A 72,089-nucleotide genomic window follows, 5' to 3' on the forward strand; every position below is an offset into this window, starting at 1 on the left:
AGGAAATTTTTTGGGCTTTTTTTTTGACAGAAGAGCCAGAGAATGAAAACAAAAAAGAAGCAAAAAAAAGCCTGCCAAAAGGAACATGAGTTGGATTGTGTGCCATGTAGAGAGGGCGTGGTCTATGAGATACCTGTTAAATGAAGCAATAACTATAATGATATAACTATATGGGCCAGACCTAGACATTCATTAAAACGCAAAACGTCTTTGAATGGTGCTCCTGCATCAAATTTAGTCCTACAATACTGAGACTCACCTCAACAAACCAAGTGTGTCTAATGTGTAAAAAAAAAGCATGTGCTCCTCTTCTTAACCGGGCAAAAGTTATACTCAGACATAAAGATCAATTGACAACAGAATTGTATGAAGCCTATTGACAAGAACAGCAACACGTGCATAAGCACCCCTTCAGTAAATACACATGAATGAAATTTCGTGTCCGGATACCTAATATCCGTTCAATTTTTTTTTATGGGGTACGGAATAAGCTCTTGCACTTTTAGTTGTTTCGTAAGTATATCACTTGTGTATTTTTCAAATAAATTGCGGTTGTTAGTAGCGCTTCTCCTTCGTTCTCATCTTTGACCCTGTCGCAGCACTGATATTAGAATAGAATAGCTGACATAAAAATGCTCGTATACAACCAGACCTTACACATAGCATTCTTTGATTGAGAAAAAGCGTTTGACTCAGTAGAAACCTCGGCAGTCGTGCTGGCATTGCTCACTGCAGAATCTGCGTGTATACAAGCCATATGTGAAAGTACTGGAAGATATCTGTAGTGACTGTTAGTAACCCTTATTCTGCATGAAAGAGACAGCAAAATGGTAATACAAAAGAGGTGTTAGGGAGGAGACACGATTTCCTCAGTGCTATTCACTTGCTTCGAGGAAGTATTCAGACTTGTAATGGGAGCAGTTAGGGATAACAGTTGATGGACAATACCGAAGTGATCTACAATTCGCTGATGACATTGCCTTGTTAAGTAATTCAGGAGAACTACAAAAGATGTGTGGTGACCAAGGCAGGAAAAGCAGAAAGAAAGGTAGGCCTGAAAATCAATATACAGAAGACTAAAGTAATGTTCAGCGGCCTCCAGAAGGAACAGCAGCTTACAATAGGCAATGAAGCACTGGAAATGGTAGGCGAATATGTCTACTTAGGACAGGCAATAACGGTAGAACTGGTGGGGCAGAAAAATAACTAAAGTTAACGACATTATAGTAGAATTCAAAAAGAAGAAATGGACATGTGCCGGGCATGTATTGTGAAAATAGGATAACGTATTGTTGGTTAGGGTAACAAATTGAATTTCAAGGGCTGGAAAGCATAGCAGGGTGTGGCAGAAAGTTAGGTGGGGGGATGAGGTTTAGTTAGTGGAGGTCAAATGAATGCAGCTGGTACAGGAAAGGGCTAATTGGAAAAATATGGAGATATCCCTTTGCCCTTCAGTGGGTATAGTCTGGCTGATGGTGCCGTCTAATGTAATTCGAGTATGACCATTTTAGGTGACCACATGGTGATTGGGAACCTCCGCAATTTGGTCTCCTGAACCTCTAAAAATTGGATGAAAATCAACGTCTGACCTAATTTGAGTATGCCGAATTCAGTGCATCCCTCCAAACAAAGGCAGATACCCTCTGAAATTTAACTTCTTGCGATTTTGTCGAAAAATTGCTGTCTAATCTTATTTGAGTGTGACCAATTCTGCGATGACATTCAAATTTAGGTTGGCCATATCGAAATCTTGGCTAACCTCCGGATCCCTGAAATTTGACTTCAACCAAATTTGTCCAGATTTTGTATAGCTTAAATTGAGTATAGCTTACTCAGTTGTGATTACCAGATCCAGTGGGCCACTCCCGGAATTTGGTTTCTTGATTCCCATAATTTCAACGATAGAAAGGGCAACTAAGTAATGGTTCTAGGCAACAAAATACAAAACTCATAATGGAACCAGGCACGGAACTTGAAGGCTGCTGAATTTCTGCACATGATGAGGCTTAAATGCACCACTGTAATTTTTTATTCCAGCGCTGTGGCTCAAGGACCATTAGAGGGAAAGTACCTAGTGGTGGAATGGCTCCTCTGATATCGTGACATGAATGTGTAGCCATCTAATATGGCAATGCATACATTTTAGTCCCAGCTTGCGAGCTTCGAAATCATATCACATTCAGAATATCAGAAAATTTTATTCCTGTTCTCAGTATTTTCACTGATGCAGCTCTGGGTTTTGGTGGACAGTGAGCAGTAGGATTCTCAGAGGATCATACTGTCAGCTTTCTTATTGCCTTGTTCTTTCTAAACCAAGACGGGACCAAAACCTCATTTCACCTATTTTTGTGTCTTTATGCTACAGACATTCAAGCTGCATGCATCTTTTGCTTGTTATCCAAATATCTGGGAGCAACAGCTGTGCCCTTGGTGAGTTAAGCTAGCATTATGCTGTACACAGTGTGTGCTAACTGGAATACTGTTTTGGTATTTAGTCCCTTGTATACTGTTGAAAGAAATCGGAGTCTCATGTTATTTGTAATAATTGTAATTATTATGTGCAGTCTGAAAATACATTTTAGGTTGGCACTAGTACTATTTTGTATTTTTGCGCATAATATTCGAGCACAGCTATGCAAAAACATTTGAAGGTAGTAATCACATCCCTCTGTGCATGACAATAAAGCATTAGTTTTGTTGGTACATACCTCTTCAGGACTAATGGTAATGTGCATAAGTAGAACTCTTTAATTATATATGTGACCAGGGCCCATACTAGATCTGGCTATTGGTGCCACAGATTTTATTCAGTATGAGTTTTGCACCCAATAAAAAATGCCATTACATATAGGTGCTTCAACAGGGACGAGAAACCAAGGAACTTGAACCAGTGCCAGAACGTTCCACACATGTGTGTCTGATCTGGCTGTTCTAAACACTGCACTGAATATGATAGCCAGGAAATATTGAATTAAAGGGCTTAAAGACTGGTATTAAAAAAAGGAAAGCCTGAGAATTAGACAGTTTTTGATAGAAATTTTGAAGACTGACTTTGTTGTGTCCTGCAGGTTCTAAAGTGTGAAATATTTTATCAAACTGTAGCACCAGCTTTTGCTGACACAAATTTGTAAGCCAGCAGATGGACGTGCACAATTCTGTCATTAGTAGAAATAGCGAACATTTTAACTTCTGTTCTTCCTTTTTGTTTCTTATTCAGGACAAAGAGAAGCTTATACACCATGTATTGGATTCACCAGCATCATCCTTGCAGAGGCACAAGAGACGTTCTGTTTTTTTTTTAATTCTGTACTCAGAGTCCCAGAAATTATAGCATGCGCTATAGCATGTATGGCAGCACACTGGCTTTTTGTATATTTGGTTAGCTATTTTCAGCTATTTGATCAGCGTGATGCGCATCATTCAACGCTTCATAGCAGCACATCAAATTGCTTTTGCCTAAAGACCAGGCCATGGTCAAGCACATTGTTTCTTGCCATTGAGAATCTGCTCTTCTAGCCTTGAAGCCAAAGTCATTATTTTGATAGAATGTAACTGTCTGTCATGTCCCCTGAATGGTTTAAATAAATGGTTTTCCAAGAGTACAGTTTCATGTGAGTTCATTCTCGTTGAATGTTTGGCATGTTTTAAACATTCTGAAACCAAGAGAAAGCAGCTGCGTTGGCTGCAGCACATACTGGATATTTTGGGAAGTGCAAGGCCTTGATCATTTCACTGAGCATTGCTTGGCCACGCAGCACGTAGTAAAGAAATTTCCAAAACGAAAGAGACTGTATAAAAGGGCAAAATTAAAGGGTGCGAACGTAAAAAAATGTTCTTTACACCCATTGCGAAAGGGTGTAACTGGCATAAAACACCTTTCCCAGTTTCTGCTGCAAAAGAGAGAAATGATGAAAAGTTACATTTTATAAGAGTACATTTCAACCTAAAATTACCCATTTTGAAGGCTGTAAGGGTATTAGGTATAGACATTGATATCCACCCTTAAGGGTATATTTCGGTTTACAGTGTACGATTGCATTTTGTGCGCATTTTACCTATGAGATAGGCCCGTCGTTCTATTAGGGGGGAATCTCGCGTAGTGGAGCAAATGTTAGCTTGAATTCCCTATTTTTTCTCCAGATGGTGACGAGGCCGAAGGCAACCAAAGTGGAGACCGGTATTGCGCTGAAATAAACTCCTTATTGGGCAGACTTCTGCGCAAAAAGAATAAACCAACCTGTCGGAGGTGATAACAGCGAGCGTGCTCGCCAGCGCTGAATTTAAAGTCAGCGAAAATAAACAAAAATGTCTTGATAAAGCAGACAAAGGTGAATAAAACAACCTGGAACAACCTTGAAGTAGACGTGAGTGGCTGCAGTCATTCGAGTCACATCTCGCAGCAGCTTGCGTAAAAAAAGAAAATGAAAAGGCCGTGTTTCACAACGCTGATCACGCAGAAACAAAAAAGCACGTGATCGTTTCATATGCTGTGCAATCACTGTGACCGGCTGCATGCTACCGACTCTTACAGAAGCAACATATTGACACGTGCATTAGAGGTAGAAGAAGAAGGAGCGCAATCGGAAGTAGATGACGTTGAAGGGTTGGCCCGTTCCTGTTGCCCTCATTCCCTGGTTCAGTTCTCTCGATGCCCTCGCTCAGCGGCTATACAGTAGCCATTCTGTGTAAGAGCCGTTACATATCTGGTAGAGGTGCTGGGTGCGCTTCCCGACCGGTGTACGCGTACGAAATAAAAACATGGAGCTCACACCGGTCCATCAGCGCCCAAGCCACCGCCTCCGCGGCCAGTCACCTGAATTCGGATCTCTTGCCACCACGACGAGGACGACGTAGCCTCTGCCAACGGTCTCGAAAATAGCCACAGAGAGTAGGTCTCCGACGCCCATCCTCTACCACAGGCCGCGAACACTGCCATCTTTTCACTGCGACGTGTACGAAGATGCGGAAGACTGGGTGACACCTTTGAGCTGGTCGCCCGCTAAAACGGCTGGAGCGACGACCGTAAGCTCCATAACGTGTTTTTTTGCACTCGAGGACTCCGCTAGGACATGGGTTTGAGAACCATGAAAACAATCTGTCCACCTGGGAGACATTTCGCCAGAATCTATCTACATTCCAAAACGCAAACCGCCGGGAGGAGCGGAAGCTGCGCTTCACTCCCGCAACCAGCTGGCGGACTAACGAAAGCGTCCGCATGTATGTGGTAGACATGACGCGGCTTTTCAAGCGTACCGGCCCCCCCCATGGCGGAGGAGAAGCTTCGCCATCTCATGTGTGGAGTCAAGCAGGAGCGTTCTGCCGGTCTTGTGCGCAGTACACCGTGTACTGTTGCCGAATTCCTCACTGAGGCGACCACCATGGAGGCAACGCCCCTGTAACGAGCCTGACAATATAATCGGTATGAAAGCACGCTAAGGCCCGCTGTTTCTTCGAGGTCGCTAGAGAGCGATGTGACCCTTTTACTTGACCTAATCAGCTCGATCGTCAGGGAGAAACTACAAGCCCTCCAGCTGCCTTCCAGCGCGCCTTCTGTTAAATCGCTGTTGGAAGTCGTCCAGGACGAGGTGCGCTTAGCAGCGCAGCAACTCCTTCAGCGTCCTAGTCAGACTAGGGTCAGGCCTACCTATGCATTTGTCCTCGCCGAGCGCCAGCCCCAGGCTATGACGTCAATACCGCGACTCAAGCAGTGCAGCAGTCAAGTTTTGCCTGTGTGCCTGCTCGACCAGCCTATCAGCGGCCACGGAAATGTGAAGTGTGGCGTGCACCACACCGGCAGCCCCTCTGCTACCCCTGTGTTGAGGCGGGTCATCTTTACTGGCCCTGCCCATACCGTCGAGTGGGTCTTGCCCACGAAACGGCGAACTACCATTCGAAACTCTTTCGCCCCGTCAGAGGCCTGGTACATACGGCCATTATGACTCTAGATCGTCGCCTCCTCGGCGTTACCGTTCCCCAAGCCCTCGCCGAGAGGGCAGCTATCCGGAGCGGCAATCTCCCAGTCCACGTCGGGAAAACTAATTCCAGCGGTCTCCGGAGGCAAAGCCGCTTCTGTCGAAAAAAACTGAACATCTTTCTTTGCCGATATGCCGAAATGTTGATTTCTCACACGGGCAGGGTAGCGACAGCGTCCGACGCGTTACCTCTTATTTATGTGTGACAATTGATGTAACTGACGCTATCGGTCTACTTGACACTGGTGCAGATTATTCGGTGATTAGCTATGCCCTCGCCCAGGACTTGAAGTTTTGACACTATGGTTGGGCCCTAGTATTCGCACGGCGGGAGGTCACCTCATTAGCCCGGCCAGAAGGTCCACAGCCCGTATGGGCATCCGCGGTTTCGTCTACGTCGGTGAATTCGTCGCTGTTGCGAGTGTTCGAGATTTGATCCTGGGTCTCGACTTTTTGCAGGCAAACGATACCGTGATCGACCGACAAGAGACGCGAGTCACATGTTCTACAAAGCAAGCTTTGGCTCACAGTGACAAAGAAGACCCGGAAGTCAACGCTTTGCGTATTGTCGAAGACGACGTAATACTGCCACCTAGGTCCAGTGTGCTGGTGTTAGTGAGGAACAACGGGTTTCTCGTCTACGAAGGTATTGCGGACAGTCACCCTTCGTTGTTGCTCGAGAAAGGAGTGGCTATCGCCTGCGACCTTGTCGAACTGAATTACGGCTGAGCGGCAGTTTTCCTGACGAATTTCACCAATGAAATTCAGCACCTCGCCAAGGGAACGGCTGTCGCCTTCCTCCACGACGTGGATAGGTTGCCAAGTCTGTGCCCCGTGGAGATGAATTTTTGCGACGATGTCGCAGCACGTAACACCCTTTAGAATGTTAAAATCAACCCGGGGTTGTCACCTCATCAGAAGAAGCTTCTGTCGTCCCTTCTCCTTGATTGCAAAAGATTGCTTCGCGACGTACCTCGTGTGTTTCGCCTTGGGCTGCAGTCCTTCACTATGCGGCATGGAGTATCTACAAGTGCAACTTTGACAGCACCAAGGAGACGTTTCTGCTTGTTGTGCCATCTCAGTTACTGTGCGAAATCGTGGGCACTTGTCTTGAGTAACCATCCGCCTGCCACTTGGAGGTCAGTCGCACACTGGCAAAGATTTGGCTGAAGTATTTCTGGCCCAATTTACTACCATCAGTGCGTAAATACGTAGCAACATGCCGCGATTGCCAACGGCGCAAATCTCTTCCTCTGAAGCAAGCTGGCTCTCTGCAGCCCATAGCACCCCCAAGAACCACTTTTCAGGAAACTGGCATAGACCTTCTCGCTCCTTTTCCGAAGTCGTCCACTAGAAAACGGAGGATTGTGGTCGCGACGGAATACTTGACACAGTACGTTGAAACCACCACAGTTGCAAGTGGTACTGTTGCTGAAGTCAGCGCATTCTTTGTACACAACATTGTCCTGCGTCATGGCGATCCTGCAGCTATCGTTACCTACCGTTGAGCTGCATTTACGGCCCGCTTCACTCTGGCTGTACTGAAGCTCACGTATACCAGCCATACACATTGCGAGGGAGGGCAGAGCGTAGATGCCGACGCACGAAGTCGTGCCTCGACCTCAGAGATGCGAGGCGCCTGCAAAAGAAAATTCAGTGCCGAATTCAAGTCCTGCAGGAAAAAACGTTGGCGGTCATTCTGTGAAACGCTTGATCCCGGCAAGCCTTTATCACGCATCTGGAATGTCGTTCGTGGTCTCCGAACATCCCCTAAACAGCTCTACTCATTCAAATCTGTCGCACTCTATCAAAGACGTAGTGAGGTCGAGGTAGCAGAAGATTTCTGCGCTAGGGTAGCAGGCCAATCGACTCCAACGGCAACGCTACATTTCAACGATGTTCCAGCTTCACGGGATTCACGAATGGACCTTCCCTTCTCCGTGGAAGAACTTGACGCTGCGCTGGCTTCTTGCAGACGGTCATCATCGCCGGGTTCCGACGGTGTAACATACACTGCGCTTGGAAATCTTGGACAAGAAGCTAGGCACGCTCTTTTGGAATATTACAACAAATCATGAAGTGAGGGTACAGCTCCAGACGAGTGGAAGTGCAGTCGTTTAGTTCCGCTCCTGAAACCTGGCAAATCGCCTCTGGACTTGACATCATACCGCCCAATTGCACTGGCTAGCTGCGTTGGTAAAGTGTTGGAAAGAATGCTGCTTACACGTATTGAGTGGTACCTGGAGCACTACCGCATATATCCGGATATAATGTCAGGGTTTCGACGTGGACGCTCTTCAATTGACAACGTGGTGGACCTGGTATCATCTGTACAACGCCAAAAAATTTAGAAGCACTTCCCCGCGGCGTTGTTCCTGGATATAAAGAGCGCATATGACAACGTCACTCACCAGGCCATTTTGGACGCTCTGGAAACTGCCGAGCTTGGCGGTCGTGTTTTTTCCTGGATACGCAGTTATTTATCCAACAGATCTCACTTTATGCAGACTGAGGATGGCCCAACATCTTCTCATTTCACTTCCCGCGGAGTCCCACAGGGGGGAGTACTAAGCCCAACACTCTTCAAACTTACTCTTGTCGGGCTTGTTGACTTAATACCACAGTCGGTGCAACTTTCAATATATGCGGACGGCATCTGTATCTGGGCATCAGGAGTTACGCGCCCACAGGTTAGAGCGAGGCTTGAGAAGGCAGCAAGTATAGTTACGTCCTACCTCCACCTGCAAGGTCTGCAGATATCAACTCAAAAGTGTTCGCTAAATGCATTTACACGCAAGAACATGTCACCTTACACCGTACGCATTGATGGTAAAGCAATACCCTACGTAAGCAGCCATCGCTTTCTGGGAGTGATCATCGACAGAAATATTTCGTGGACTCCCCATATTTCATTCCTGAAAAAGAGGCTGACGGCAATTGCTCACATACTTGCCTTTATGGGGGGAAAGTCAGGGGGAGCGTTCGTGCGGTCGATGCTCCAGCTGTACCATGCATTATTTATGGGATTTCATCGGCACAGCTTAGCTGCACTTGGAAATGTCAGGAAAACCAACTTAGAAATTTTACAGAGCGTTCAAGCGCAAGCTCTGTGAACCTGCCTGGGATTGCCGAGATGTGCCTCTACGGCTGCTACCATTTTGATTGCTCAGGAGCATCCAATTTCTACCTACCTAACAGTTGACGCCCTGAGGGCACATTTCCAACACATCACCCGGGTGCCCTGTCATCATTTGGCCAGTCTTCCTATTACCAGGCCGCGTACATCGTTTACAGAGACCGTTGATGCGCATCGCGCTATTCTGCCGTCCAAGTTTACACCCCCATCTAGACCTTCATCTCCACTGTGGAGCCTGAATCAACCATACGTGCTTCTTTCAATACCCGGCATCAGCAAGAAGGTCGAGCTATCGCTGACAGAACTAAAACAAATCACTCTTGAATACCTCCATGAATACCATGCAAATTGTATGCACGTCTACACCTACGGTTCAGTGAATGCCGGGAGTTCTTCAGGCTCCATGGTCATACCCGCAACTACTACAGAAATAAAAGTTAGAACAATTCACCGTACTTCTTCAACAACCGCAGAACTAACCGCTCTACGTGTCGCTATTAGGCATATCAGTGAGCAAAGCCCTCAACGATGGTCTATTTTCACAGATTCAAGAGCAGCTGCAAGCCTTAAAAGCGGCTCTTCGCCGTGGAGCCGATTAACAACTCGCCGCGGAAATACGACAACTTCATCGCTATGTCATAAATGGAGGACATGACATCATCTACCAATGGCTTCCAGGACACAGCGGCATAGCGGGCAATCTCCGGGCGGACGAGGTCGCACGAACAGCCCACCATAGCGGCGATTGTGTGTTGATTCCATTTTCCAGGGCAGACGTAGCGGGCAGGCTTTGCGCACTTGCGCGGGAACACACGCTCTCCTTGTGAAATTCTGACCAGTTTGCGAACTGCCGCTTAAAATCCCTGGACCCTGACCTGAAGCTCCGGCTTCCACCTGGCCTACCCCGATGTGAAGAAACTTTGCTGTGCCGCCTGTGGGTTGTTGTAGCATTTACAAACTCTTATTCTTTTGTGATAGGTATGGCAAATAGCCCTGCATGCACAAACTGCGGGTGCGAAGAGACTATAGGCCACATTCTTTGTGAGTGCCCCATATACAGCAAGGAAAGACAGTGCCTATGCCGTGCGCTGGAGCGTCTAGATGGACGCCCACTAACTGAAATTAAGATCCTAGGTCCCTCACCACTGCGATCGTCTGCAGTGAAGGCCTCCCAGGCACTGCTCCGCTTTATGAAAAGCACAGGACTGATCGAAAGGCTATGATTTTTTATGTTACGTGATATGACTGTGAAGTGATGTGATGTGACATGTCTGTGATGTAACTGTACTGTCATCACCCATCCCTCTCTCACCCACAACCTTTATACCCATCTACCCCTCTCCCCCAGTGCAGGGTAGCAAACCAGTTCCTTTACCGGTTAACCTCCCTGCCTTTCCTCCTCATCTTCCTAGTCCTCCTCCTCCAGCCATACACGTACAACAGCCTACCATCCACAGACCTGTTGTGGTGGAATGCCACAACAGGACCTTGACCGACATGCTTTCCATGTATGTTGCTGTCGAGCACAAAATACGTGACCAAATTCTTCTATACGCAACATTCGCGTAAAATACTGCGCAGCAACTAACGACGCACTTCACTTAGTTCGAATTAGTCTTCGGTCGCCAGGTTATCACCCCCCTGGATGCTATGTTACCCGTGGACCCCCTTGACAGTGAGACTGGACTTGACGTCGACGTTGCCACTTATGTTCAGCTCGTGGTAGATGCGCGGCAACTTGCCAGACACCGTATTCACCGTCAGCAGCCGATCGATGCATGCCGCTACAGCCTTGGACGCTGCTAAGTCGCTTACAACCCGGGCGAGTATGTGTGGATCTGGACTCCTGTTCGTCGCCGCGGGCTGTCCGAAAAGTTACTACGCCGCTCCTTCGGCCTTACCTTGTTGTCCGCCGCCTCAGCGACGTAACGTATAAAGTGGCACCAGCCTCGCCAGCCCGTTCATCACACAAAAGCAAGGCAGTGGCGTTGGGCATGTGATGCGAATGAAGCCAAACTACGAGCGACCCCTCGACTGAATTTCAGTCTGCATGTAGTCTATTCTGTGACATCAGACTCGTGGTGTCACTCTTGAACGCTTTTTTCCCCGCTCTCCTGTCTGACGCATCGAGGCTCCGAAGAAGGGGGAAGTGACGCGTGCATAAGAGGTAGAAGAAGCCGCACAATCGGAAGAAGTAGAGGACGTTGATGGGTAGGCCCGTTCCTGGTGCCTTCGTTCCCTGGTTCAGCCCTCTCGGTACCCTCGCTCAGCGGCTACAGTACTCCTTCTGTATAACAACTGTTACAATATAAATATTTCAATTGTTCGCGGCAATAAACGGCCATCTGACAAGACAAGCAACAGTGCATTTAGCGATCATGATGCAAGAAGTTGAAAATCCGGAGGTAGTGTCTGCAGCAGCCGCTTCCCGAGCTTAAAAATTGTTTTTTTTTTTTTTTCCTAAAGCGGAGTCTCCCTTGCGTTGTCATTTAATGTTTGGACACTATCTGCTGATTTTCTACTCCATGCGTCATGCTCGCAAAATGCACTTTTGCTGGTTTTGTCAGATGGCCGTTTATTGCCGCGAACTATTGAAATATTTATTTATTGTTTCTGTAACAGTCGATAGCATGCAGCCTTATCATAGTGAATGCAGAGCATATGGAGCGATCGTGTGCTTTTTTGTTTCTGCGCGATCAGTGTTGCGAAACACAGCTTTTTCATTTTCTTTTTCACGGAAGGGGCCGCGAGGTGTTACTCGAATGATTGCAGCCACTCGCGTCTACTTAAAAGTTGTTCCAGGTTGTTTAATTTACCTATGTACGCTTTAGCAAGACGTTTTTTTTTTATTTTCGCTGACTTTAAATTGAGCGCTGACGAGCACTCTGACTGCTATCGCCTCCGCCAGGCTGCTTTATTTATTTTGCGCGAAAGTCTGCCCGATTCGGAGTTTATTTCAGCGAAATCTCGATCACAACCTTGGTTGCCTTCGGCCTCGTCACCATCTCGAAAATATATAGGGAATCCAAGCTAACGTTTGCTTCGCGACGCGAGTTTCCCCCCTAACAGAGTTCGGCGGCCCTATCTCCTCCTAGGTAAAATGCGTGAAAAATTCAATCCTACCGAAATTGTAATGCAACAGTTCATTGCTATCCGTTTAGCATACATCTTCTACTGATGTTGGAGGCTAGTTTGCGGCAGGGGTTTGAACCGACGACATAAGTACCTCAGATAAGTGTAGGCGTCAACTGAAACGTGAGAGACAGATATGACGCCTTCGTTTTCCCCTCAAAAAGATACCAGGGTTTCAAACCAATGTTAAATAGACAGTGCGAAAGCACGGTTTGATTCAGTTTAGCAGTCAGTAGGTGTTTCTTTTTTTCCTTCCTCTAAGTCTTGATTTTGCTGCGCTCTAGGATATAGGCAACGGGTTCACGGTAATGGCTACTCCTCTCCCGTACAACTCAGCCCGTCGGACATGGCGCGCCTCTTCGGCCGAGACAGTAAAAAGGCCCGGCTAACTGGCCATTCTGGCGTTGTCTGAGGTGCCGTAGCAACTGCGCGGTGCACCTGTGCAGGCAACCATGGCACGCAGCAAGATGCCAGGCGCTGAGTCGCTGAGTTTGGGGCTGAGTCACGTGATTACCACACGAACGACACAGTCTTGTTGTCCGGCTATTTCGACAATGACTTCTTTCGCGAGGCGTGATGGAGATGGCTTTTGTTAGCGTCTGTCGACACAGCTATCACAGACGCCGGGTGCGCGGTCCCCTCTCAACTTCCCTTTGGGCAGCCTCTTTTATGTCCGTGATGCAAACTTCGGTTGGTGCTTCACCACGGGTGAGCTGTTGCTGCTTGGTTTGGCAAGGTCAGACTCAAAGTCAAGCTATGCACATCTTTAAGGCCTGACTAGACCTCGTAAAATAGTGCATTCGTACTAACATTTACAGGTCATTGCAGAAATTGCGTCGGGAGGATGCGAAAGCATTACCACTACCGTCACGTTTTTGTAACTTCTACTGTTTAACTTGTCAGTGCTTTCACCCGTCGTAGTGGGACAGCGGTTAGGGCGCTCGACTACTGTATCCAAGAATGCGGGATCGAATTCCGGCCGCTGCAGCCGCTTTTTGATGGAGGGCGCCCGTGTGCTGTGCAATGATAGTTAGAAAACCGCAGGTGGTCCAAATTTCCGGAGCCCTTTACTACGGCTTAGCCTTAGTCTCTTCGGAATGTTTTCCACAGAAACCTCGCTTTCAGTGCTATTTTTTATTCGGCTTTCTATTATTTATTTATTGGCCCTATGGGCCCAGCTTGGCATTACATGGGGGGTGGGGGAGCATATAAAATGCGTTCTCGTCACACATAATACAAATATAGGAAAAACAATGATGAAAGAACACAGTGTTAGTTATAAAACTAGCTCAGTGTTGTACATTGTGGGCATGGTGAAGAATACAAGTATTTAATGTCCAGCTGGGCACTGCATCCGGGGGGAGAGGGTGAGCATATAAGAAAAAATAGTCGCATAAAATGCACATGGGTTCATGTCATACATAATACAAATGCAGGAAAAACAACAATGAAAGACCACAGTGTGAGTTACAAAATTAGCTCAATGTTGTACATTGTGGGCATGGGGAAGTATGAAAAAAACAAATAATTTGTACCGGTGCGGACAAAAGTAAACGGAGCACGCTATTTCCTTCCAGAAATTTGCACGCTCTGCATAATTGAAACTGGCAGTCGTGGTATGGGCGAAATGGTAGTAGACGCCAGTGCCCTTTCACTTGGACAAATATTGTTTGATTACCTCAGAAAGCGTGATTTTAATTTGAACGAAAAAGCGTGCTCCGTTTACTTATGTCCGCACCTGTACATATAGACGGCAAATCACAGCTACAAGGCGGACTGCAATGCTGCTAGATTCTAGAAATGTTAGTAACGATGAGCGGAAGTATGATGTTTCGTTAATGGCCACAATGCTCCCAGCTAAAGCATTCCCCTCCTTTATAGCCCAGACTAATGAAGAATTGTAATAATTGTTAGTGCGGGCAAAAAGTGTTTGAAATTTATGCCCATGGTAGGGTAGAGTTTATATATGATATGCTGCTGTGATGTGCCTGCGCGCGAAAGATGAATTATTGCTGCAGAGGGAGTGCAACAACGATAGGCGAAATAATTTCCGCTGTATATCGAGGTCCAGAAGATTAATTGATTGCTTTATTTTCTTTATATTTTCTTACTATTTGTTTCTTTCTTCTGCTTTTTTTATTTCTATCTTTATTCTCTCAATTTTTCTTATGATATCAATTTTTACTTCATTCGTTTATGCCAAATTGGGTGCTGCAGCCTAGTCAAGCTGCCAGAGGCAGCTTTTTCTTGCAGCTACCCTTCATCAGAAAATTTCTAGGCGGTAAATAAACGGATTTGATTTGATGTAACTAATTCCCGTGGATTATAACTTTATTTTCATTTGTTATTAATTACCATCATCACTATTCATCATAGTTATTTACCCTATAGTAATTCTTTCGTTACTAACTGGTTTACAAAAAAGGAAATGCTCAGTATCTGTTGCGCTCTCTGTCGACACCGGAACAACGAAATATAAAGCACGGATGCTGCAGCTGTTGGTTGCTTCTAGTTGTTTGATTCAATTCTTGTTTACCTATTTTAGTATTTGGTACTTTCAAATTGCGCGCCAATCCCTTCCTATGCGCTTTTTCGGCTCTACTTCCGGTTGCGTGAGCCACACCCTCTACGTCACATTAATTCCTTTTTTGTTTACCCATTTTATCCTTTTGTATTTTCAAATTGCGCGCCAATCCCTTCCTATGCCTTCTTTTCGGCTTCACTTCCGGTTGCAGGACGTCACATTCTTGACGTCGCATTAATTCACTTCTAGTTTACCGATTTTAGTCTTCGGTATTCATATTGCGCGCCAATCCCTTCCTATGGCCTTTTTTGACTCGGCTTCAGGTTGCGTGACGTAACATCCTTGACGCACCTTAATTGACTGATTTAATCAACTAATTTAGTATTTGATACATTCGAATGTGGCGCCAAGCCATTTGCTAATGAGACCATTTTCTCCTTTACTTTTACATTTTTGCCTCGCAATAATTACCTAATTAACTTATTTGCCTAATTATTGTTGGACTCTACATTACGTCACCCTCTATGAATTTACACTATTCATTAACCTCTACCACTTATCACCCCGCCGGGGTGGCGCAGTGGTAAGACGCCCGACTACTGTGCCGGAGTTCCCGGGTTCGAACCCGACCTCGGCGGCTGCGTTTCGATGGAGGCGAAACGAAGTGGCGTCCGTGTGCTGTGCGAGGTCAGCGCACGTTAAAGATCCCCAGGTGGTCGAAATTACTCCGTAGCCCTCCACTACGGCTCCCCTTTCTCTCTTTCCACTTTCACTCCCACCTTCCTCCCTTCCCTTACGGCGCGGTTCAGGTGTCCACAGAGCAAGTGTGACAGACACTGCGCCTTTCCCTTCCTGTGAACCAACCAACCAACCAACCACTTATCAATTACTTACGACTTCTGCTTACAACTTTTACATTTTTGCTTGTATAAACACGTAGTTTCTTGATGTGTAAGAAAGCGAGATGAGATTCCAGTGCCTTCTTGATATGAACCCCGCCGGGGTGGCGCAGTGGTAACGGCGCTCGACTACTGTTCCCAAAGGACGTGGGATGGAATCCCGGCCTTGGCGGCAGCTTTTATATCGAGGCGAAAAGCAAGGCGCCAGTGTGCTGTGCGATGTCAGTGCACGTTAAAGAACCCCCAGGTGGTCGAAATTACTCCGTAGCCCTCCACTACGGCATCTCTCATAGCCTGTGTTGCTTTGGGACGGTAAACCCCACAAACCAAACCAAACCTTTTCAATATGAATTCTTGCCCGTGCACGTGCTTCTGATTTCATTATGTCTCAATCTTTATGTATTTAAGGCATCCTCGTTGTTCCGAACAAATCAGTTGCAAGTAGCGCCCTGTCCTGTCTTTCTTGTCTGATTGTGGTGTCTCTGTTGCGCTTTACATACGTTTACGAACGTAATTAACTTATTGGTCTAATTAATTTTTGGTCACAACATTACGGCACCCTCTATCGATTGACATCATACATTAACCTCTACTACTTCTCAATTACTACTGCTGGTGACGCGGTCTGCAGACAGAAATCTGTGAACATGCTTTCGCATTAAAATTGGTTTACAGAATAGGAAAGACGAAGTATTTGTCACGAACGTCCTAAAGACCGGGTTAGAACACTTCAAACAGTGAATTTGCATTAAAACCAACAGGAATAAAACGTATAAAAGTATTCACGGAAAGAAAAGGCGGTGTCGAAGGCGCTATCTCGTGTGCTTTACTGCGAAGCTTTATCGTTGTCCTACTTTTTTCCAATTGTTCCGTGAGGCATGTTCTGTTTGTGTTTCATACTCAGCGACTTAACAGTTGTATGCGTCGAAAGGAACTAAATGTGATAAGTGCTCGAGAATCTATGTTGGAAAATGAGGAAGCGAATATTTTACAATAAATTCCAAACATGACCAATGATTCCTAGCGTTTTGTATCATAGCATCCAAAAGTGGTTCATCTATTTTTCACCTCTGAATGCGCTTGTTCCAACTATTCCAGACTGCAGAGTCTTATTATTGTAATTTTCTAATTTTTGTAATTTATAATTGCTCCCAATAACAGCCACAGGCTATACGCCTTGCCACTTCGCCTGTACGCGCAGAATGATCGAGGTAATGCCACGAGAACTTTATTCCGTTCGTGCATGCTCAAGCCGCCTGACGCGGCTTTATCATTTTCATTCGCGCTCAAAATACGTCGAGTTGTATCTCGAATGAGTGTAGGGTTCCAACTGGAACACTTCCACAGTGTTCCAGGTCGTTGTAGTCGCCTTTGGTGGTTTTAATTCGATCAGTGGTTCTCAGGCATAAATGTGGCGATTGGGGACCCCTTGTTAACCAGCGGAAGTGGCGGGAGACCCGGTCCTTAATAGGGGTGGTGGGGATCTTGTGCCGGGGTTTCGTGCACACTGCTGTCTCGTAGTTGGAGGGCGCCAGTGACAACGGACGAACTCCACATGAACACCGCTGATTTCGTGCCTTTACCCTAGACAGTGCGAACCTACAATAACTTCATTCATATCAGCGGTTTCCTGAAGACGAGCTGAATCCATGGACACCAACCAGAAGTACGTACAAAGAGTTTTGACCATTTTAGGCAAACTTTCCCCCGCGACCAAGCCAGATGCCTCGCTATGCTTCTGCGCCGCGCCGAAGAATACGGAGCTCCGTGTCGTAGTGGCGTTCGCTAGCTGGGCTGCGCTGTGGGGCGTACCCGTGCGCCGTAGTTCGCCATGAGGGTCACCGTAGAAGGCATCCGAATTTCTCGAGAACAATTAGCAGCCAGCGATCCAGGAGAGCTACTGAAATTTGGACTAAGAAGTGTAAAAAAATTCAGAGATAACGCCCCTTTCTCTTGGGAAAGCTACGGCCACGTGATAAGTTAGACAGTTGCTTATTTCAGGCTCAAATTCTACAAGGGCCGAAGCCTCCCCTTTCCACCTGGTCTGGCAATCTCGGCGCGTCATTTGAATGAAGCGATGCCTCTGGCGATGGGTAACATTAAGAGATAGAAAGCGTGCAGAGTGGGTCAGAGAAATGACTCAAGTTACCGACATTCTAGTAGAAATTAAGAAGAAATGGACATGGGCAGGACATGTAGTACGAAGAGAGGATAACCGATAGTCGCTGAGGGTAACAAACTGGATTCCAAGGGAAGGAAAGCTTAGCGGGGGGCGGCAGAAAGTTAGGTGGGCGGATGAGATTAAGAAGTTCGCAGGGGTCAAGTGGATGCAGCTAGCACAGAACCGGGTTAAGTGGAGAAATATGGGAGAGGCCTTCGCCCTGCAGTGGGTATAATCAGGCTGCTGCTGCTGATGATGATGATGATGGCTCTGAAAGATAAAATTACAGTCATGTAAGAATAGAACTAGCCTGCAATATATGGCAGTGGCGTAGAAGCGGAAAATACTTACATGCTTCTGCACACGCGAAACGAAGGAATGGGATTTGATGTACGCATTTTTCAATTGTTTTCCTAGCTCGCCCTGGTACTCGTGTTGCTTCATTTACAGTATCAGTCTTGGAATGTGAGGAAATATATCGTTGAGCTTTTGTGCCATTGACGCATTCCACGAAGCCTGTAATGCCACAGTGAAACAGAAATTTCACTCAATGTAAGTGCGCTCTGATGGTAACCTCTAAAGCTGAGCCTGCCACTGCTTCTGCACAAGCTCATCAATAAGCGCGTCGAAGACGTCACTACACTGCGCATAACAGCGTTCTTGTGAAGTGTAATGTACCTGCGTGTCTAACAGTCTTTCGAGAATCTACCTGTTTTATAGAACTCAGGAACGCAAGTGACTCGCACTACGACTCTGAGCGTGTGAGCTCGCTTCGTAGTCTTCGCAGACACTATTCACCTTCTAATTCGTCGCAAAGGCAGTTCGACAGCATTTACGTAAAGCAAAATTCATGCTCAAAGTCTATATTTGCCCCCACGATGAGAGTCCCTATATGGACTCCGGGAGCTTACAAAATTAGCGTTACCGCGTTATCGGTGTTCCCGATAAATTTAGCAGATTTTTACAAAGCTTAACGGTCAAAAATAGTTTATAGCGGGAGGTAAAGTTTGTAGCTGTTTTTAGGCTCAAGACATTTACTTTGGTTGTTTTTCATTTTACTGACATTTTTGAGAGATGTGAAGGTGTGATGTCAATAAGATGTCAAGGTGATGAATATCGGAATGCTCCCAATACACATTGAATTGTTTTATGCGGCACATTTTAATACAGTCTTCAAGGCTGCTGTTGCCAGGTGCCGTCTTGCGGACTGAGACATGTAACGTATGTCGAAATGTTTAACAATGGCTGCAGGAATAGGTTTAGTGTTGGATACTGGAAGCTCAAAATGTCAATGAGCTTGCTATTTTTAGTTAATGAGTAGTCGTGCCTCTGATGGAATTGGTCGCAAGAAACATATCACTGCAATTCAACAATGCAAGATTCCTCAGCTGCATTCAAGGATCAGTTTGCCCTCGTCGTGCTCATTCGACCGGGCAATGTTCAGTCAGTGGAATAAATGCAAGCTATTGAGGAAAGAGATATCGCATCTTCATCATAGTGCAAGGCCTATTTATATTCTTTCAATATCCTGTGCTTGCAGCTCCACTTTACCACTTGAAGCTGCCTCATCTTTCCATCTAATTTTGTGCCTCCCTCCTGTACGCTCTACCTCACCTAGAATCCAATTTGTTACGCTTAGCGACGATCGATATGTTCTCTTCGCAATACATGTCCTGCCCGTGCCCGTCGCTTCATTTCAACTACCATATCGAATGACAAATGGTATCTTAACTCAATCAACAAATATCTGGCGCGGGCGTTTGATTCTTCGAGCCCGTTGTTTTACTTTACAGTCTCTCAGTTGGAAGTTAGCAGTCGTTCTGTGCATCCTGTAATGTCCGTGTTTCTGTCTCGCTAAACTCCCCTTTTATCCATGTCTCACTGACTGCTCCAAAATTCACTTTACTGCTGTTAACTTCTCAAGCCGGACTCCGGCGGCAGAAAACTCCTGCTAAAGATAGGTTTTCGCGAATGCAATCGAACGATCGTCGCAACATTGGTATGTACACTTGCAGCAGCGCTGTAACCCAGCCTAGAACCGGCCGTACGAGAGATCAATCAAGTAAAACCCTCTTGGTTAGCCTCCACGTTTCAGCCCCATAGGTGAGTACAGGTAAGATGCAACTGTTGTATACTTTCCTCTTGAGCGATACCGGTAAGCTGCTAGTCATAATCTGTGAGAGCTTGCCAAATGCGCTCCACCTCAATCTTATCTTCTTGTCATTTCCTTTTCATGGTCCGGATCTGCGGTTACTACCTGTACTAACTTTCCTAAGTAGATATATTCGCCTACTACTTCCAGTGCTTCGCTACCTAACGTAAACTGCTGTTCCTTTCCGAAGCTCTTGAACATTACCTTAGTCTTCTGCATATTGATTTTCAATCCTACCTTTCTACTCTTCCTGTTTAGGTCACCAATAATTATTTGCAGTAATTTATTTGCATTAATAATTATTTGCAATAATTATCTCCTGAGTTACTTAGCAAGGCAATGTCATCATGAAATCGCAGATTACTTCTCCATCTACCCTTATCCCTAACTGCTCCCATTCCAAGTCTAAATACTTCCTCTAAGTAAGCTGTGAATAGTGCTGGGGAGATCGTGTCTCCTTGCCTAACACCTTTCTTTGTGGGAATTGTGTTGCTTTCTTTATGCAGAACTATGGTTACTGTATTCGTATATCTTCCAGCATATCTATATCTTTCAGCACTTTCACGCATGGCTCGTCTACCCCCTGATTTCGCAACGCCTGCATCTCCGCCGAGGTTTCTACTGAGTCAAGTGCTTTTTCGTAATCAATGAATACTATGTATAAGGGCTAGTTATATTCTGAGCATTTTTCTTTCGCCTGGTTGATGATATGGATAAGATCAATAGCAGAGTACCGTTTCCGAAAACCTCCTTGATACTTTTCTTGATTGCAGTCTAAGGTTGTTCTGATTCTATTAGCGATTACCTTAGTAAATACCTTATACGTAACAGACAGTTAGCGGATTGGTCTGTAATGTTTGGGGTCCTTAGCGCCCCCTTTCTTATAAATGAGGATACTGTTTGCGTTCTTCCATGTTTCCGGTACCGTCGATGACAACAGGCACTGCGTATACGGGGTGACCAGTTTTTCTAGCACGATATCCCCCCCCCCCCGTCCTTCAGCAACAATGAGACAGGCCAGCTCATTATCGAGCGCGTTGGCTATCCTTCGGACGTACAAGCTATCCAGTCAACGACTAACATTCCTGTTCCGTACCGGGCAAGAGTATATGTGGCCCCGCTCCCAAAGAGCATGTCTCCAGTCCACAACGAAGGCAGAAGACACGTCCGAGGGAATTATCTTAAGCGTGCAGTGGAACGCAGTCCGAAAACTGTCTATGTGGATGCAGCTCTTACGAACATACATCGAATGCAGCAGCAGCCGTGGTGGTGGGCTCTTTGTACACAGACGTCTCCAGCATGTCCATCCCGCACTGTACTATCACAGAAGCGGAAGTGGCGGCGATCGTGCTGGCCATTACCTACGGAGACGCGACAAAGCGAGAGCTTCACGTACCCCGCCGGGGTGGCGCAGTGGTTAGGGTGCTCGACTACTGTTCCCAAGGTAAGCGGGATCGAATCCCGGCCTCGGCGGCCGCTTTTCGGTGGAGGCGAAAAGCAAGGCGCCCGTGTGCTGTACGATGTCAGCGCACGTTAAAGAACCCCAGGTGGTCGAAATTTCTGGAGTCCTCCACTACGGCGTCTCTCGTAGCCTGAGTTGCTTTGGGACGTTAAACCCCACAAACCAACCGACAGCTTCACGTAATCACCGACTCACAAGCGGCGTGTCGGCGCCTTCTTGCAGGCAGAATACCTACAAATTTAGCTCGCTTCACAACTAACCCATTGGCTACAAGCTCACTGCTCAAACATCAGATCACTTGGGTTCCGGGGAACTCTGGATTTGAAGGTAATGAGGTCGCGGATAGGCTAGCTCGAGGTCACACAAACCGAGCGGCCACCAATCCTGATCTCACAACCAGCATTCCTGTCCCAGCGACTTACGGCGCGCGACTTAAGTACCTACGAGAACAATGTAGGATTTATCCCCCTCCACACATGGGACTAAATGCACAAGAAACGCGGGACTGGAGACAGCTCCAAACCAACACTTACCCCAACCTACATCAATACAAGATAATGTTCCCAGAACACTACACAGACGTGCCCTAGGTGCAACGACCAGCCCACCGCCTACCACGTCACATGGGGGTGCACAGGCCCCAAACCTCCACACATAAACATGCACCATTCGGAGGCGCACTAGGAGGCCACTCTGCTATGCTTTGATCTAGAGACCCAGCGTAGGCTGGTAACTCAGGCAAGAGCGGCAGCCCAGGCCACTGGGGTCTTGAAATGAATACTCCACTCACTGCCCCCCCCCCTTTTTTTATTCTTTTCTTTTTCTTTTTGAAATAAAGTTTCCTCTCTCTCCCCCTTTCAACAAATCTATAGTTATCTGAGCCTCTCCAGCTGCTTTCCCCCTTTTCATAAATTCTACTGCTTTTTAACCTCGTCCTTCGTCACTGCTGGAACGTCTGACTGTTTTTCCCTACCGCCAATCTCATTACGGTCCTGACTACTTTCTCTACTGTAGAGATCTTTATAGAACTTCTCGGCTACTTTGACTATCTTGTCCATATTCGTGATGACGTTGCCCGCCTTGCCCCTTGTCGCATACATCTGGTTTTGCCTATGTGCAATTTCTTCTGCACTGCTTTTAGGCTTCCCCCATTCTTTACAGCATGTTCAATTTTCTCCAATTATACTTCCTTATATCGGCCATTTTGCGCTTATTGATTAGCTTTAATATCTCTGAAGTTATTGTATATTGCTTCTGGGGTAATGTCGCCATCCTCGGTTAGAGCTGAATATCTATTCTGTAGCGAGATCCTGAACTCTTCTGCCCTCCCCTCACCGCTAATTCATTGGTGGTCTTCTTTCTTACTAATATGTTGCGTTCCTTCTTCAGAGTTAGACTAATTCGGAACCTCACCATCCTCACTACTCGTGCATTACTCTGGACGACGTATCTGCGCAGAACATTTCATTTTCGGCTCTACTACATATGTTACCTAGATCTGGTCACACATATGTAGTAGAGCTTCAAGGTAAATGAAGGCGCGATATCTGACCTAGACAAAAACAGCCCTGCCGCTGTGGCTCAGAGGTTGTGATGACCCACCACTGACCGTGCCCAGGTTAGAACCCGATCGCCAGTGGCTGCGTTTTGATGGAGGCAAAATGAAGCGTCCGTGGGCTGTGGGATGTCAGCGCACGGTAAAGATCCCCAGGTGGTTCAAATTGGAGAGGTGAAGGAGACCGCAAATAGTCGTAGGGCATTCCGTACGTGCCAGTCAAGTATGGGCTTATGGCAAGAGGCCGTTCACCACGCTGCGGTTTTCGCGCATCAGCACTAAATCCCAACAGACGCATTCATCGGTAAAGCAGGTGCGCTGCAGGTGGCCAGCCTCGCCACAGTAGTAACACAGTGGTCGAAGATTGCGAGTGAGTCAGACGTCGCTTTTGCGCGGGCGCTCCCGAGGAGGTCGAGCAGGAGGGGCTAGACGGATGTATGCAGTAGCCTCTTGGTGCTTATTTGGAGGTGGACAGGCACGACAAGTGACTGCGGCATGTCATGGCCTTTAGTGGTATTGGCTGGAGTGGGTTGGGTGAAGTCAGCTGCTGGTAGACGTTCCCAAATCAGCTGATAAAGACAGAATACTTGCAGCGGTGTTGCCGTCGAAAAACATTTTTGCAGCTCCTCACGTACGATGGTCTGTATGGCCTCGCGGAGCACGTCAGTGCTACCGGAGTCGACGATGGCGGCAGCTATAACAATGAACGGCCGCTCGTAATACTTGAAGTCAAGGGTCCGTTGGAATCCCCTCTGTCGGAATCCTGTCTGCCGAGATAGTGCATGACAAAAGTGGAAGGCACAGATGAAGATTTTATCGCTTACTTCCACTTCCGTCATGCTCGTAATGCCTGAATCGCATCTCGGGCGTGTTCTCGATGGTAGTGGCCTCGGACGCAAATTCCACGATGGTCGTGGGAGGACATCACATTAAGCCAACAAAGATGTGCTCCTTAACTCCCCTCATGAGATAACGAAGCTTTTTCTCCAAATACGTGTTGGAATAAGCCTGTCGGAATACCCTCATCATGTTCTCGAAGTAAATGAGGACGCTCTCGTTAAGGAGCTGAACTCTCGCCTGTAGGAGCAGCTCGGCGTGTTCCTTGCGGAGAACGGTGGTGAAGGATTGCAGGAACTGGTCTCTGAAGGAACTTCACTTTGCTACAGTAGTCTCATGATTTACAAGCCCGGTGCGAGCAGCTCCGCAGCCAAAAATACGTGGTGCAGCTTCTGGTGATCGGCGCAGCGATTATACTGGGCTACCCTCTCAAATATATCTAGCCATTCTTCCGGGCCATCGCCCGGAAAGCCTTGGAATACGGGCATCTCTCGCGGCTGTTGTAATGCGAAAGACGGCGCAGAGGTGTCGACCTGCATCATAATGGCTAGTTGCGTCGTCGCCGAAGGCGGTGCAGGAACACATGGTGGCGTCCTCCCAATATGGTGAAATTTTAGAGGCGAAAATTGTGGCTGAAGACCTCGAAGCCGTCGGCTACACTGATGGGGGTTATCTCGGTGGTAAGAGATCCCTGAGGGCTGGATTCTCGGCTAGTTGGAGGTTATCAGAGCATGGGTTGCGTTACCCCGCCCCTGCACCAGATGTCACGGAGGAAAGTCTCAACAAAAGTCACCGAGGACCACAGATCACAGAGCGGCAGCTAACTAGGCAGGGCCAGCACCTCAACGTTAGATCTTCGGTTTCCTGCATTTTATTAGAAATAGAAATTTTGTACTACTTCTTTCTCATAACTTTAAATATGTGCAGACGTTTATTGCACACACAACACTTCCGCATTATTCTACATTTTCTGCAGCATTCACGAGCAGTTGTAAAGCTTTGATGTAATACCTTGTTGATATTGAAGGCATAGTCTGAGAGAGCCTTGTCCTAACAAAAATCATGCTTGGCTGATGCCAGAATATTGTGTAATGGGGCATTAATCACTGTAACGCACCTGAGGTCACCACGTAACTAAAGTGATGTTACTAGCTGTCAGCGCATATTAGCCAGGTAGCGCTTCAACACACACACGTTTTCTTCCTCCTTCCTTATTGAGCCCCTCGTCTTCATCATGTGGTCTGTAACCACGTTAAACTCGCAGCAAGGCTCTACTAATCGTATTCCATTCGGTTTGGACAATTTACCACTCGCACACCACTCACACACCACCCACGCATTTCAAGTGCCATTTTGCCCGACGGTCCAGAGCAACCTTTTTCACGCATGAATTCAACATGCAGTAAACTGCATTAGGTGGCCTCGTATACAGGAGATGACATTCTAGGCACATGAGAGACTTCAGTGTATTTTAAATTACATAAGACCAGATTATTACACCAAGCAACGCGGCGCTAGATTCCACGTTTGTACATCTTTAAAAATATCAGGAAAACACATGCCGAAACTGATGTCGCCCACAAGAAAAAGTATATCCACGCCACGGTCCCGTGCACCACCAAGTTGTCATAATATTATGAATATTAAGCCATTTTATAAGTGAGACCATGCATATCTGAAAACGAATCCATACCTTTTTTCAGAGACTAAAATGGGGCAATAATGCTATTGCAGTCTTTAGAATCAAATGTTGATAAATGGTATCTTGTACATTGGTGTTTTATGGTAAATCATCGATGCTTTCCTTGTTCATGCGATCACATACTTCTTCGTTCATGGTGCTTGTTATATTACATGGAGTATGCTTAGACATTTACTATATCGACCCTATATTCTACTATGCAGTGTTTTACGCTGTAGGTACCAATAAAATTTAAAGGAGATTTTGACATTTTTTTAATGATATTAGCCATATTATCAGCATTATCTGTATGATATTAATGATATTAGTGATATTATCTGTATTACTTATGAAAGTTGACAGACGAACATGTAGAGCCCACGCAGGATATTCACGGCCAAGAAGGCGAAGAAAAAATCTCTTTGCTCGTAATCTTCAAACGCTGAATCATCGTTCAAGAAAATTGCGCAGAATTGTGCAGTAAAGGGACGCTTTGATGACGTCGCTGACATCCTAGGATGCAGTGACGAAGCTGGCGCTGCCACACGCAGAGCCTGCACACAGCCCGACTTCGAACGCCCAAGCAGTGCTGACTACGCTTAATTTTCGCCGCAGTTGTTCTTTGCGCATCGGTATCGCGTCGCTGATGAGAGGGGCTATAGTCTCTGATCATTCCTCGAGAGGTGGACTTGGATTCTGAGCTGGAGGCACGGGCGGACTATCTGATGATGCTTATCAGCCGAAAATGTATGTACACCATCATCGCTGTGCCACGTTGGGCCATTCTTGGTTGCACGTGAGCCCTTACCTCTTTCTTCAGCTACAGCAGCCTGAAGCGACACGCTGATGACGTGCATAACTACCAGCATCCTGGCGCTAAAGGGGCCAGCCGTTACTGTGGCGGCCAGCACACATGCCGGGACGCCAGCTGGTCCACCGCTACGATACCGGTGCAGCCCGCTGGGAGATACGAGCCTAGGGCAGGAAATCAAGAAGCACCCGCGATCGGTTCTGAGATCGCGAGGCAGAAGTTGTTCCCCGAAATGTCGGAAGACGGTATTTGAAGACTCTGGGGAACCGGGAGCAATATACGCCGCTGCCAAGAATGCAATCGGCCGCTGCACCGTGAGTTCGAACACTACGGAGAATGCATACGGGAAAGCTCCGTGAACTGCATAAACTGTAAAAACGTTTTGTTGAAAAATACAGAAATTTTCTGGCAGCTGTCCTGCCAGAAATTTTCTCTTCTGCTATGTTTTCTGTTTTTAAAATTTTCTGGGCTTTTACAGTTTTTTCTGTTTAGAAATTATCGAATTTCTTTGTAAATTGACCAAGATTATCGGTTATACAAAATTTTTTGTTATTTATTTATGTTTTTTTTCTGTCGCAGCGAAAATATAATGGCACAAATATATTTTTTTACTCGTATTTCATTCCACGTTTTCTGCCTGTAAAAACAATAAAATTGCGTTAAGCGCCAATTTCTTCAACGAACACTATTTTAAGGCAAAAGCCTTGTAAACTACATCTCACCAATATCTCTCGGCAATACTCGAAGGCAACAGCCTCGCAACAGCCACCGAAAAGACGCAAGTGGAAAAATGCGTAATAGATACCACTGTAACAGGGAGCCAACCAATAACGGACCTCAATGTGGCGCCACTAGTTATCTTCTTCCGAATCGAAATTGTTACGCAGCCGATCATCGGACAGCGTCTTCGGGGTTGCCATACTATTTCGCTTTCTATTCAGAATCTACCTACTATTCAAGTAAAAATCAGTCTGCAGTAGAAAATAGAACAGATGGAAAAAATATATCGAATTGTTTGCCTTCCAATCAAGGTTTCGACTGGAAAACAGAAAATTACTATTTTTTTTTCATGAACGTATTTCGGTCAATGAAGTAAAACAGATATTATCTGTACTGGTACAGAAACTTGCTTTAAAAATGCCTGTAATTTCACGCGCATTTTTTACAGCGCGCAACCTGCGGTCCGCGGCACCGACATCTGTAAATCAATTAAGCGCCCTTACGGCACAATTAACACGCACTTGACCCGAACCACGGAATAACGACCAGCTGTAGCTGAACATATTCATCCTTCCGCTGTGATCCATTGGGAACGTTATGCTAGTTATAGTCGCAACCACCCTCTCGAGAGGTTGGCTGCAAGCTGTCCTTCAAATCCAATGCGCGGGAAGGATGCAAGGAGGCGCTTGGGCATCAGAGCGCGGCTTCGAGCTGGAGGAGGGGGGGCGTCTAGCCGCCCTGCGAGCAAAGCACACAGCAGTGCGCACGCACGCATTCTTTTTTTTTTCCCTAGAAGTGCGGGCGGTATGAAAGGAGAAGCGGGCAGGCTAGCCAACGTAGACAGCGCGCAGTATCAAACCTGTGACGGCTTCATTTACGCGCCCTTCAATCAATCAATCAATCAATCAATTTTTTGTTTTCAAATCCAGAGGACGGGGGGGGGGGGGGCACCTCAGCGAGAAAGCAGTTGCATACTGCTTGAGAGTGCCGAGGACCCTCGCAAACATCAGCAGGTGACAGCTCAGCAGGAAGCTAGTTTACATGGAACACATTACAGGCATAAACATTGCAGACATTACAGAGATGAACAGCAGCAAAAGCAAAAAAAGGAAAGAAAAGGAAAACAGATATGTGTTCACCGAATAACAGCGCAATTTCACGGTATTACCGCAGTGATGTCATCAATACAGCAAAAAGGATGGGTTTAAAGTTTCACAAAATATTCACAGAGCAAAGTTGTCTCCGAGTAACAGTAACGAAATCAGCAATCAGTTTTTCGTGTTTATTTAGCACAAATGTATGATGCTCTCAGTCTTGAGAGCTATTTCTTTTTCGCCTCTGCAAAGCTGCATGTGTGTGAGCGCGCGTGCGTGCAAATAACTCACGCGCAGGCACTCAATATGTGCGGCTCCGCATACGGTAAGAACTCAAGTTTTCATTACAATGAAGGAAGCAAACACACGATCGCTGAAGTGGGCTCGCCACTCCGAGTCTGCGTCACCTCGAATACCAGCCACCCCACAAAACCACCGGAAGAAAAAGAACGAAAGCACAAGATAGCGAACGTACAGAACTGACGCTCGCTCGGCGTTCCACTAATCCCGCCTTTCGTCTGAGCAGCGCCGCGCGACAGCGCGACTGGAAAGAAAAAAAAAAGAAAGCGAACTCCACAAGACACGTGATGGAGCAGCGCGGCGTGGCAGCGCGACTGAAAAAAAAAAGAAAGAAAGAAAGAAAGAAAGAAAGAAAGAAAGAAAGAAAGAAAGAAAGAAAGAAAGCGAACTCCACAAAACACGTGATGCAGCTTCATGTGTCACGTGACTGCGCACCGAAGATCTGCAAAAACTCCCGTGACTGAGAGGCGGCTTTTGGCTGTTTGGCGACGTCGAGCGTGGAAAATAGTTCTTTCTGCCAGAAATCTTCAATGTAAGTTGACAAACTTTTTCATTCCTTTCTTATAAACGCTTTGCGCATACTCGCGGAAAATGTTGTGTTTCAGAAGTGAGCAGTTTTTACATTACAAGCGTTTACCCATTTTTTACTTTGCTGCATACTGCACGACCAATGCTCTAGGAAGATTTTTCATTGTTTAGCGTTTTTATCACCTAGTTAAGTTTTAAAAAGTGATCCTCGATTGTCCGCGGCCTCTTTCCGATCATTTTGCAACATAGTTCAGATCTTTAAGGCGTTTTTTTGCGGAGTTATTACTAATTCCTCAAAGGTAAACAACCGCTTGGCCTCGCAGCCATAACCGTCAAATTTCAAATATTGAGAGAGGCCTTGTACTGCGTAAAAGCTATGTAGACGTATAAAACCTGTCATTTTTAAATTCCATCAGATGTGTGCGATCGCTCGCTACCTATCTGTTTTATTTATAGCGTTTCTTCGTTGAGCTATTTGCACATGGAGCCGGTGCGCTAACCGCATGAGGCGACAATTCGCGGCGACATGCCGCGCGACGCCGTCGCGCGACGGGCTGAGGGCCGCCAAAGCATTGCCGCTCGTCGCCGTCGCTCGGTTTCTGGGTTTTTAGAAAATTTCGCGTGTCGCCCGGAAGCAGCTCGCGAGGCAGCCAATAGCAGAGGGCTTTAGGGTGCTCAACTTCCGTTCTGGCTTTTCTTTTTTTTTTTTTTTTTTCATTTTATTGCGTGTGAAGTTAGTTTTCCTAGTCCGGTTTGGGCGAAGAACCTGGTGCCTTCACGCGCTCACTTCGTCTGATCCGTGTATATATTAGAGTGCATCGAGATAATTCAGTAAAAGCTTGGAAGGGTAATAAAAGAAAGAAAAAGGTTAGCGTGGCTTGATATTGTTAATTTCCGAAAGGAGCAGGAGAAAGTCGCTGCTTGCAATGCAAGTCGGCATCGCAGTGTATAGTAACGCACCGCTGCGCTGTGACCCTTTAAAATACGATGCGTTACAAGAAATTTCATCAGTGTTTTATCGTACTTCATGCCGTTTAGTGTTAAAAATGGGATATAGTGTGATTGCATTCCCTTTGACCGAATGACGAAGCGGCGGTAACAGAGCAACGCTGAAAACGCGCCTCTGTCGCTGAGCGCCGTCGCTCCGTGCGGTATGCACCAGCGACGACAGGCGTTGGCGGCGGCGTCGCGCGACGGATCGCTAGGGGTTGTCGCCTCATGCGGTTACCGCTTTATTGGAACAGTCCATAAGCAACGACTTTCCGCGTAAAATTAGGTTTTTAAGCTTTCCTTTAGAGTAAGCACAGATTGGGAAGGGGAGGGGGAGATATATAATTTTATTTATAACAATTCGCAGACTTCAACGCACTAATAGTTATATTTATATCCTTAGTAGGTCAGTACGTATTATTTTAGTACAGGCCCAGTGTTCTTTTTCTTTTTTTTTAACGGAGGCGTGGCAAGTTATGTGGGTCAAGCTAACAATTGGCTGTGAATTAAGCGATTAGAGCTTTCAAAATTAGTCTTCTGTTTTGTTTAATTTCTAAGAACCTTTAAGCTTCACAAAGAAACAGCATATTTTGAAAAGTGAATTTCAACTATGGAAGTTCTTCGTTTATTAATGTTTGACATTGCTGACAAGGGTCAGAATTGAAACAGATGATAGGATCGAGTTTTTTGGTAACTTATGGCATGTGACCTAGAGCTGCTAGGAATTCATTTTCTGAGACAGCTTTTCTTTAGGAGTGTAGGGAAAGTAATGGTATGTTATGGGTTTTGAGAAGCATGGATTTAATGAAGTCTTTCTTTTACTGCGTTTACGGCTTGTTTGGCAATAATGCTTGCAGTCCAGCTGATGCAATTGTATTGTCACACTGCTTTTGCAGCAGATTTCATCTGCCATCGAGGGAGTGCTGCCTGAATATGAAGCAGACAGCGTCATGAATCTGTTGAGGCAGTTTATTCTATCAGCCATGGGTGCCCTGCCCTAAAGCATCCTTCCTTCCTGTAAAAGAGACATTGAATTGGTAGGTATCACATGCTGATGTTTTTTGCATTCATGTGTTTGCTTTATAACTGTAAAATTTTTACTGGTTCATGCTTTGCATTTATTGTTTTCTTTTGAGAGTATAAAGGGCGGATGTGTAACAGGCTTCATTAAAGCAAAGCTTGAAACCAGCTCGGTGTTGTTATATGATTCTTGCTGTGTTTTTAGCGCAAGACTGACATGTTGGTGAATCTTGCTCATAGTCTGCACTAAAGAAAATTTTTCATGGCCTCTTCAGAGCTTTAAAACAGGAGATATACTTAGCTGTTTTATTGCAGTAGTACCTACTATTTCTAGTTGAGGCAAAATTGAGTAAACCTGTGTTTTAATAGCTCAGTGACAAACATGGTTTCATAATATAGCTGACTGCACTGTGCATATGTGTGCATGTTCATGCTGACATTCAGTTACTGTTTATTTAGACTGCCTCAGCATATGTACACATACAGTGATGTTTCACTTGAACAAAGTTCAAGGGATCTTAGGAAAAAGTTTGTTGAAATGAAAGTTCATTAGACTGAAATAAATGCGTGGAAGATTGTTTCCATTAGCTTCAAGAAATATTCAGTTCAGTCGTTCAGTCGTCTCCGACCCTTCGTGACCCTATGGACCATGTCACGCCACGCTTTCCGGTCTCTCACTATCTTCCTAACATCACATAACTTCATCTGCAGTGCCTCGAGGATACCACTAACCATCGCGTTCGCTGCCTACCCCTTCTCCAGCGACCCTCAACCTTTCCCAACATCAAATCTTTCTCCAGCGACTTCTCTCTTCTCATCAGATGACCAAAGTAGCTGAGCTTTAACTTTAGAATTTGACCCTCCAGTCAGCAGTCAGGGTTTATGGTCGACAATATCGACTGATTTGATCTTCTGGCAGTCCAAGGAACTCTCAAGAGTCTTCGCCAGCACCACAATTCAAACGCGTCAATTCTTCGGCGGTCAGCCTTTTTCACAGTCCAACTCTCGCATCCATACATCACAACTGGAAAGACCATAGCACGAGTTATGCGGATCTTGGTTGGCAGACTAATGTCTCTGCTCTTTACTAGGCGGTCAAGGCTAACCATTGCTCTCTTTCCCAGAAGCAGGCGTCTCCTAATTTCATGGCTACAGTCTCCTTCCGAGGTAATCTTGGAGCCCAAGAAGAGAAAATCTGTCGCAGATTTTTAGGTTGTTCAAATCTTATCTGTGTCCATTTATTTGTCACTGCGCTGATTTGCAAGTGAAGAATGCGTAACCTTTTGCAGCACTTTTGAAAGGACTACAGTTGTTTTGAACTCGATTACTGTGCAAGCTCCTGAGAATCTTGCCTATCACAACGGCCTGCTGAGGAGACAAGGCTTTCATTTTCTCCAAGCAGATCATGGTTAACCAAAATGCACACATTTGCCATTCTTGGAGCTAAAGGGCTTGGTAGGGCTGAAGATCTGGCTTTGACTGGCTATGACTGTACAGCTAATTAAGCGTGCAGACAGCTATGGATTCATCTGGTCACAAGCTAGTTTAGACAGCCAATTCACTTTAAAGCTAAATAACGGCCACTTTTCTTCACGCGATAATGAAGAGTGGTTCTTAACATAAAAATATGCTACAAAGAGTGCGGACTGTGCCTTTTTAAGCGCTCGGTATGACTTTGAAGACACAGGATAGCACCGCGGAAAATGTTAGTTGAACTGAAATGAGCAACTGAAGTTTGTTAGAATGAAGTGCGTTTGCATAGTGTTCAATAGAGCTTCAGTGGGGGGACTTAATAAAGTCGTACAACTGAATACATCGTCGAAGTGACGTTCGTTCATGTGGTATTCTGTTTTTCTGTGACTAAATGAGAACATTTACTTTGCTCAAAGCAACATATACACAGATATTTACTTTCTTGCTAGTCACCAAGATTTGCAATTAACTTCCGAACTCATTTTATTCACAACCTAAATAAATGCATCGTTAACCCTAGAGCCAAATAGTTACTAGCAATAACAGAAGTAATATGTTGATATTTATCTGTTGGAGAACATTTTCTGTTTAATTGTTTTGTGTGTTTTTGAGTTCTGCAAACATGAGGGGGCTTGTTACAGAAGGGGTGGGCTGCAAGACGAAAGGAAGTATCAGTGTGGCGGCCCTTTTGTGTTTATCAAATAATAATGCATTCTAACATGTAAAACAAATGCCTTTACAAGCTGCTAAAAATCTTTTTAAATTGCATGTTTGGGTTCTGCTTGGATAAACATAGATGGCAGAGAGAGATCTTTCTGCCATGGGGTGTGAACTGTATTTTGTGCAGAAAGTCAGAGGCTGTCGAACATGTGTTTATAGATTGTTGTGATTGGGTTTTTTGGGGTCAATATCCTACAGTGAACTTTGCTCAAAGATGTCCCTTTAAACCCCCATGGAATTTGGTTCTCAGGTGTTGAAATTTACAACAGTGTTCTGTAAGATATGATAAGGCTATTAAGCTTGCATAGCGCATGGAAGCGCCGAATGGCTGTTCGCCATGCTGATCTTTATTATCAGACCTATCCAAGAGTATAATGAGGGTTCTGTCCAACAGATGATGTTTTGAAAGCTCAGCCATGTGTACCTGTGTTTATCAATGTATTTGAAAAAGTGATCAGTTTGAATGCGATAATTAGAGGTATTGTATCTAAACTAGCTCTCGGCCAGCCTGTAGTGCTTGTGAAAAGGCAACAGTGACAAGAAGGGTGTTTTGCTAGAGCTTTTAAGGCTCTTAAATCTGTGCAGCTCTGCTTTAGTACATGCATTGTCTCCTGTACATGGCTAGTTAAATGATTTCTGTTAATTTTATTACAAAAAGTCATTCTAAATCTTTAGATAAGCTTGCTCACCTCTATTGTTTGTTTGCATTGTGTTCACGCGTGCTATAGCTGGAAATGATGCAGTATTAGTTACAAGTAAATAAATAAAAGGAGCAGCAACTACATTTCCTTCCTCCGCACATTTTGAAGAGAAACATACATGGGCTCATTAGATTTTAGTGTTATTTGCAACTGTGTTTGATAGTGAAAGATCTTCCTGTCATTGCATAGAAATCTTTCAGAAACTTCTGAAATAGTTTGATACCAGGTGATGTGGAGGTTGACTTCCCAGACAGTAATGTATTCCTATAGTTCATACTGCACCAGCCAAAATATGAGACAGCAAAGAGGAGGACAGGACAAGGCTGGACTATCAACTGAATTTTATTGATAAGAAGAAAACAACGAAGACTCCTTCCGAAAAGCTCGCGCACAACCCAACCGGTGGAATGGCAGGAAATTGGGAAGAAGATGATGAAGAAGAAAATTCAAAGCCAATTCCAAGTCAAGGCCTAACGACTTTTCTAATAGATGAAATTCCTTACAATGAAGGCTAACCGACGCCTTAGCCACACACTTGTCCTCGGCTTTAGCAATGTAAAATGCTTCAACCAACTCTGCAAAGTTGATTACCATTGCTGTAAACTACACCCGTATTATTGAAGTCAGGTGCACAAAGGGACGGGTCATGCTCCGACTTACACTCTCGGGATTGCACATGTAGCGCAAGATTAGAACTCGCCTTCCCTCCCAGAGAATTGGAGTGCTCCGTCAGGCGCACATTTAGACATCTGCCTGTCTGCCCGTTGTATTTACAGCAAGAAACAAGATAGGAGCCTTGTGCGCTAGAGTTAGAAAGGGGCTCGACAGTGTACCTCATGATAGTTTTCGTTGTGCAGTGTCACATAAGAAAAAGTTCACCACCTGCAGAAAGAATGTGGTCTACCACGTTCCGCTGAACTGTGGCCGGTGCTACTACGGGCAGACAGGCAGATGTCTAAATGTGCGCCTGACGGAGCACTCCAATTCTCTGGGAGGGAAGGCGAGTTCTAATCCTCCTCTTTGCTGTGTCTCGTCTTTTGGCTGGTGCAGTATGAACCCATACCAACGTGCCCAGTCGTCAACCTTGTTGTATTCCTATAGTACCGTATGCATGCACAATAGATAAACGTAACCCCTTGCATATATCACTGAATCTTCCACTCTAGAAGAGAATTTTGTGCACAAGCATTTTACTGTAGTTTGCCTCTGTGGAGCATTGTATTTCTAATTCTGTGCTTCTCTTTTTATGCTGTTACTCAGCAACATATGAAGTATTTCTTGTTTGTTTCTGTTACTTGTGCATTTGACTTTTCCTTTTTTTATTATTCGAAATAACTTTCTTCCTGCTGTTCTGAGTAGTGTTTTCGTATGCATATGCAGTCCTCTTGATGCTTCATTGAGCCATATCTGGAGACTCCCTGTTGCCGTGGTCTGTGCCGACAAGTAAAAACTAGGCAACCTGACTTCCGGGACAAGTAGCAGTGGGACGTAGCTGCATGGTTTCTTCAGCATCCATGTGGATTTCTTATAAAACACAGGTATTTCTCCTATATTTCATTTTCATATGTGATCAAGATTTTACCTTGGTGACAAGCTCTTGAAGGAAAGGATGGACATGAATGGCACTTTCTTAATTTCTTACTCTCGGGAATACACTATTACGACTTGTTAACTGCATATGTAGCAAAAATTATGTGTGACTGCATATTCCAGCAGTAAGCTGCATGATTTTTTAAGGATGAAATAATTTAGCTCTTATTGTCGGTAGCCTACTATTGACGAGCCAAAGCAGGCAATATTAGGTACCAAAAAGTGATTATGCGGGGCGGGGTGGGTTTTAATGAGACAAGCTCTCCACGTTTTAAGCCTTTGTACAGGGCCAACGTGTCTCCCTGAATGTGTCTGGGACACATGCAAGTCTTGTATCCTCAAAAGGACCTTGTCTAAATTTAAATAAAAGTAGCGCCAACCTATTTTGAGTACGACCAGTTCAGCAGTAAGCTCAAAATTGAAGCAAAAAGGCATTCATGTCCTGTGCGATGTCAGTGCACGTCAAAGAGCCCCAGCTCGTCAAACGCTCTGAAGTCCTCCCCTACAGCATCTCTCATAGCCTGGGTTGCTTTGGGATGTTAGACCACATAAACCAAACCAGTCATTTTTACCACCCCATGTGACTTGTCTTTCCACGTATCTCCAAAAGATAGTGCCTACATAAGACTTGCCACTATTCCTGAGATTACCTAGATTATTATGTATTTATGTATTTTATGATTATGTAATTTTCCTCAGTGGAGCATTGCATTTTCCATTCTGGGCTTTTCATGCTGTCACTCAGCAACCATATGAAATACTCCTCCTATGTTTCTTTTACTTGTGCATTTGACTTTTCCTTTATTATTCAAAAAATCTTCCTGCTGTTCTGACTAGTGTTCTCATATGTACATGCAGTCCTCTTGTTGCTTCATTCGACCATATCTGGAGACACCCTGTTGCCGTGGTCTGTGCCGACAAGTAACAAGGCAACCTGACTTCCTGGACAAGTAGCAGTGGGACGTAGCAGCATCCTGGTGGACTTCTTATAAAAGAAAGGTATTCTAAATTTTGCTTTCATATGTGATAAAGATTTTACCTTGGTGACAGGCTCTTGAAAGGAAAAGATGGGCATGAGTGGCACTTTCTTATTTTCTTACTCTCTGGGAATACACTATTGAGACTTGTTACCTGCATATGTAGCAAAAAGTATGTGTGACTGCATATTGTAGGCTAACTATAATATACTTCATCATTCCCTATTATCGCTCTTGTATTCCCCTAGGGGCTTGGTGTAGCTGGTCTCCTTCAGTAATTATGTGTGTGGGTCATCTGCTATGGCAAACATAGCCATCACTCAGGAAAAATGGGAGCAAACAGGCATAGTGGCATCACTTGCTGGTAGCATGCACCAAAATGTATGTATACATACTGATACGTTGCCGCTCAACATGTGTATTTGCTTGATGTAGCAAATGGCAGAGGAGAGAGTTTATCTGATGACCAAGCATACTGGCGTGTAAATTTCACTCCTTTGTTTCCTGGGCCCCTATTGTGATAAACTAGTGTCGAATGATATAGAGGATCAAAAGGAATACAACTAAACACAGCAATAGTCTCTATCTCCTGAGGGTGTTTTGCAGGTACTAGTTTGTACAGAAAGTGGTTGGAAACCAGTTAGCTTATTTTGAGAAAAAACAGGCATCTGAGTGAAGAGAGATGTGTGTGATGCTAGCACAAAGCGTGCGAAATTGGCAGAAAAATTTTGAGCATGTATATTTCTTTTCTAGGTGACACCATGATAAATTTTGATATGACTGGTACATCAAACACATAATGTCGTTGCCGTCGGAAACCAAGTGTTTCTGTGTCAAGGGTTTGTGCAATAAATGAAGGTATGAATTTGCATCTGTTTCTTTCGCCACTCTCACTTTTCACGAAATATTACATGCATGTGAATAGTGAGTAAAATACACGTTATTATTGGACACGAAATATAGTTAGCATAACACAAGGTATTAATACTTTGTATGAACCCGATTCTTTAAAATAATGGTGGCCAATTATCGGAACACAGTCGTTACAGTGTCCATATATGCTATCAATAGGCTAGTCATAGGAGGTATAAATACATTCTATGTAAATACATTCTATTCAATCACGGTGGCCAATTGTCGGAAGGGAGATCATACATAGATCATACGTGTTCTAAAGACTTTCTTTTGATGGTCGATAGCTTCTATGATCATATTGTCTAAAGACATCGCATAAAGTGATCATAGACATTTTTGTAAGGGCATACCCAGGTGTACCCATACTTTTTGGAGGATATTTCAATAGACCGCAAGCAGCCTAGGGATATATACAAGACTCTAAGTGTGGACGTCAAATTTACGACACATTTTTTGACCACTCGTTTACACTTCTCAACAGTCTATCAAAATGTACCCGCCCGCGTGCACCGGCGTCGACTCCGGATCTTACGTGGTGGCTGGGCCCTGGGAATCCTCGCTGGATTTGCGAACCAGACACCTGGGGCAGTGACCACTCCCCCGTTCTAATCGATTTTACCTCAAGCACACTACGTAAAGTTCGCCGCAAAATTCACGTTACTTGTTGGGATACTCTACGCACAGATGCTTGCCTCATCTCAATAACTCCTGATTCGGCACTTTCTACTTTCATGCAAATTCTAAATCAGCACACTGTGTCTTCAACCATCAATGAAGACCAACCAAACCCTGACCTTAACCTCTGGGCACGACGCAAGCAAATGGATGTATATGTCAGTCAGCATCCGTCCAATAATATTGCCATAGCAGAACTTCAAAAACTAATCGCTAAAGCCCGTCGGTATTCTAAGCTCCTTCTGCACAAACGTTGGACAGACTGGTGTTCTCACATAAGTACTCCGATCGGAAACCGCCACCTATGGTGTGTGTTTCATTCAATGGAACGAAAACCTTCAGTTAAAGACTACGCCGAGAGTACTCGAATAGCTCTCCGTCTTTCACCACAAGAATTTGCCAAGCAAGCAGCTCTTCAGTTCTCCATTTATGACTGCCAACCTGCACCGGTTCCACTCAACAATCACCCAGAAGATAAGATCACGAGCCCTTTCACCATGGCTGAGCTGATCGCTGTGATTGAAGACATCCGCCCAAGACACTACACCCGTTCATGATGGTGTGCCTTTACACTATTCCGCAATCTAGACCCATACAAAAATGGTCTATGTACTTCAATAGAAATGTTTATGGTCAGCTATGTCTATCTATGGAATTTTATAGTCGGCTATAAAGTGCCATTGAAATATTTATAGGCAGCTATACAAAATTCTATACCACTTTGTCTATAGTTTCTGGACCATACAAAATCTCTTTAGCTCTATAGAAAACCATATGTTCATGAAGCTATAGATTATTAGTCATTCAGTTATCTTTAGCTGTCTATAGAAATTTGAATGCATCTAAAGCTACAGATTGCGAGCCATAGAATCAGTTTTAGCAAGCTATAGAAACGTTTATGCTCCTGAAGCTATAGAATATTACTAATACCGATATCTTTAGCTGTCTATAGAAATTCGAATGCCTCTAAAGCTACAAACTACAAGCCATATAAGCTGATTTAGCTGGATATAAAAAAGTGTATGTTCCTGAAGCTATAGAATACTAGTCATACAGTTGTATTTAGCGGTCTATAGAAATGTGAATGTCTCTAAAGCTACAGACTACAAGCCATATAAGCTGCTTAGCTGGCTATGGAACAGTGTATGCTCCTGAAGCTATAGACTAGTAGTCATACAGTTATCTTTAGCTGTCTATAGAAATGTCAATGCCTCTAAAGCTACAGACTGCAAGTCATATAAGCTGCTTTAACTTGCTATAGAAAAGTGCATGCTCTCGAAGCTATAGACTAGTAGCCATACAGTTATCTTTAGCCGTCTATAGAAATGTCAGTGCCTCGAAAGCTACAGACTGCAAGTCATATAACGTGTTTTAGCTGGCTATAGAATATTGTATATACCAAAAGCTATAGATCACTATGTGTACACCCTTATATGAAAGTAAATATATCGTTGGTTCGAATCCCTCGTGCGACTTGTACTCTAGCTTGATTAAGAGTTTTGTGCTGTATGCAACGAGGAACCGTATGTCATCAACTACAATGATGTACGACAAATGGATTACGTCACAATCTTGGTATAACTGGTGGGAGCAGTGTCGCCGCATTGAAGTACACCTGCAGTGAGTACACACAACCTATGATGGTTTTAGTCTTGGGGACTGCTGGCCAATTTTCCGCTATATATTCATCGAATTGAAAATAAACGTCCGAAGATAAGAGCATGACATACATGCACATACACCCTTGCACATACACACGCACATACACACAAACACACACACAAACACACGCACATACACACGCACGTACAGCCTCGTCCACTTCTAGCTATAACACGGTCACTGCTTTCAAGGTGTCATTGCATCCGACCCGGCCACGCAGTAATCTAAAGTGCCTGGCCATGTGAAGCAGCACATCCGTGTCTCTGTGTGCTTGCATCGCTTTGCATCGATATCTGCCTGCGTCAGATACAATGCTGCTTTAAAAGCAGTGACCGTGTTCTAGCTAGAAGTGGACGACCCTGTACATACATTCGTGCGCGCGCGCACGAATATTCTATAGCCGACCATAGAAAATGCCGAAGACTGCAAATACTTTACATTAGGACACCAGAATTAGTCCATAGGTTATAGACTTCTATAGCAGGCTATAGCTTTTTGGGCCAATTATCCATAGCCGACGATACACGGGATTTTCTGTAGCTGGCCATAAACGTTTGTATGCGACCATAGAAAATGCTAAAGACTGCCGTACATAGGGAGCCATAAGTCTATAGAATAGGTTAAAGACTTCTATAGAATAGACTATAAAAACCTAAAAACTACCATAGGAATGGGTATAGCTTTTTGGGCCAAATATCTGTAGCCGACTATACAAAGGATTTTCTATAGCTGACCATAAAAGTTTATACCTGACCATAAAAAAATGCTAAAGGCTGCAGTAAATAGGGAGCCATAAGTCCATAGAACAGGTTAGAGACTTCTATAGAAGAGACTATAGAAAAACTTAACGACAGCCACAGAAGCGGCTATAGAAATTTGGGCCAAATTTCTATAGCCAACCATACAAAGGATTTTCCATAGCTGACCATAGGAAGTTTTTGTATGGCGAAGGTGAATCATTGACCTCACTTCCCAGAATTTTCAATCAAATCTGGATTTCCAATGAAATGCCACCAGATTGGAAACATTCTGTAGTAGTTCCCATACCAAAGCCCGGAAAACCACCCACAACTCTTGGTGCTCTACGCCCGATTTCTCTTACCCCATCTATGTGTAAATTGTACGAAAAGCTACTGGCCACTCAAATATCCTGGTGGCTTGACCATCATCACAAATATTCGTCTTCACAGATTGGCTTTCGGCCTGGGTACGGGTCTGAAGATGGTCTTCAACTTGTTGCCAATGAAGTAATATATTGTTCATCTCACAGTCGTCTCATCCGCGCAGTCGTAGCAACAGATATCACGAAAGCCTACGACAACATCCTTCACACAGTGATCCTCAATACTATGTCGTCACTTGGAATGCCCTTACAGCTTTGTCGTGCAATTCACGCGTTCCTCTCCCACCGAACGTTTGCTATCCGTGTAAATGGAAAACCAACAGGACATTTCATTTCTAATCGTGGAGTACCGCAGGGCTCGTTTTGAGCCCCAACTTTGTTTATTATTGCATTTATTCCTCTCATACATGCACTTGCCTCAATTCCTAATATTAAAGTTAATTATTGTTAAAATATTAAAATTCCTACGCAGATGACATTACTACGTGGTCTACAAACCGCTCAGTCCAGGTGCAGCAAGACTCCCTGCAAAATGCCATAAATCTCCTTCAAAAATTTCTCAACAACACAGGCCTATCCCTCAACCTCACCAAAATATGCTATGTCTATGTGGGCAATAAGGCCGGCAGCAGAACTTTCAAAGCTAATCAGTTCTTGTTTACAACTGACACTACACCCCTCCCTGAAGTGAAATATACCAAGGTGTTAGGCCTCCATGTACATTCTTCAGGAAAAGGCACAGTTTGGTTATCAAATGTACGCAAAAGTGCCATGAACACACTGGGACTAATTTGAAGAATAGCAAATCGTTCTGGTGGTGCCCGATCAGATACCGCTCGCCGACTTGTTCGTGCTGTCTTTCAACCGCGGCTTCTATACCAGGCACAGTTTCAGAAACTGACAAAACGACAATGGTCCACACTCGAGTCACTCAACCACGAGGCCATGCGAGTCATTACGGGATTGCCTCGATCAATTCCCATCCGTCTGTCCAGGAGTACGTCCACCTTAACACGTTGGCAGAATTAACTGCTCAAAGGCAGACAAACAGAGTAAGAAAAGCTTCCCTTCGTCCTGAATTAGAGAACCAGCCACCTCCATGCGACTACTACCACCTTACTTGTAATAAGCCTCTACTCACCAAGAAGTGGCAGCTCTCATCATCATTCCCAATAACTTCTTGCGCAACACATGATGACTGTATTATTTACACAGAAGCAGCCGTAACCCTAACAGGTGGTTCAGTTGCTTTAATAAGCTCAACCCACCTCACCTGAACACCACTCAAACTTTCCTTACCGATACCAAATCAACCCTTGCCTTTGAACTGCAAGCTATCTTAAACACCATAGAAGCGTTACCTGCCGACCCTACATTTAAATAAGTACACATAATGAATAACTCCAAAGAAGCCCTAAAGCATTTAAAGAAAGTCCATGACACTCTTAGGGTCGCACAGACTATACATGCTGCTTGTCACCGTTACCCAGTGACTATAATCATTCACTGGATTCAAGACAACACAAATTTGAATACCATAGCAGCAGACATGCTTCCTCATGCAGCAGATGTGTCGCAACCTATTCATGATTCCTTGCCACCGGATCCACTTCTGACCAATTTGACATTCTCAGCATTCCTCAGGCACGTACACGTGCTCTAATTCCCCCGTGTACGTACCCCCTCCCCCCATCTAACAAGGGTGGAGGAGATATCTCTGAGACGGCTGAGAGTCGGAGTGGCCCTTACACCCGCCGTTCGACACCAGTGGCAAAGTCCTACTATTCCAGTTTTCGACAAATGCCCACACTGCGACGAACCCGCTTGCGACACCACTATCCGGCATCTAATATGGACATGCCCATGAACTTCGCATATACGCAAGACCGTTTTACAAAAAGCTGGACTTTCACCGACTAATGACTCTCATTTCCACTTATGGATAACAAACAACATTTATGCACGCAGTTTCTGTGACTTCTTGCACATGGCTGCACTCCACAAATATCTGTGACTCTACCATCACCTTCTATGCCGTGTGGCAAACTCAGCGCCATAAATAAATAAATAAATAAATAAATAAATAAATAAATGAATAAAGATTGCTTGTTTTGCTTGTTTTTTTCGCGCCTCTCCTTGAGTGCCGGCCGCTTCCCGAGCACTCTTGGGATGCCTTCACGTTTTTGTCACCTCCTGCTGGCGTTGGAAGACTTTCGGGACGCGACAATAACTGCGCTACCCTTTGACTGGGAACGCCTGTTTTTCAGGAACACGCTTTCACAGTGGTCCCTCACTTAGCGCCGCTAACGAAGGAACGGGGAATTAATGGAGATGCTCTACACACGGCGTCTCGAAACCACCCCAGCTGCGCTCTATTCAGCCCGAAAATTGGGTGCGCGGGACGGTCCTGTTTATAGAGAAGTTTCGATCTTTCTCCTAAACGAAAGCGCGATCCGACCTTGCCCACCCGCGGCGCCTCTCCCTGGTCGGGTAGCAGCGACAGCGACGAGCCCATCCCGCGAATGGCCACTGACTGTGTTGTCACCCTGGCACCCTGTGGCTAAAGCCGCGTTCAGACTACGCGCACAATGCACGTATCGTTCGTAAGGATCGTAAGCGTAAGGGCAAAAAACGTAACGTGTCTGTTCAGACTGCTGTCGTATTCAGCGTAAAATGCGCAACGTACGCAGCCAGCATGGGCGTAAATGTCGGAGGACCCGCGACTCTTACGACTAGCACAGATACGTCTGTTACGCGTGACCAATGCGCACAGCCGTTTCGGTTTTCCCTTTCCGGTCACGGGGCTTCCGGTCTCCCAGATTTCGCGCGCAAACCACTAGTAGGCGTCATCATCCAACGCTCCTACTCTGCTGCAGTCTCTCGACTCGCTGGTGTTATTGGTGTTGTGCCGGTGATTGTGTCTGTCTGCAGCTTGATCATGTGCAGTGCGGAATCTTCGCTGAGGAATTATCAGCTTCTCACAAAAAAAGTTCGACAGAGGCCGGCTCTTCACTACGAGTAGCTGAAATCGCACGGAGAGAAGTGCAAAACGATGTCTGGCTGCAAATTGCCAGTGCGCTGAGTCAGAGTAGTAAGTGGTTTATCAATCCGTTTTTTCATGTGCGAGCAAGCTCTCAACAAACAAATGCTTCCTCTAGTTTAGAAAAGTGAGGTTATGGAGGCGGGGAATGCCCGCTTCATCCCCGTGCATTCTCGCAGCCCATCGACTCCGTTGACAATCGAGGAAACAGTTGGCCTGCAGCGAAAGGCCGATGCGGGGCGACGTTGCGGTCGGGCCGCAGAACAGAGCTGGTGCGGACTCGTCGAAAATCGAAAAAAGCTTACCATAAAAGAGAAAAAGAAGACAGCATTAGGGAGTTTTAGAATAGAGGGACCCAAGGCTTGGGGCCCCCAACGAAATAGCGTGCGGCGGCGCAACGTGCTAGCCGAGCGGCGAGTTTTAGAATAGGGGTTTTCCCGACGCAGCGGGCTTGCGTTCGTCGATTGCAGCGCCACGACGGTAAACCAAGAAAAAGCATTTAAATATATAAGAGCCAACAACGCTATTTTGTTCATCAAGAAGTGCTACTATTGCACAAAACTATATTAAAACTACCAGTTATAAACTGTTTTTGTCATACAAGACGAAATCGGCCAATTGTCAATCCAGGCCGAGGCCGGGAAAACTCATTTGAACCTTCCGCGCTTTTCGCCGTCTGGTCCCCATGGCAACCAAACGAGGCGAACTCGCTAGGCCTAGCAGCTCGGTAAATCTGAAAGCAATCAGAAAATATAGGGCGTTTTATTGCTAAAATTTGGTGGTGCGGGCATCATGAGACATAGCATAAGCTTCGTTGGCCTTTCGTTTGCCATGAACGCGTGACACCATGGAGCGGTGACGACGAATGTGTGCCGAGGCGAGCGGTCGCCGCTTGGCCGGTCGCCGCCATGTTGCCGTAACCAAAGCGACCCAACGGCGGCTTGGGGCAAACGCTATTTCCGAAAAATAGGGGCCGCCCCTAGCATTAACCCAAGACCCCAAGCGCGCCTTACGTTCTGCGCATGCGCATTTCGACGCCCCAAGCTCCTTGGGGGCCCCAAAGCTTGGGGCCCCCTATTCTAAAGCTCTCTATTAGGGAGTTTTAGAATAGGGGGACCCAAGGCTTGGGGCCCCCAAGGAAATAGCGTGCGGCGGCGCAACGTGCTAGCCGAGCGGAGAGTTTTAGAATAGGGGTTTTCCCGACGCAGCGGAGCCGGGCTTGCGTTCGTCGATTGCAGCGCCACGACGGTAAACCAAGAAAAAACATTTAAATATATAAGAGCCAACAACGCTATTTTGTTCATCAAAAAGTGCTACTATTGCACAAAACTATATTAAAACTACCAGTTATGTAAACTGTTTTTGTGATACAAGACGAAATCCGCCAATTGTCAATCCAGGCCGAGGCCGGGAAAACTCATTTGAACCTTCCGCGCTTTCCGCCGTCTGGTCCCCATGGCAACCGAACGAGGCGAACTCGCTAGGCCTAGCAGCTCGGTAAATCCGGAAGCAATAAGAAAATATAGGGCGTTTTATTGCTAAAATTTGGTGTTGCGGGCATCATGCGACATAGCATAAGCTTCGTTGGCCTTTCGTTTGCCATGAACGCGTGACACCGTCGAGCGGTGACGACGAATGTGTGCCGAGGCGAGCGGCCGCCGCTTGGCCGGTCGCCGCCATGTTGCCGTAACCCAAGCGACCCAACGGCGGCTTGGGGCGAACGCTATTTCCGAAAAATAGGGGCCGCCCCTAGCGTTAACCCAAGACCCCAAGCGCGCGTTCTGCGCATGCGCATTTCGACGCCCCAAGCTTCTTGGGGGCCCCAAAGCTTGGGGCCCCCTATTCTAAACCTCTCTATTTTCTGAGGGGGGGACGAGGTTCCGCGGACGTTTCCGTGTCTGCCGCGCGCCCCGGCTCGCTGTTTGGTGTTAGTAGTACGGCCTTTGAATCACCGCCCCGGCCCGTCTCCAAGATCGCTTCAGGGCACTGGTAAAATCGCAAGCAGGGATGCAGGCGGACCGTACGCCTGTTTTGGTGCGAGAGAGTACGATCACGGGACACCGAGCAGGAGTGCACTGTAGGTGGACAATGAGAGCGGGCGCGTGAAGAAATGTGCGAAGGAGTGAGTGGTGCGTCAGCACGGTGAGCGGACGTTTGAAAACTGTGTGCGAACGTGCGTGTGCGAAACGAATTGTATTTGTAATCGAGTGGTTAATTGTTCATATACCCATTGTTCTTTTTCGTATTTTATTTGTGTGTCCAGCCTTTTCTTTCACATCTCATTTGGAGCTTCAAGAGCCCAGACCTCCGCTATCAGCCGCTTGCTAACCGGCGCCATGTTGAGAGCGGTGATTGGCCGGTCGTAAAGAACGCATCTTACCGAAAGGCCCAGTGTGAACATGCGCGGTCGCAAGCTACGTAAACGGGAGTTCCAGCCGCTATGCGCACTCCGATAAATACGACACGACGGATGCGCACGTAGTCTGAACGCAGCTTAACGTAACAGCGTCCTCATCTCAAATCCTCCGCAGCGCTTCTTCGGGAGACGCGGCAGCTGCATGGCTCTTTTTCCAAGTGAACCGTGAGATAGAGAAAGGAGGATGAGTGCCGGTGGGGAGAGGTTGAACCCTCGAGTGGAGAGAGCGTGCAACATGTATCCTGCATTTTTATTTTAAAGAATTAAAGACCTGGGTCCGAGATTATGGCCAACCCACAGGGGTTGGGCCTTAATAATCAACGCGTTTATTGGCTGCGTAATTTTGAGGCGGATGATGTGAAGCGACCGCCCTCATGTCTTTGTTGTTGCCATGAAAAAGCGGCCATCAGACCCAGTTGAGTAGTTCTGTCCAGTTGAGCACAGCTGGCGACTCCGTGCTCGGCACATAAGCTTGCCTTTAAGTGAGTTAAGCGGTTCTCTGCGTGACATGTTTTGTGCATGAGAAGTACACTTTTGCTAAGGTGGCGGCACCTCTGTGTGAGGCCACCAGCGTAAATTCAGTTCTTTGTGTATATATTGTGTATATAATCTGAAAATATATTTTCCCTCTTCGTTCAACATTAAGACTGCCTGACTTGTCATATTCCTTCATCTGCCGAATAACCTTAACCTTCGGAAGGCGACACCTATTCACCACTGTGCCCAGCAGAGAATGTCGTAAGACAGCAACTATTGAAGGTGCTGCATTGCAGCAAATACATGAATGTCTGTTTTTCAAGGAAGCAAGCCTTACGCTCAGTCGAGCCGCGAAGCTTGGTAAGCACGTTGATTCAACGCGACAGGAACTTCAGGCCTTGTCAGCTGAATCGATCATGCAAAGATTAGTTGAGATAGGGATGGGTCGCTCCGGAGCGGACCGGATCTTCGGAGCCGGTCCTTTCAAAGAGCAATTAAGCCATCTTCCCCGCGAAGTCCGAGCCGTATCCGCCGGAGCTGTCGGATGGAGCGACCGGAGTCATCGGAGCGGTCGGATCTTACGGAGAACTGATTTCTGGTTCTCTCGTTCAGTGAACCTTTCCGCCACAGGCGGGTGCGACGTCCGCGCCATCTATTAGGGATGAGAGAATGCAACCTCCTGCCCTTTCTCGCAAGATTCACAATAATTTCCTCGCATTTGGCTGCCTTTTGAGAGCAGTGCGCCGTTTTTTTGGAGAGCGAGTAAAGTGGTTCTTTTGCCTTTGTTCTATGAACGAAGATCTGCTAGGAAGAAGCCTTAATTGGCAAAGAATGGCCCTCGACGCCCTAGAGGCCGGGCGTTAGGGGATCGAGGCCAATGTTGTAGTACTCCAAGCGTGCTTGGTACGCGGTGTTTTTAGTGTCCCGAGCGGAGCCATGCTCCGGAGAGGAAAAATTCAGAGCGAAGTGGTCCGAATGTTCCGCATTCTTCTGTAGCACCTTCCTCACAACCGCAGGCAAAAACTGATGCTAAATACCACCGCTTGTTGTGTCACGTGAGGGCCAAAATTGATGTAACTTTTTATTACGTTTAATATTCTATATATATACATACATAAGCTAGCGGTGGCGTAGCGGTAGAACATCCGCCTCGCATGCGAGAGGACCGAGGTTCAAATCCCGGAGCCATGCAATTTTCCACCGGATAAAAAACAAAAGCAAAAACAATCCGCGCGTCGATGGAATTTCATAAACAGGTTTGGGGGCGACCTGATGCCCGTGAACATCTCCGGCAACGGACTCCCTCACCAGAACAGGAGTTGGCCAACCTGGTGCAGCAATTGGCCGCAACCTCTCATGATTAGTTCCATAAAACTCCGGCCCTCAGTCACCAGCGGCTGCGGAACAACTGCCCACGGCGGCAGTCAGACGTGTGACGCAGCAGGGGGTGCTAAGAAAGCCTGGCTCCGCTGGACAAGCCGCCATTGGAAACTGACCCTGGCAACGTTTAATGCTAGAACCCTAGCTAGTGAAGCTAGTTTAGCAGCGCTGTTAGAGGAACTAGAGGGTATGAAATGGGATGTCATAGGGCTTAGTGAGGTTAGGAGGTCGAATGAGGCATATACTGTACTTAAGGATGGGCATGTATTGTGTTATCGAGGTTTAGGAGAGGCGAAAACTAGGAGTAGGTTTCCTTATCGATAAGTATATAGTGGGCAACATAGATGAATTCTATAGCATTAATGAGAGGGTGGCAGTTACTATAATTCGGCTTAATAAGCTCTATAAACTGAAGGTTGTACAAGCCTATGCACCCACATGTAGGTATGATGACCAGGCAGTTGAAAGCTTCCACGAAAATGTAGAATCAGCAATGCGAAAAGTAAAGACGCAGTATACTGTACTAATGGGAAATTCAATGCCAAGGTATGAAAAAGCAGGCCAGGCCGTAGGTGACTATGGCATTGGTTCTAGAAATAGCAGGAGGCAGTTACTAGTTGAGTTTGCAGAGCACAATAACTTACGAATCATAAATACCTTCTTCAGCAAACGGAATAACCGGAAATGGATATGGAAAAGTCCTAACGGGGAGACTAAAAATGAAAATCACTTCATAATGTATTCAACCCCCGTCATTGTGCAAGATGTAGAGGTAATCGGGAAAGTGCGATGCAGTGACCACAGGATGGTGAGGTCCCGAATTAGCCTAAATCTGAAGAAGGAACGCAACCAATTAGTAAGAAAGAAACCCATCAACGAATTAGCGGTGAGGGGGAGGGCAGAAGAGTTCAGGATCTCGCTACAGAATAGATATTCAGCTCTAACCTTAGAAGCGATGAACAATAATTTCAGAGATATTATTACTGAGCGCACTGTAGAAGTAGGCGGTATGATAGTTAGAAAGGATACCGATAAGCTGTTTAAGGAGACGAAAGATTTGATTACGAAACGCCAGAGTATGAAAGCTTCCAATCCAACAGACCAGATAGAATTGGCCGAGATATCAAACATAATCAATAAGCGCAAGGTGGCCAATATAAAGAAGTATAACATGGAGAAAATTGAGCATGCTGTAAGGAACGGGGGAAGCCTGAAAGCGGCAAAGAAATTGTGCATAGGGAAAAACCAGATGTATGCGACAAGGGACAAGGCGGGCAACGTCATCACGAATATAGACAAGATTGTCAAAGTAGCCGACGAGTTTTATAAAGATCTCTACAGTAGCGAAAGTAGTCAGGACCGTAATGAGATTGGCGGTAGGGAAAAACAGTCAGGCGTTCCACCAGTGACGAAGGACGAGGTCAAGAAAGCATTAGAAACTATTAAAAGGGAGAAATCAGCTGGAGAGGATCAGATAACTACAGATTTGTTAATGGACGGGGGGATATCTTGCTAGGAAAACTGGCCATACTGTATACGCAGTGCCTGGTGTTGTCGACGGTACCGGAACCATGGAAGAATGCAGACATTATCCTCATTCATAAGAAAGGGGACTCTAAGGACCCCCAAAATTACGCACCAATCAGCTTACTGTTTGTTACGTATAAGGTATTTACTAAGATAATCGCTAATAGAATCAGGACAAGCTTAGACTGCAATAAAGCAAAGGATCAAGCCGGTTTTCGGAAACGGTACTCCACTATCGATCATATCCATACCATCAACCAGGTGATAGAAAAATGCTCGGAATATAACCAGCCCTTATACATAGCATTCATTGGTTATTAAAAGGCATTTGACTCATTTGAAACATCGGCGGTGATGCAGGCGTTGCGAGCTCAGTGGGTAGACGAGCCGTACGTGAAAATACTGGAAGGTATATATAGTGGCGGCACAGCAACCACTGTTCTGCATAAAGAAAGTAACAAAATTCCCATAAAGAAAGATGTTAGGCAAGGAGACACGATCTCCGCAGTATTATTCACAGCTTGCTTAGAGGAAGTATTCAGAGACTTGTAATGGGAGCAGTTGCTGATGACATTGCCTTCCTAAGTAACTCGGGGGTGAACTGCATGTAATGATTGATGAACTAGACAGCAAAAGTAGAAAGGTAGGCTTAAAAATCAACATGCAGAAGACTAAGGTAATGTTCAACAGCCTCGGGAAGGAACAGCTGTTTACGTTAGGTAGCAAGGCACTGGAGGTAGCAGGCGAATATGTCTACTTAGGACAGGTAGTAACCGCAGATCCGGACCATGAAAAGGAAATAACAAAAAGAATAAGATTGGGATGGACCGCATTTGGTAAGCACTCGCAGAGTATGACTAGCAGCTTACCGGTATCGCTCAAGATGAAACAACAGTTACATCTTATCTGTACTAACCTAGGGGCTGAAAGGTGGAGGCTAATCAAGAGGGTTCTACTTAAGTTGAGGACAACTCAGAGGGCTATGGAACGAAATATGCTAGGGGTAACATTAAGAGATAGGAAGCGTACAGAGTGGGTCAGAGAAATAACTCAAGTTACTGACATTCTAGTAGAAATTAAGAAGAAATGGGCATGGGCAGGACATGTAGTGCGAAGAGAGGATAACCGATGGTCGCTTAGGGTAACAAACTGGATTCCAAGGAAGGAAAGCGCAGCAGGGGACGACAGAAAGTTAGGTGGGCGGATGAGGTTAAGACGTTCGCTGGTGTCAAGTGGATGCAGCAGCACATAACCGAGTTAATTGGAGCAATTTGGGAGAGGCCTTCGCCCTGCAGTGGGTATAGTCAGGCTGCTGCTGCTGCTGCTGCTGATGATGATGATGATGATATATATAAGTTCTGGCCCCTCCTGAGCGACCCACGCACCTCTACATATAATGAGGCACTGAGCCATTCAAGTGAGCCGGCTCACTTTAGAGCGGAGCCGCTCCAATCTGCTCATTACAGTGAGCCGTCTTGCCCACCTCTATGTTGAGAAGCCCGCATGTGTAAGCGACAGTGGCTTTTCGAAGTGCTACCACTGCGGGTCTGCCCATCATCGTGCAAATGCAAGAGAATGTCAAGCCAAAACAGTGAAATGCCGGAACTGCGCAAAGTCGGATGCTTTGCACGTGTATATAATTCAAGAGGCAAGTGTGACTCTGGAAAACGGGCGGAACAAGTTCACGTCTGAAGCGACGAATGCAGTTTCCGTTCGTAACCGCAGTCTTGATGGGGTGCTAGGGTAAGACATCTGCATCGAAGTTGATATTAAGAATACTACCCTCAGTCTTTTTATAGACACTGAGTCATAGATCTCCTTGCAGAGTGAGGCAAGTTTCAAGAACTTGCCTCCCGCTGTGCGCTTACGGATCAGATAGTTAGGCCTGTGGACTAACTATCTGTGACTACTAGTGTGGTGAGGCTCAAAGGAAGTATCTTTGCAAGACAAACTGAAGCACTTTTGCAGGCCGCGAGGTTCGAAACTGGGTTTGGGCCCACTGCGGAGGAGGGGCGCGCAGCGGGGTTTACGGAGCCTCTCCCAAACGCACACCCCTAGAAAAGCCGAGCGCCAGGCCTGGGGACGCTTGTACCCATTTTTACCGGTGGGTGTCCGGCGGTGGGTTTCGAACTAACCACCTCCCGCAGCCGAGACGGGCGCTCTAACCACTAGGCCACGGCTTGCAGCAGAATGTTGCTTTCTGGAGAACGTAGCCTAGATGTGCAAGCAGGTTCGAGCCTACATTCTTTTTCATGCCATAAAGCACAGTACATCACTTGATGTCATACAGTGCCTCCGACAATTTATTCAGCGGAATACGCTCCGTCTAAAACAGAATCACAGACTTAATCGCTTCCGACAGCCACATACGTGGCAAGGTTTCATACCTACAGTAAAATCAGGTTCGTTTCCCACAGAGCAACAGATGAAACACTTTTATGAACGGTAACAACAAATAATACTGAAGAGTATATACAAAAGGTGATAGAGGTGGCGACAGTTTCACAACAAACACTGCCTCAAAGCTAAACATAGCTTCACGAGCTGGCGCGCTGAACACCACACGAGCTCACAGCTCTTTTCACTTCTCTGAAGCCGGGTCCTTAAGGCTTGGTGTCGAAGCTTAACCATAGAGTGAAATAACTAACAATAGGGGACACTCTCGTAGGCCCGGCGGCCAGCTTTACTCTCGGCAAACCTAGCGCAGGGGGCGAAGCGCACAAGCCTACTGCAGCCTTAGATACAGCCACATTAGTTGAAATATTTCACACTCCAAGTATGTGCATCGCCATCTGGTGGAGACGAACACCGAGCTCAGCCGCAGGGGCATACGGGAGAGTTCTCTCTTGTAGGTGTTTTTACTTCCTAGAACCGACAGTTTCAACCCAAAACGTGCTCAAATGACCACGCTTGGAAATTCAAGATAGGAGGATACAGAGAGAGTTTAAACGCCGCGGCATGAGAGACACTATGCCAGTCTCACGGAAGTTGCCAGAGAGCATGGGATATTTGTAAGATAAAGAATAGGGGGACTCCACAGGGTAATTGCGGGGCGACAATGCGCACGCGGAGAACGTTGCTCTAAAATGGAGGGGAGTGTTGCAATGACAATAAGCATGCGCACTCGTTCCCCGCTATTCACCTAGTCGCCTTACCGGTAGGGACCCCGGGCTTCCCTTCTCGGAGAGTTTGCGGTTAGCATTCGACACTTCGTCACACTCGCGATGAGAGAGGAGGGCAGGGGCCCCGTCTGCCCAGTTATCCGGTTTTACAATTCGGCCAGCAGTACTGACGCTGCTGCATGAATGGCACGAAAGCATCACCAGGGGCAAGGCTCTGGCCCAGGAGTCAGTTAGCTCACCCGGTATATCAAGAGAAATTACCCCTGTTCTTTGTCGCCAGCTGTGAACAATGATTTTACGCCACAGGCAAACTGATAGAAATGGTGGACCCCACACGAGGCCAGGATTCCCGATCATGGCTCTTTAGTTCTCGAAACGAACATCACGTGGCTGACCATCTTGAAGCCCTTCTCGCTCTCTTACTTCTCTCCTCTAGGGGCGGAGCTTCATCCTCCCACATGGCCGAGACACAGCGCGACGGCGGGCGCGGGTTTTACTTTGGAAGTTGTTTTGCGGCCCAGCTTGCGTTGCCTACCCTTCAGCAGTGCGAGCGCTGGCCCGTGGGGCAACCGGGGCACGGCCAGCAAGGCATGTTCGGGTGTCATCTCCCCTTCCCATTTGAGAACGGTGGCCTATATGAGGGAGGGGGGGGGGGGAGGGAGTGGAGTCTCTGCTCGGACGCTGCACACTCTTCTCTGTGGCTTATCAGCAAGCGTGTTTTTTTCTTGTTGTTTTTTGCAATACGTTTTTTGTGCACAGCGGCCGCAACGACGGCTGGGTAGTCTGACTGGTTTTCTTTTGACTTCGACCATTGCCATGCATCCAAACCAGCTGACCCAGACAGCCGTTTTCGCCATCTATGTATTGCATTGCACTCTTTCTACAGCACAAGCGCTAAGCTGATTCGCAAGTTAAAAGACAAAAAAGACGCAGAGGTTACATATTTGCATCCCATATTTTTAAACTACCGTTATTCTTCTATTTATTTTATCATGTGTATTACAAATATTAGTAACGCGCATTTTATTTGTAATGTCTGTATTTGGGTTGCATCTTCTTCACGTGCATGATTATGGATCTTATGCTGGTTCGGTTACAGAAATATGATTAGAAAAGATCATGGATTGCCTACATTTGAGTTTGCATACAAATAAAGCGTCATTTAGTGTTATGTTTGGTATTAAAAAGGCGTTTTTTACAATGCATAACAATGTTCCATGTAGAAAACTGTCTTGTCATTTCTTTCGTGGTCCTTTTCTTGTGTTAAACCATCTGTTTGAGCGATCTCAAAATGGGGGAGTTGGATTTTTGCAAAGCAGATTTAGACGTTTACATTGTGGTGTTCTCAAAGGATGCGTCTCATTACTTATCTCACTCAATAATTATGTTTTTTACCTTTTAAGTGATAAGATCATAAGAGATTCATTAATATGTAGATTTCACTTTGCTCATCTCACCTAATACGGATTATTTTTGTTGTGCGTGCCTAGAGAGGTACAAAAGGTTGCTACTAGGTATTAGTTTAAATCTATCTGCGTCGCCATTAACTCATTGGAAGCGCAGCTTGTATGCTTTAGAAGTTCACACAAACTGGTCGCAAATAGTGAACCTGTTTTTTGGTTGTTTCTTGTTTTTTTTTTCACGCCGCCAGAAGCACCTCACGATCATATTATCCCATTATTTGTCGGAATACATACGGACGGCGAACTATCGTGGAATACACACACGTTTACCTGAACAATAAACTTAAATGCGTCGATTGCTTGTTGTATGCTTCGAAATTGCGTACCTGCCGTTTACCACTCAACGTTTAATTGCCCAGTCTTTAGAATATGCTAGAATAGAATATCCTGTCACACGTCATTTCTTTAAATGTTCTGCTGTGTGGAAAAGCAGGATAAACCATACTTTTAAGAAAATGGCTAAATTTTTAATTAATTCCACACCCAATAATCCACCAAGTGTGTTAGGCATATCCCTTGCTACGCCCCTGTACCATTCTCCGACGAAGACCGACCAGACAGAGTTGACAATTCCAGCTTACAAGAATTTATTTCCGTTATTGCGAACACCTATTTACACTCACAGTGCGGCTTCTCATCTCTGTATCAAAGTTCAGTCTCTTCTTGCGTCGATGAGCTCCATTCGAAGACGTCCTCTTCTCCAAGGTCCTCCTCCCAAGGCATTTGGCTGATCCCTTTTCTGTCGTTTTCTTGGTCCAAATTTCCGAAGGCAAGAATCGCGGCGGGTTCGTGGAACCGAGCGGCCGTTGCAGGCCTGCGCAGTCACCCCGAAGCGGGGGCCGCAATAAGCTTCCTCCCCCCCCCGCTTCCCCCCTCTTCTCCGCCCCCATGGGGCCGCGTGCTCTCTGGAGCCAGTCTCTCCTTGCCGCTTTCCATGCGACGGTCTTCTGGACCACTCCGTCGTTCCTCTTCCGTTGCTCTGAGGATGTATTTCGTCCGTTGTCACTTGCCGGGACGCAAGGCACACGCACAAATAGCCAACCGTTCGTTTTGCCAGTACAGCGAGCACGACAGTGTTCCTCTCGTCATGTTTGCCTTCTTTAATTGACATCATGTTCAAACAATTAATGTGCTACGTCACCTCCTAAATATGATTATAACTAGAAAAAAAATGTGTTAATTATAAGAAAAATTCTTGATACGATGTCTCAGGAGTGCAAACCCATTTTAGTGAATTCAAAAAGCCCTGCTATACATGTTATATAGATTTAATGAGCCGCCCGGTGATGAATTTAACATAAGCACTCCAGGTCACATATATATGGTGCCACTGGTAAGCTTGAAAAATTGTGAATTCGCGCTGTACACGATCAACACGAATAAAAATCTACGTTTATTAGTAATAGGCTTTTTTTGCACTGCCTAGAATACCATTTGAGGCTTTGGCGTAAACCCGAGATTAATGTCATTATAAATAATAATAGTAGCAAAATAATATTATTTTATCTTTTTTTATTTAAATGGCGTGGAGGTGTAACATAGCGGGCGAAAGAATGAGACAGAAAAGATTCGGGTATAAGTGCGTGGCAAGAACAATGAGCGGAACAGGAAGCCCTATTTTGACCGCTTTGTTAGCATAGCGCGGCATCCGAGGTGTGTGATGCTGTGGAAGGCACCACTTGACACGTTTTGAGGACGATTGCAGGTAATTTGGAAGGGAGATCAGTGTTTTCAGCTACGTCTTATTTCCTACGTTTATAGAATGTATAACTGCAACCTTCCTACTTTCCGCTTCACTCTCAGCTCCCAGTCCCCAACATCCTGTTTCACACAACAAGGGCCAGAGGGAGGAACAGAAGAAATGAGACGACAGAGGAGAGAAGGGCGTAGAAAGCGAGATAAGATCAAGGGCAGATGAGAGCGTGCGGGGTGCAACAATCTCACAGGCATTATCCGGGAAGGGAAGAGTGGCGATAGTGAGGCCCCACAAAGGAAAATGAGCGCACAAACAAAACACACGCAGAGAAAAGTCTCCCTATTCTATTGACATACAGCGAGCGATTGCGATCCCACAAAACCATCAAGTGGTTGTTTGAGTGAAGCCCTAGTCAAGCAGAAGTGACAGAATAGGGCAAGATGGTTTGGAGAGGGCGGCAAGAATCTGTTCGTTCCTGCGGTAGCTGTCGCAACACTCCTGAGGAGTGAAGGGAGCGGCCCGAGAGCGGTAAGAACAGAGGATATTTTCAGAAAAGACGTTCCAGTAAAGCGTTGTTTTGAATGCGAGCTTAATTGTGAGACTAGCAGTCATGCACCCACCCTAATGTACAAAGCTCCTTCCCTCCCTTGTCCTTTCTTGATATCGCTCCCTGTGGGCTTCCCCTCGCTATCCTTTCCCTATTCCTTTTTTCTCTTCCGCTGAAATGCTCTAGTCACGTTGTATTTGTATTTCGCGGGCTTTCTTTTGAGCCTCGATAAAAAGATACACGTGAGACTTTCTTTATCGCAATTCATGGATTGGGGTTTTCTGAAGGTTCTCTACAACTTTCCAATTCGCATTTTTGGCCTAAGGTGAATATTTAGGAAGTTAGAAAAATTTACATAATTAGCTAATTAAGTAATTGCAAAACAAAAAAAAAATTGCCTGTGGTGCACAAGGAGACTGGCAGTTGTATGCAACTGGTTTCACTGACCTACCTCAAATATAATATTTTGTAACCATTGGTTCAAGTTAGCTGGGACCCCCGGTATATATATATATATATATATATATATATATATATATATATATATATATATATAGTTGCGTCCCCTTGGACGGATACCCCGCCCTGGTCTCTAGCGGCGCTGGCCATCGAGCCGCCCTAGGACGATCAACCACTAGGCGCCTTACCTCGGCTGCTTTTAAGGCGAAAACCTTTCTTGGCGCATGGCCTGGGCTCGCAAGTTTCGGCAGGAAATGTTCGCACTAACTGACACTAAAGAAAAAAATTGTGTCCGCCTGAAATACAACTACTATCCCTCCGATCTCCTGCCGAGAGCGCGAAAACTGCACATCGGGCTTGTGAGAAGACGGTCACAATTCTCCTGGTCAAGCATGAGATTATAGTACCAATGACAATGCAGTCAGTGATAATGATGACAGTAGGATGATAATTACACTGCAGTTAGTGATGATGATGGTAGTAGCGATGAGCATTGCGGTGCATTTAGTTCATAATGATAATAGTGGCGATAGTTATGATGATGACTATAATAAGGATGACAATGAAGATGCAGCTCAGCTAACGAGAACAACCCTGTTGTGGCCATCACCATTTCAGCTCTTCAGTAGACTTAAGCGCAGTCCTGTAATATTCTTTTTTTTTTTTGCGTTGATCTGCGTGCGGGAGAGAATGATAAGACGTGTCATGCGCGTACGCAGCTAGTTTTCTGTACATAGTTTAGCATGATTACAAGGTTATCGCGTGGACGTCAACCAAGAACAGAAACAGTGCCATTTCATAGAATCTTCGGACGTGGTATAAGGCAAATGACAGTCTCCTCATTGTTGTAGCCGTTTGCAGCGTTCACTCCTTTTTTATCTAGGCTTTTATTATTTTTTTTTTTCATTCTCGTTCACTCTTCATCGAACAAGCAATGATGGTATTGATATTTGGGACTGTGCGTTCCGAAGCTGCACCACTGGCGCGTGCAGCGTCAGGGCGTGTTGCATGGATAATTCGCTCGCTATCTTACACCATGTTCACTGCTGAGGCAGAGCCGAACACCACCATTGCCAGATCATGTCAAGCGTGCATGGTTGTATCGTTCGTGAAGAACAGGAGCTCGCCACAATGTCACATGGTAGCAGTTAACGTATACCTTTAAACATTGAGAGAGAGAAAGACATGGCGCTATGTCAGACGCTGGGACGATTGTCGTAGCACAGAACAGCTAACGTTTCTGTAATGGGCTGCACAGAAATCACGCAGGATACAGTCCTTTTACACTTCGCCTTCATCGAAATGCGGCTGCCGGCGCACACACATCACAGTTCTGCCGTAGCCTTCCGTCGCTGCCTTTGCCGCCGGAGAGAGCACGAATTTACGAGTGAAACCCAGCACCCGCTTGCAATATAGAAACTTATTGACGCTATTTCTCTATGCTCAACTTCCCGCTGTGTCACTAAAATCTCTCCACTCTTCCCGCATTGCCTGGAACCCTTCCCGGCAACATTTTATTCTCTGTTTATTTCTTTCTCCTAAAACCTTTGCGTTGCGTTTCTTCGTTGGCTGTCCTGGTCCTTAGTTGCCTTTCGCTTTTCTCTTTTTTTATGTTTCCTTTTCCCGATCATATTTAGCAAAGCGGCACGGTCATCCGCTACTTTCCGACTGCTCGAGTCTCATAGATCAGGAACAAGGCCCTATTAGATTGAGGAAAAGCCAGCTTGATGGTGATGGTGAGGCGCACGCAGTTGTCAGTGCGGTTTTCCCACGCAGAGTCGATCGGGTCCGCAGCAAGCTCAAGGCACACAGTCAGCATTCACCACATGTCTACACTCCCATTCAAACAGACAATGTCCGCATCCTCCATTTCTTAAATGCTTCGGGAGTAAGAAAACGCTTGTGAAAGTTACTTTGGCTTACAGCTAACATTTACAAAACATTAAGTAACCAGAACTTCAAACAGTACAACATTGTCAAAATCACATAATGACCGGATCATATTGTGAAAGCGAGGATTAAACATTCCAACTCGTAAGTGCAACGCTGAAGTCAAACTTGCACGCTTTCGGAGTGTCAAAGTTCATGAAAACTCCACAAGGGCTGCGATATATCTGACGGAATAGTTCTCGGCCACGCAATCCGGCCATTTCACATTGCCCACCACGGAGCTCGCGCGCAAACGCCGAAGCAATGCACTGAAAACAGCATAAGCCTTCAAAAACAAAATTCGAACAAGATTCTAAATATGGCAAATAGCAGCCAATTGACCGCCCACTGTGAACCTGCTCAAAAGCGAGACTTCACTTTAAAAAAGAAACACATATAAAAAGAAAGTACTGGCCCTCACCCAGTCAGTCAGAGGACACAGACTCGCTCTTGCCAGAGAATACATATTACGAAACGATAACTCCTCGCGCTTAATATTGCGCTGATAAATAAAGTAATCCTCTTTCTCTCTCTCTCTTTTTCTGTTCAGGCTTCGACGAATGTCTTCATGGTCCTCACTAGCCTCACTTCTCTCTCTCCCTTTTCTTTCCCGCCAGCCGCAGCTCGGGCGCTTAAGATATTAGATAACAGTGGCCGCGGCCCACAACATTAATTCTTTTCCTATTTTTTTGTTATTATTTTAATGAGCACCTACCACTACCACAAGGCCTGACACACCTGCAAACAATCTGGGCAGGAAGCGCGAACTGTAGCCAAGCACAGAGAAGGGAAGAAGGAAAGAGCTTTGTAATCTGACCTTAGTAGGTCCGCCAACTTTTCCCAGAAAAGAGGCGGACCAGGTCATCCCAACGCGGTCGCTTGCTGTCGTCATGCGTGCTCGTCAAGATGTGAAATTGATGAACTTTTCGATTGTCACGCTCACAACAGTAAGCGATCAAATTGGCAGCGCAGCATAATATACGCGGATAACCGAAGAGTAGGAATGCGCCAGACGAAAGGAAGGACATTTCGTGCCATCTCGACCTTGCAGTCAGCGCGCAACAAATGTTAGATGGGGCTAACCGAAGAGGGAAGAAGCCTGTGGGTCGGTCCTCGGCACTTCGAAAGTAGGAGCGAGTGCCTTTTAGGCCGGTCATGCTGATCGCGATCCAGAGCTGTGGGCGCTGAAAGTAAAGGGGCCAAACTAAAGTGGGACGCTGCCCAGTTGAACGATTGCTATATTCTCTATATTCTAGCAGGAACTGTAGCTACACACCATGGCAAGCCCCGATGTTGCCAGCTGCGTCAGCAAATTTCACTACTAGATTTCCGCCCTCACACAGCACAATGCAACACAAGCCAATGTTTGTGCCTTCGGCGCTTATCGTGAAAATAGCATGCATGTAATGAACGGTTCTATAATCAAATTTGAATTAAGTACCAAGCTTAAAATAAAGAAAAAGTGGTTTCCTGTCATATACTATGAACTTAGGTCCCTTTCGTTCACACCCACCAATTAAACTTACAAACTCGCAGTGGTGTTGATGAACTGGCGGGTCTTGCCATCAGAAGCTGCGGTGATTACTCCGCCTGTAGCCGATAATGATATAAAAGCACCTGCCAAGTGGCAGAGTGTCCTCTAAAAACTTAACACAGTATTCTGTAAATTCTCGTCGCGCACTTCGCGAGCCTTTGGGAAACACTGCACTAGAGGCGTTGTTCAATGAAAGAGTAAATTTACTGATATTGTACACAACTGACTTTCGATCCCCCCCCCCCCCCCCCAAAAAAAAAAAAGAAAAAAAAAAGAAGACACATGCGCTGTCAGAGCAGGCCAGAATGTGCTAGCAATGTTCTACAGTGCTTATGAATGTACTTATAATTGTCGACTTTTCAGTCGTCTCTTCTGTATGCTACACTAATAGCTGTACTTATGGCTGTAAGTACGGCAGGCGTGATGGCTGTCATGGTGACCTCTACTCTTGGTCCTCTTGACGTATCACTTCGCAGACCGGCATGCCACGTGCACCACTTAAATCATGCATCCCTGCCCAGACAGGTGGGTATTTCAAACAGAGCTACGAGATGAGATTGTGATACTTAGGTTGCTCGCACCGAGGCAACTCTCGCCACCGATCATTGATTTAACCGTCTGTTGCCACGGTGGCCAGTTTTCTCGTAATCCGGTAGTTAGGCTCATAAATCACGAGGAGTCCTCATACCACTCCTGGGGCACGGGTGCAGCAGTTAAGTAAAGCGCCACTTGTCCTATCAGGTGGCCTTCTGAATACCAAATTGGACTCCCCTGATATACGCAGCTGACGCCATACACAAACCGCACAGTTCAGGCCCTCACATTATCCTTCTAATGCTAGCGCAATAAAAAACAAGGGCAAACCAAGATGTAATGACCCGCAGACGACGGATCCTAGCTGCCCCAAGGGAGAATAGAAATGAGTATTATGTATCAAGGAGAGTAGCCGGGCCAGTTGGTACAGGATAACTAAAATAGAGCACACTTTCGACAGTATTATGCGCTTTGTAATTCACACAGCACTGAAAAGGCAGAAACTGGATTGCATTTTTTTGCCAATTCATGCGGGTTACACCAGTTAAATGTTGACGATTGGCGCGCACACGAGTATAAAGGCGTTTTAGCCACATAGCGTGCATTTGGTCCAAACCCTCCAAAGGAAACTCCCTTCAGGTTCCTGTAGCTACGAGAGGGGAAGAGAAGCGCGCCGCGACGTGCGAGCAGATAAGATCTACCCCACCCGGGCCCGTTGTATTCGATCCTTCTATAGGGAACCAAAGCTGGAGTTTGCTCCGCGACGCCAGCGCTCGGTTTCCAGCGGAGCGGAGAGGAACTACAAAACCTACGCGCATTCGCGCCCGCGCTGCGCGCGGCTGTCTGCGGAGTCTGCGCAGCCTGCTCTCTCGGGAGCGCGTGCTACGTTCAGCCGCGCGTGCACGCGGAGCGGGAGATGGAGAGTGAGGACGAGGGGAGTTGGTGGCGCGTCTTCGCGCGCAAAGCCGGCGCTCTTTGCCAGTGGGATTTCTTAACTTTGCTTTTTTCTGTGCCCCGGCTGACATAGAGGCTGGCTGGAGGCATGTTTTTTATCGGTGCTTTCGAAAGCAAGAAATTATGATTAATTGATCGCCGGACATTGTTTTCAAAGAGCGCTTGTTGGCAGGCTCAGACATAAAAAAAAAAAATGAACGCGAATTCGCTACTTGAAGGCGGGAGGCAAACGACAGGTATCTTGAAGGACTTGAGGCGGCACCTCTTGATGCCTCTATCCATGTTCACAGAATGAAGGGTCCAGCCTTCTGGTTGAGAATAACCGATAGGCTTGTACACAGCGACGAGTGCTCCTTCTTTTCCCTTTGTGACTGGTCGCTTGAGAGGGGCCTATTCAGCTCTTTGGGGACAAACGTTTTAGGCAGTGCTGCCGGCGCCGTGGGGCCTGTTCTCGGCACGTTTAGGATGCGTTCCCTACTAAGGCACAAAGCATGCCGCCTTACCCTTTGGTTCCTGCCGACACCGGCCAGAGGAAGATCGCTGCTGCGGCGCTTCCGTTCTAAATCAATGACCTATCAACCTTTAACGATGAGAGGTTCCTAACGACTTGGGTCATTCCCCAGAAGCCGAGGCATGCCATTTTTGCGGCAGTTTCCTCTCCACGAGACGAACAGCGAGGAAATGTCTGACGACTTTCCATGCAGATGGGGACATCTCTCCACGGAAACCTTTGTCTTCTTAATTCCACTGTTACGCTGCGCAATTCCTAGTTCAGTTATCTCCTATAACGAACGCGCAGTTTTGAGCTCCCGAAGCAGGATCGCGTATGAGGATAGGATAATTGACGTAAAGTGATCGCATTAATGACGAATATCCGTTTCTTGAGGCCGACTCGGTTCCACGATGGCTGCTTCGGCACCGCCAGTTAGAGAAGTACGACACACGAACGGTACGAAATATCCCCCCCCCCCCCAAAAAAAAAAAAGAAAAAAAAGAAAGGAAGGCCCACAACCATCCCGTTACCGTTTCCACACAAGCTTCGCGAAAAAAGTGCGCCGTAATTTTTTTTATTCTAGTTCTTTTCCTTCTTTCTTCTTTCCCCCTCATTGTTAGAGCGCGACGGTGGCCACAATGCGGTCGGAGGAGGAGAGAAACAACCGAGCGCGCGCGCGCAAACACGTGCTAGAAAGCAGCGCGGAGCAGACGACAACATGCTTTTCTATGCGGCGGCTAGCAGACGACGCGGCCGGGCTGCGCGTAGATTTTGACGGGGTCTCCATGGAGGGCGCTGACGCACAGAGCGGCGCAGCGCCCCCTGGCCCAGGTTTTCTCCCCTATGGCGGGCCCCTTCCATTTCCGACGAGTTTGTTTTATTTTCCGTTCTTTTTTCACTGAACTTGTTTCCCTGACTGGTCTTCTGAAACGGCTCTCTACTGTCCTGCTGCGTGCAGCTTGAAACAGTCGACGTCTCTCTTCGGCGACTCTTCATCGCCCGTGTGAATGTGCCAGTTCGGCAGCGAAGGCGAGTTTGCCCAGCCCGTGACGTCGTGCACCTCCTTTCCACATCCATCCTCGTCGGAATCCCCCGGGTGAATACAGCTTAACAGGGCGCAAGCCTCGTCAGGACTTTCTGATGTGTACAGGTTCGCTTTAGCCGCACACCTTCCGTATAGAAAGTTCCTAATTTTTTAGAGCCTTAAGAGGCTCTTTAAATGTCTGTCCGCTCGGTTGATTAGCTCTCCAATCTTCTTCAAACCGCTTTTTCTATGTCTTTTAGTCAGGTAAATAAAGTTAGATTGGTTTTTTAAATGACTGATTGATTGATTGACTCACTGAGTGAAATCAAACACTGCATTCAATCTCATCGTTCATCTCTTCAGGAAGTAACTGTATACCAGCAAGCTCGTCCTGTAAAGGAGGGAGGGGGGGGGGGGAGGTTCACATAGACTCAAATGCAAAATTTGACCAAAACATATTTAACGTCAATGGAAACCGCGTTTGAGGTCAGTATATTCATAACACCTCGCCCGTCATACCATGCCAGCCTTTTGCTGCTGGTTTTTTCACTCCTGCATTTTTTATCACACTATCGAAAGGGACAGTTCATCGCGTATGCCACTCAGATTCATTCTATTCTGTTCAAAGTCAGGCATTCTGGAACATTATGGGGGACACTCAAGCTGCGCCTTTAAGAGTATGAAGCGATAGTGTAAGCTACCAGCCCACGCGTCAAGTGCGCGGTTGCATTGCCCTGGCCGCGGGCAGCACGAGCGAAAAAAAAAAACGACTGCCATATGGGGATGTGTGCGTGTTAGTGAATGCGCGCGAACGGACCGGCCATGGCTCAAACCGCTCAAACTGTTGAGATCTGCTGGCTGATACGTCTCGAACGGCCAGCGCAAGAAGAGGCCTTCCGAGAATTGCGCTCGCGGAAAACTGCGGTAACGGCGACGAAGAAAAGACGGTTGGGAAAGAAGGAATCGACGGAGCTCGGGAGGCCGTAGACAAAAGTGAAAGGAGAGAAGGGAAGGAGGAGTCGGTGGGCAGCGGTGGCTCTGAACAAGGCGGCGATTTGGACTAACTGAGCTCGAGCGTTTAGTCGAAAGGCCGCACTCTGAGTGAAATGAAGTCTTCGCAGTTGTGTAAATAAATTTCTTGTAGCTTGGATTTGCAAAGAAGGACGGATCAAGAGACCTGCCTGATTCCACGTATAAAATCCCGCTTTAACCATGCCGTATGAAGTGCTTGCGTGGCCCAGGAGAGAGAGAGAGAGAAAGAAACACTATATTTATTGGTATCGTGAATGCAACGGTCTTGGCAGGTTGATTCTGATATCATCCCCCCATATGAAAAGAGAAACCCGAATTGGAAATTCCTGCCAAGCGTAATGTCAACCAACCCTATACATCCAGTTAGTGCTCGGCCATTTCAGCTGCCAGCTACCGCCTGCCAGCTCCGTGATCGTGATTGTTCACTCACCACATATATATACGACGACCGCCGCATTGGGTATTCGTTGAACGGGGCCTTTAACTATATCATGTTAAAATACTGACCTTAAACCGTTTTAACCAAGTGCTATGGTGACTAACGCTTTTTCGTCGGTTTTATAAGTGTAGAAGAATCCAGGAAATTTTTATTTAATCGTATCTGCAGCAGGGCATCACACTACATTACAGAACAGTCGTATCTTCTGAAGACTATCATCCCTGTGTTTTCACCACATGTTATTTACACTACGTATCAATTACGCTAAGCCGGTCCCTCGCATTTCGTTCACATCCATGAGCAGTGCCACTTAACCTGAGAACTTCACGCGGATTCGTAATTATTCCACAGGAAATTGTGGCCGTGGTAGCGTTGGCTAGGAACACCATAAAATTTTCATTTTCCTGTCCGAGCTGGAACTTTATTTTCATATAAAACGAGGCGTTCAGTGCCCTTGCTGGAAACCACGATTCTTTCGTCGACTTCGTTTGCCACACTCCCATTGATGCACATGCATCGAATGGTATGTTATTTATAACACGCAAAAAGACTTGATAGCCGTCCAAATGCAATATTTGTAATGAGATTTTTTTTGCTTCTGTTGTTGCAATGTCGGGTCCTAGGTGGAGATGTGGTTCGTTGAGTCCAACATGTTGCAAAAGGATGACACGGTTGGACGTTTCTTCCCGGTAAAGATATGCAAATGAATTTATTCACACTATATACACGCTTTTTAGACTACGGCCAGTGCGATCGCAACGAATCTGTAAAGATCATCGGGCTACTCGTAGCGGTTCCTCATTCCTCGGTGCGCACTCAGTCCATACCTTGACATGGTCAGACAACTCACTCCTCCGACCCTGTCCAATTCTCCTTTTTGGTGACAAAACACTTTCTTGCATAAGTTCACCCAGAATTTTGAGGACCATCTGAATGACCAATCGGAAAAGCGTTTATTCGAATCAGTCGGAGTGTCGGTCATTCAGTGTTCAGTGTTCTTTAAATTTGAACAAAGCAATGGCACATTGGTTTACTTCGAGCACAGCGTGCTCTAAGAATTCCTTCAATATATTCCCCTTGAATATTATGCAGAGAGACCCAATCTCCCAAACAGCGCTGAAACAACAGTCACTTTCAAACGCCACATCCACCAGCGGTGCCCGCAGAACAGATACATACGGATACGGCGTCTGTACTTGGTTGGCCGGCCATCGAAGAGGCGCGATCAAAAAACATTTAAGCACCCCATTTTAGCGTGGCGGCTCGCACGTGTTTTTACCATGGGGTGCACGTCTGTAGCCGCCCTCCGCGCTACACTTCACAACCGTCCCAAGGCAGCTTCTCGGAAAAAGGCCATGAACAACTGCATCCGGACAATGCGCGAGGAGCGCGACACACAGGCCCCGTCGCCGAGCGCGCGCCTCCTTCCAGAATCCTTCCTGTGGCAACGGTTTTTACTGTACCGCTCGACGACCCTCTGCAAGCAGCAGATCGCTCCCTTAGTTTAAGGAGGGCAAGACAACTGGGGTGGGGGGACGCGAGGAGCCTTTTAGAAAAAAAAAATGATTCAAGGCACAGACGAACCCGACCTCCGTGTGTGCCCAACGCTCAGCGGCCTGCAAACCTAACTTAAATAAAACAGGAAGGAAAACATGCTGCTGCCCTCATTAATTGCTATCTAATAATCAAACACAAGCTACGGCCGGCGAGCATAAAAAGACACGGAGTGGATTGCAAGATTTACACTAAAGCGGGTGCAACACGAAGAACTTGCAGAGAGAGCTATTTCCACTATTTACAAAACAATAAGGTAAACAAGTTCACGCCGGACGCGCGAAAGTTCGCCGGCACTGTCTGCAAAAATAACTGTGCTTGAGCCGCCAGAGCAACTATAAAATTATGGTAACATACACGGTATACACAACCTGCGGTCGCGTAGTGTCATATTGCTAATTAAACATGCGCGCAGCACATAGCATAAGCGGTGGAGGGGGGGGGGGGCGAAAACAACAGTACGCACTACAGCGCTTAAGTGGTGTTGGTTCGTCCCTGTGATGCATTTTCGGACCGAGTTGAACTCGGTTAATGCTCGGTTCTACTGAGTTTTGCGTGGTTTAGCGGTATATTTTGGATTTACGCGTCGAGACCTTTCCAACGATATGACTTGAATTTGTAATTTAAAGATGTATTATTCATCACATTTAAATAAATAACGATTATCAACTAAGACCAGCAATCAGGGTAGTAAGCTAAGGATATAAGCTATCCAATGATATGACTTGATGTTATAGCATAAATTTCATATTTTTCTTTATCTGATTAACGGTAAACAACTGAAACCTGCATCTAGTACAGTGTGATTATAGTCGACATACGCTATCCAACGATATCTCAATTCAGTTGTGTAAATTTCAATCTTTTAATCATCATTGAACTAATAAAATGTTGCATAAGTAAGATGTGCAAATGGTACAGTGCAATTATATACGTAAGCTATCCAACGATATATTACTTTCAGAGGTGGTGTAAAGTGCATTTTTAATCACAATTAGCTAATTAACTATAATCAATTAAGACGTACTATTAGTCCAGTGCATTTTGTACTTGGCAGCCTGTCCAACAACAGAACACGTGTGGCTGTTCACTCGACGTCAGCTACGCCGCCGCTGAAGACAGTGTGCACACATGCCTTACGCACAATCTACACCGCTAGGATAAAATTAAAGAGCACTGCATAATCAGCATTGGAGTAATGCGAAATCAGGGATGCTTCTGTTGGCTGCTTCTGGTTGCTTCTAGTTGCTTTATTCACTTCTTGTTTACCCATTGTAGTCTTTGCTACTTTCAAATTGCGCGCCAATCCCTTCCTATGGCCTTTTTCGGCTCTACTTCTGGTTGCGTAACGTCACATCCCTGACGACACATTAATTCATTTTTTGTTTACCCATTTTAGTCTTCGGTGCTTTCAAATTGCGCGCCAATCCCTTCCTATGTCCTTTTTCGGCTCTGAATGAATGAAAACTTTATTTCCACCGAAAAGGAGCCCCTCATCTCCAGCCCCCTGCACGCAGGCCGGGGAGCGGGTCAGGAGGGCTCCGCAGGCTGAGGTCAGGTGAGGTTACAAGCACTCTCCACGGCCTCAGCCGCCAGGCGGGTCGCGAGCCGCTGAACGGTGGGATCTCCGCTCCGCAGCCAAACCTCTCAGGCTTCTCTACTATCAATGTTAATGCCGGCGCCTGGGGAATCGGCGCATTGCCATATTATATGGTCTAGCGCGTGCCTTTTTGTCCGCAATTTTTACACTTAGAATCTTCTTCCTCCCCGGTCTGTGTTAAGAAAACCCAGACAGGGCAGATGTAGTTATCGGCTTGTAATCGCCTCCAGATGCGTGCTTCATTGTTTGTGAGAGACCGATCTGGGGGAGGGCATACTTTTCGATCTAATTTGTAAGATTCTGTGATCTCATTGTATGTGATAGCGCAATCTTTAATTCCCTTGCATTCGGGCTGTTCTACCGCTGCCCGGTGGTAGAGATCTCGGGCCAGCAGGTGCGCAGCTTCGTTGCCAGGGACAGACTCGTGTGCTGGTATCCATATGATGGATATGGTTCTAGTAATGGGATTTGTGAGAAGAATCTTTTTGGCCTCCTCTGAGATCCGTCCTTTTGCAAAATTCCAGACAGCCGTTTTGCTGTCGCTGATTATAGTTTTGACCTGTGTACCAGTGCATGCGAGCGCTATTGGGACCTCTTCAGCTGTGCTAATGTCACGGGTGCGTGTTGAGGCCTAAATTTTAGGTGCACCTTCTCCATTTACTACTGCCGAGACAGCTGCTCCGTGTCGTCCGCATGATGCGTCCACATAAGCAACTTCATCGACTGTTTTGCATTTCATTCTTTTAGCGATGGCTTTGGCTCTGTGTTCTCTGCGTCTTTGTTGTAGTCTGGGTGCATGTTTCGAGGTAAAGGTGGTACTAGTATGTGTTCCCTTATGTTGGGTGGGATAGATGTTTTCGTCTATGGGCCTCTGTCCGATTGGAGTCCGACCCAGTCTAGGATGGCTCTGCCTGTCTCCGTCTGACTTAGTCTTTCCAGTTGAGAGATTCTGACAGCTTCAGTGAGCTCTTGCCATGTATTATGAATCCCCATTTTCTCCAGCTTCTCTGTTGAAGTGGAGACAGGGAGGCCTAGTGCGCGTTTGACGCATTTTCGAATTATGACGTCGATTTTTTCACGTTCTGTCTTTTTGAGATTGAGAAAAGATGTGGCATAACATATGCGACTGATGATGTAGGCCTGCGTCATTTTGAGTATACTACGTTCCTTGAGACCGTGTCCTCTAAGCGCTACTTTTCTGAATATGCCCGTAACTTGGGCTGCGTAGTTCTCCAATTTTTTGATGGTGTTTGTGTTCTGCCCTCTTGCTTGGAGGATCATTCCTAAGATTCTAATTTCTTCTACTTGTGGAACCGGGTGGTTTTCAACATTTATCTTTATGTCTGCTTTATTTTTCTTATATTTGGGGTTGTAGATGAATAGTTCTGACTTTTGGGGCGAGCAGGATAGACCGCGTTCTGCAGCGTACTCAACCACCTTATTTGCGGCAGCCTGGAGTTTGTTCTCTATTTCTGCGTCGCTACCTTTATTTATCCAGATATTTATGTCATCTGCGTACATGCTAAATTTTAAGTCCGGTATTTGCTTTAGTTGTGCTGGTAGCCCCCTCATAGCAATGTTGAATAGAAAGGGAGACAAGACAGAGCCTAGTGGCGTTCCCTTGCTACCCAAGGTGATTGTGGGTGATTCGGCGCTTTGAAAGCTCATTGTGACTTCTCTGTTAGTGAGAAAATCTTTGATATAGTTATAGGTTCTGATTCCAACCCCAACTTCTTGGAGACCTTCGAGCACTGCCTTATGCTTGACATTGTCGAAGGCTTTGGTTAGGTCAAGTCCGAGAATAGTCTTTGTATCTGAAGATTTATGTGTTATGATATCGTATCTAAGTCTGAGCATCACGTCCTGTGTGCTTAGCCCCGGCCTGAAGCCCACCATTTCGTGTGGCCAGAGGTTCTCTTGCTCCATGTATTTGGTAAGTCTCGTCTGAATAACGCGTTCCATTAGCTTTCCCACGCACGAGGTCAGTGATATGGGTCTTAGGTTTTCTAGTTTTGGCGGCTTCCCCGGTTTGGGTATGAGGACTATACTGGCATTTTTCCATGCCTGCGGTAGTTGTCCATTCTCCCATACCTTATTCATGTATTCTGTCAGGGCTATGATTGACTCGTCGTCTAGATTTCTGATAATAGTGTTCGTGATACCGTCAGGTCCTGGGGCTGATCTTGTCTTTAATCCAATAATCTCAGCTCGGACTTCAGCCCTAGTGATGGGGGCATCTAAGTCTAGGTTAGGTTTCCCCTCATATGCTGGTAACGTTTCGGTTATCGTTTGTCCGATGTAGATTTCGATTAATTTGCTCATCAATTGTTCGTCCGAGCCTTCGAAGGCATGCTTAACTTTAGTTTGATTTACGTTGGCTTGTGTTTAGATTTTTCCGGATCGAGCATGTGTCGTAGAATGTTCCATGTTTTCGAGAGGCTCATGCCTTGTTCCATTTCATCACATCTGCTGCACCAGTTTTGTTCATTTAGTTTGAGGGCGTATGTCTCCATCTCTTTATTATGTCGAGCTAGTGCTCTCCTAATATTACGGTTCCATCTTTGCGTTTTTAGGCTTTTCTCTAGGTCCTGTTTCTTGTTCCACATGTTTAGGAGTTTGCTATCAATACTCGGCGATGCATCTTCGCCTTCTAGAGTGACTGTTGCTTCCTCCACGTGTTTCTTTAGCGTTTGTGACCACTTATCGATATCGTCGATTTTCTCAATTCTCTCGGTCTGTCGTATTTGCCTAAATCTTTCCCATTCCGTGATTTTGGGTTGTTTGGGTTTTCTAATTTTGATTCCTTTTCCTAATGCGAGTGCAATAATGAAGTGGCCACTACCTAGGTTTTGCTCCGTGTTTTTCCAGTCCGCTGTACTTACATTCTTGCTTAAGGTCAGGTCGGGGGTGGTGTCCCTGCTGACGCTATTACCCGTGCGTGTGGGTGCATTTGGATCTGTGTGCAGGATAAGTCCTAGTGTTTTTATGTCTTCCCATAATTGCCTGCCCTTAGGATCCTGCCGATCGTACCCCCATTCCTGATGGGCTGCATTAAAGTCACCGGCTATGATAAGCGGGTTATTTCCTGCGATCTTTAGGGCTTTTCGGAATAGGACTTGAAACCTAACTTTCCTTTGCTTCGGAGTGCTATATATGTTCAAGAGAAAGATACTCTTTCGGTCTTTTCTTCCAGTGGTGATTTCGGTTAAAACTGCTTCGATATCCCGAGATGTGATCTCGTGATTAGTAGCGGCTATGTTTCTCTGGATAGAAGTCGTGACTGGATTTTTCGCCCCTATCGCTGCTGTGGCTTTGATATCCAAACAATTTGGTTGGGTTTTTCCCAGTCTCCTGTATCATGATAGCTATGGGTTTGTCGGCAGTTTGTTCTATGTATTGTTGCAATAGCGCTCGCTTTCTCTGGTACCCTCGGCAGTTCCACTGCCAGATCGTGGAGTTGTCTTTCTGATTATGGCTTTTGTCCATGATTGTTACCCATTGTTTCTTCTAGTTTTGCGATTCTGTTACTGGATTCAGAGAAGGCCAGTGATGCTTCCTGCATTTGTTTTTGTGAGATTTTAAATCTGCACTTGCATCTGTCCCTGAGCCCCTAGAAGTTGCTGGATTAGCGTGTTAATATTCTCGAGTTGCTTATCAAATTTGTCATTACGTTGTTCAAATTTTCTATTAAGGGTTATAAACGGATCGGTCTCTCCCCCTTTACGCTTCTGGGGTGGCGGCCGGGTGAATTCCAAGTTCATACAGTTTGATTCCTCTGAAGTAGAATTAGTAGTAATTGAATTTGTGGTTTTTGGTACCTCATTTGATTGATTTGCAGGCGGGCTCTTAGCCGTGGGCTTTTCGGTGAATTTAGATTTAAGTTCCTGAATTTCGCGACTCATTTGTTTGATCATCTCTCTAAGTTCTGCGTTTTCCCCTCTGAGTTTTTCCATCTCTCTATTTTCAGCCTGGGAGGTTTTGCTAACGAAGTTTACCGTCTTGTTGTCTGCTGACTTGAGTTGGCCCCATGGATTCTTGGGATCTCTGGGAGGCAGGCCA

The 72,089-nt window shown here is 46.0% G+C and overlaps 1 long non-coding RNA gene across 1 annotated transcript; it reads left to right on the forward strand.

The window, feature by feature from the left end:
* The first annotated feature begins 28,897 nt into the window (after window positions 1–28,897).
* LOC146171652 (uncharacterized) lies at window positions 28,898–36,445 on the forward strand. The gene is made up of 4 exons (XR_014702802.1): window positions 28,898–28,968; window positions 30,851–30,991; window positions 35,249–35,406; window positions 36,317–36,445. It is a non-coding gene; the product is annotated as an uncharacterized LOC146171652 (long non-coding RNA).
* Window positions 36,446–72,089: the final 35,644 nt, after the last annotated feature.

The sequence above is a fragment of the Amblyomma maculatum genome, unplaced genomic scaffold (assembly GCF_055883805.1).
Source record: "Amblyomma maculatum isolate TAMU_Amacu unplaced genomic scaffold, ASM5588380v1 scaffold_19, whole genome shotgun sequence".
Classification (NCBI taxonomy): Eukaryota; Metazoa; Arthropoda; class Arachnida; order Ixodida; family Ixodidae; genus Amblyomma; species Amblyomma maculatum.